We start from the raw sequence: 72089 nt of genomic DNA, 5'->3' as shown, positions 1-72089 counted from the left end.
GAGTGGAAAGGTTTTGGTTTTCTTGATAAGACCCACTTTCAATTTTCACAAGCTTCACTCAAGCCACAACTTTCTCCTTGAGTTCTTCCAATCATTTGTTCATACACTTACTCAACTCAAACTATCATGCTCACTTACTCAACCCCTTCTTATAGGTCTAAACCCAAAATATAGAAAATATAATCATAATGAGGTGTTGGGAGGTTTCCTTTAGTTTTTTCAAATGGTTTCCAATCATTCTTCAAGACCATTCAACCTTGCACAAATCGGGTTCACACTTTTTGCAAACCAGGGCTAGTAGCCCGTGGAGGGCTAATTGGCACTTTTTGTTCACCCAACCCAACGATGGGAAATTACTCCAACAAAATTATCTTGGTTGATGTTTTAGAGGCATAAGCTAATATATTTTCATGGTTTAGGCCTCTATCAATGAAGAATGAGGATTGTCCACTATTTATGGCACTTTAGTAGGGTTTCAAGAGGGTTTTCAAGCTTGCTTTATCAAATACACTTCTCCTTCATGAACCAAGGCCTAAAACTAACCATTGGGATCTGAAAAACCTTGGAGATCACTATTCAAATACTTTCCACTTGTCATTTTGCCAAACACTTGGCATACTAGCTGTAAAAGATGACAAAAACAATCATTTTCACTGTTTTTCTGACTTTTCACTGTTATTTCTGCACAATGGAGGGTTAGAACTTCTAAAATGCTTGCACCAAAACATATATAAACCTTTTATCAACAATTTAACTCTAACTTGAAAAATTATGGTGAAGACTTCATGTATAGAAGTTTTCAAAGACAATCTTGGGACCAAAAACCAATATATTTCCCAAAACAGGGAGTTCGCTGCCCTTTACAAAAAGTGATACTTTATAATGCACAAATGGATAAACCAAGGTGATAAAATCCCTTAAAAAGACTTCTAGGATAGGTGCAGACCTCTGTCCATGTTTGTTTCAATATCTGATGCTTAGAATCCAAATTTTGAGCATAAAGGAAGAATACTAGCCAAGTTAGACAACTTGCCTAATAAGTGCTCAAACTCATCTTTTCCATCATGACTGACAAAAAAAACTTAAAATACAATATGTACAAAGGTCCAACTTGGTCTCCAAGGTTCATTTTTTCTTGGTTACCCATGGAGACCAAGTGTTTCAACCCATTTTCTTCAAAACCCCAATTCAGGGCAGCGAACTAGCAAAAACTAAAAGGATTTTTTTGATAAACCAAATCACAGTAAAAACCCTAACACAAAGAATCAAAAAGTTTCATAAAACTATGACACAAACTCCCATGAAAGAACAGTACGGAAATATTGCTCTATATGGACCGTTACAATAGATTAAGCTTAAAAAGCATGAAAAACAGTCATATTTCATTAATTTCCTCTTGCTAATACAAATCCAACCTATTTACAATGTTTGAAGTGTCTTTATATAGGCACAATAAAACCATTTCAACCATTATGGCATCCATAACTACCTTGAAGAGTGATTTTACAATTTTTCTCACTTTTTGTCAAAATGTTGCTTGATAACATTAGCAATTTTTGACTCTTAGTGCATTTTTGACCTACAAGACAAATATATTCCACGTAATCATTTGAGATGGTGTCAAATCAATAAATACACCTACTCCAATTCCTTTCTAGGCTTGTTACAAGTTTTTTAACACATTTTCACTATAATGCCATTTTTGGCTTACAAGGCACTATGGGCCAAAACTGGAAAGAAAACTTGTGAAACCTTTGGTAAACCAATCTAAGATAAACCTAAACCATAATGAAAAATAAAACACAACACTTGGACTCTTACAATAGTCCTTTATTCAATTCATGATCCCATCAGGATCAAACAAGCCAAAATTGTGAAGGTGCTCCTGCACCACCTAGGCCTCACTTTGGCATTTCAACTTTCGATGCCCATACAATGCTAATTTTTCTCACACTGCATTCCAAACTCATATTTTCATCACCTTTTGATCTCCCTTCTCATTCTAGAGTCTTAATTTTTAAGACCAAAATGTCCCACACCCTGGTCCTCCTAATCAAGCCCTAAATTGGGGCCTCACAATGGTCATTTTATTTGAGCAGGAAATTTGATCTCATGGTGGCCTAATTCAAAAATTCAATTTTTTTTTTGGACGATCAAGTATAAAAGGAGGTCTACCCATCTCATTTAAAAAGGAACTTTTTCAAAAGGCAAATTTATGATCCTAGTTTAATTCAAGTGAGCAAGTAGTCAGTCATTCATTAAGCATTGGAGTAGAAGTGAAGTCACGTTCAAGTATTGAAGATGGAATCCATGATCAATGTTTTATGAAGACATCCTATATGAAACCCTAAAACCTTTGTGTGAAGGTTAAACAAAACTGCATTAAGGTATACATTATTGTTTCAAGCATTTCAGTCTTTCCCTCAAAAGGAAAGTATTTTATTACATTTATCAATTCAATTTCATGGTTAATTACAAAATCTAGGTTTGACCTAAGGAAAACCTCTACTCCCAACATCTTTCCCTCTCTTTTGTGTGTGCAGGAAATAGGTGCAGAAGTTGTACTGAGGAATTTTGATAGTGTCAACAGTGATGAATAGGTCTAGCTTTTGACGGTGGAAAATTCGAAGACCAGGACAGATTTGTTCTACCTACTCCCAAAAAATTAGGCTAAACTTTTTGGAATAGATTCTAAACATCTTCTTTTTCCTTGATCTTAGTTTGTGGCTCTTTGAGATATCTATAGCAGTCTATTTTTTATAATTTACTTTGATTATTCATACTTTTGGCCTAATTTCACAATTACATTCCAAATTTAATTAAGATAGAGGATAATCAATAATAACCAGTCGAATCCAATCAGAATCTCAATCCTTTCCTCACTTGGATTCAACCTAGATTTATTCGGTTCAATCCTTTTTCAATGTATAATTGAATTATTTAGTGGATTTACTTGGTGAAACCCTAATTCCCAATTTTCATACATTACATTTTGGTGAGCCCGACATCTTTCATGTTTAATTTTGATTTATTGTCTCAGATCTGATTTTGTATGCATTATAAAATTCAAATTTGCACTCATAGTTTCTATATTTATATGAATTACATAAATTTAGAGGTTAAATTCACAAAAACCATAATTTATTATTCTAAAATTAACTTGTGGGTTGCATAATTTTTCAAGTATATTTTTAGATCTACATACAATATTCCCTCCTTTGTGCATGAGTTTTGTTACCATTAGTCCTACATACAATATTCCCATGAGAAGAAGTTGTAGACTTAAAGCTTCCCATGAGAAGAAGTTGTAGACTTTAGGCTTCCCAATGTTTAAACACCAAGGATATTGGTGCAGGAGCACCTAACCCAAACAAACACCAGGAGGTTAAAGATCATTCCATGAATCATTTCACTCATATTTGAGTTTATATGGTCATTTTAATGTATTTTGAGTCATTTTGTGAAGCATTGTAGGATATTTGCTCAAGATGTGTATTTGAGTCCTAATATGGTCTAGGAGGTCACATTGTTCAAATATGCCCATGGAAGGGTAAATAGGATGTAAAAGTTTGTTTTGAGTCCATCTAAATGTATTTCAAGTGCACAAGCAAAGATTAGGGGTCATATTTATCAAAATGTCAAAATTGTCAATTGTGTCAAAAATGTTGTCACGCACAAATTGCATTATAAAGTTGCAAACCAAAGATGTAATTGGTCTTGGGTAGTTGTTGTATGTGGGAAAAGCGGGGGTATAAAGCTTAAAATGTGAAAAATGAAGCTCCGAGAGGCTTGTCCACACACCCCAGGACTTCTTGGTGCAAGTTATGGAGTCATGAAGAATTACTCAACTTCCCAAGGATGGTTCCATGGTTCTCTATCTCACAAGGTCCCTCAAACCAATGCCTTTGCTCTCAGATCACTGAGAAAAGTGGCTTAGGGATGACAAATGCAAGAACAAGGGATGCTTTTGATTGATTTTAATATGAGAATGCATCCTATCTATGCATGATCCTACAAATGCAATAAACTAGATTATATGACAAGATTAGTAGTAATACTATCCTAACATGATATACTAGTTATATGATTTAAGCTAATGATAATGGAAGTAATCTAAAATGTTTATTAGAATAATTATTTTTGCAAAGAGAGACTAGATGTGCTAAAATTGAGCATAAATGAGATACTAAAGCTTGCATGGATTTTAGATAATAGATTTCTTATATTCCCGGATTCATGGATTTATGGATTCATGGATTTATCAAAATGGAGGAAAGAGAGCTCTATTCATAGCAAAAATAGGGCAATGGATGGTCAGGATTGAAAGAGTTAATCAAGGGCCAAGATTGAAAGTTGTCAATCCATTTTTACATTTCTCACCAATGAAATGGTGACAAATGTCAACATAAGGCTGGTTGAGAGGAGATGTAAGAAGCATTAAATGCTTGAGAAGACCTCATGGTCACCCTAGGGGGTAAGGGTTAAGGTTAGGTTAGGGTTATCCATTGGATAAAGCTTTTATCCAAAGGGTAAACTCTTGTGCAAAGGTTAAAGGAATAACTATGGTCAAAGCAATAAATGCTTGATGAGACCCTTGGGTTAGATGGAGGTTAAGTTAGGCAAAAAGTCTCTAACCATACCACTAAGGGTTAGTTAACCATTAATGTTTTGAAGACTTTGGGGACAAATTTGTAAGAGTCCTTCCAAATTTGGGGGCATTCAACAAGTTATATTGTTTGAATGGATAAAGGTTTTAATGCATTTTGAAGACTTTACTCCAAATTTGAGAAGTGACCTCCTCAAATTTAGGGAAAGGGGATAATTGATGGGTTAGGGTTAATTGATTAGGATTAGATGGATTCTAGAAGAATTTAGGAATAAGGTTAGGAGGCAAGTGGGAGATGTAGGAAAATGCAAGTGGGTGAGGAAAAATAGAATTAATTAAAATAAATTACTTTATTTCAATTTGGTTGCAAGTTGGGGATTTTAAATAAATTAGATTTATTTAAGTGGGGTAAAATATTTAATTAAATGTGAATTTAATTAAAAATTAGAGAGAAGGGTTTTAATTAAATAAAATGATTTATTCAATTAAATGATACAAAAAGGGCTTAAGTGAATTTAACTAAATAAATTGAATAATTTACTTAATTAAATAGAGGAATGTGGGTGATTTATGTAAATTAGATTTAATTAAATAGAGGAATGAACATAAAATATTCATTTAGGAATATGGTCATTTTTATACGTCTACATTTTGCCCCTCTTTGAAGTGACGTGTGTGCACATGTTGATTCAAAGAAAATGATGTGTCGTTATGATTTGTTTGTGATCAATTTTTATGTCGTGCCCCAGATTTGATAAATGATGTTGATAATGCCCCCTCAGGAGATGAATCAAAAAAATTTGAAAAATTGATTTGAGTTGGATAATTGTGATGCATTGTAAATTTTTGTCTATGTTGAATGCAAAAATTGATTCATCTCCGGATAATGATGTTGGGTAGGTTGGCATCAGACACCATGAGCAATTTTTGCGTTCCTCCATGTAACCCTAATTTCGATTTATCCTATATAAAGGGAAAAAGTGATTTCTTTTATCTCATTTGTGCTTGTTGACTTTGGAGAAAGTGACACTTGGAGAGAAGTCAACATGTCGATTCCATATTCTTCTCATCGATTCGAGCACATTAGGAGGTATCGGAGGCCTACCACGTATGGACCACCGGTAAGTCAACCTTTTTGACCTCTGTTTGATTTTTTATTTTGTCATTTTTGGTCATTTTTTGCATTTTTTATGCAGATTTTTACATTTTAAGGTGTCAGGTCGAAAGGGTAGCGCATACGAAAAAGTTCATAGCGCGTAGGTTTTAACCATAGAGGGTAGCATCTGAAAAGTTTAGGCTAGCGCATCTTTAGGTAAGGGTAGCACATAGGTTTAGGTTAGTGCACTGGGGGCATAGGGTAGCGTGTTGGGTAAAATGGGTAGCGCATAGTAAATATCCAGCACATAGGGCTTCTAGGGGGTCGCATGGGTAGGTCTAGATAGCGCGTAGGAGTGACCTAGCATATAGGGTTAAATGTGTAGCGCATAGAGAATATAGAATAGTGCATGGGGTGGGTTTAGTGCATAGGGTAAGTTAGGTAGCGCTTTGGAAGAAAAGGGTAGCACGTAGGTTTCTGCTAGCGCATAGGGTTGATTGGGTAGCACATTGAGAAAATAGGCTAGCGCATGAGAAGCAGCTTAGTGCTTAGACAAGATGTTTTAGCACATATAGGAAAAATTTTGGTATAGTGGGATCTGGGAATGAAGAAAATGGGTAGGGTGATGCCAGTTCTGTCGGGATAAGTGCATTTTGCTAGTCTTCGTGTCCGCTGCTATTGATGTGATAAGTGTGTCCAATATGAGTTCTGAGATAACTTGATTTGATTTGTGATGTTCCAATTTGATATAGATTTGATGTGATTTTGATATGATGTGGAACTTGATTTAAATTTGTTCAAAGTTTTCAAGTTTTTTATATGAATATGTTTGATATGAATTGTGGAGCTTGAGTTGTGTTAAAAGCTGATATGGATTGTGGAACTTGAGTTGTGTTACAAGTTGATATGTTTTGATGGATTGATATGATGTGGAACTTGATTTAGATTTGTTCAAAATTTTCAAGTTTTTGAGATGAATTTGATTTGGATATCCCTGTGTTGATGAAGGAACTAATATTGGACTTGCGTTGCTTTTTGATAGGAGTGTCTTGGAGTGGTACAGTCGTGTGAGTGATTTTCGAGACCGTGGTCCTTGATACCACAATTGATACAGGCTGATAGAGACATTATTGAGAGGTGTGGTTTGACCTCTTTGTTAGATATGCCTCAGTTTATCGTAAACCGAGGTTTATTGACAACATTGGCAGAGAGGTGGCATAGTGATATGAACACCTTTTATTTGGCGACAGGCGAGATTATAGTGACGCCTAAGGATTGCTACCGGATTCTACGAATTCATGTAGTATGTGCATTGCTACCTTACAAGTAGACAGAGGAGGGTGGGACTGAGGCACTTCGCTGGATTTTTCAGGATGACACTATTTGTGGGTATGAGATCCCCTCGAATGAGTTTTTGGATTTGGATTATGCACCTCTACCATCAGTTTTGGTAGGCTTTATAGGTGGTTTCTTATGTCCCGACCATAGGTCGAAGGGACTATCAGTGGGATGGGGATTGGTGCTAGAGGACATGGTGATGCAGGGTTGTCGATTTGCATGGGGGTCGGCTATGTTGGCCCACTTATACAGGGATTTGCATGATGTAGTGTATTTGGGTTACGACAGTCTATCAGCAAGAGTGACACTGCTACAAGTATGGGTGTGGGAGCATATCCCTACAACTAGTCCATTGGCAAATAGAGATAGGCCTCTTGGATGGGCATACACATATCGGTACAGAGGGATAGTTGTCCAGCATAAGCTGGGCAAACTAGAGCATTGGAGGAGAGTGCTGGATGATATTGATATGGTCATTTGGCAACCATATACAAGTTGTGAGGTATGGGTTGAGGATGGGATGGAGATGCCCTATGTCTTCATGACCAGATATTTGATAGGGTGGACGCCCTTTGTGACTGAGAGGTTTCTGCATAGCTGGGTGTTGTGGTAGTATGGTCGACAGTAGGGGATGCCACAGGGAGCATGTTTTTATGCTCGACAAAAACAGGATATTCTGGATTGGGGACCGACGATTGATAGCGGGGCGACAGTGGAGGAGTTCTTTCATGTAGCCAGCTAGATTTGGGATTATGCCCCTGAGATCATGGATGTAGGGATGATAGACGAGTTTGCAGCACTCTTCACAGCACGATTAGTGGCTAGGATATCTGATCTAGCTGAGATGATTCCAGCTTTTGATGATGATGAGGAGGTAGATGAGGGGGGGATGGAGGAGGAGGAGATGGTAGAGGAGGTGGACGATGGCAGTGAGGGGAGAGGAGGAGATTGGATCAAGGAAGATTTGATCAAGGGAGGAGAGGAGAGAGAGGTGGAGATGGTGGTGCCAGAGGGATACAGGGTGAGAAAGTAGGGTAGTGGGTGGCGATAGATAGGGGGAGAGGAGGTTTGGCTATCAGAGCTAGAGAGGAGGAGTGGGTTGGTGAGGTGTTAGTGGCGGTGGGAGGGTATGATGATTTCAGACAACCAGCCCAGAGGAGGAGGTCAGATGTTTTACCTCCACCAACATAGATGACAGTGAGAGGGACAGGGGGTACTCCTTCACAGGTACCCTTGCAGGTGCAGATTCTGACACATGCGGAGGACGCACAGATTAGATCACTGTAGTTGTCCATGTAGCAGTTGTAGAAACAGATGTTGGTGTATTAGTGTTAGATGACACAGCTGACCACACAATAGGATACTACCTTGGAGCGGTCGGGTTGAGCTGAGGCTCAAGCAGAGGCTTTGGAGAGAGCGGCAATAGGTGGCCCGATGAGAGACACCTTGAGAGAGCTGGCTTTGAGAGCCAAAGAGGTGGAGTATTATAGGAGACATTATGAGGATGTGGTGCCCAAGGAGCATCGAGTGTAGAGTTTTACACAGTCGAGAACTAGTTGATCTCGAGAGCTTGGGTCAAGGACAGAGAGCAGAGGCATGACAGGGCCTCCTAGATAGGATCCACCTAGAGATCCAGGTGCTAGGACATCTTCAGCGAGACCGTCTCCCTTAAGAGATAGTCATACGTGAGAGACGTTGTCTCCATCGTATTTTGATCATTGTATTGTACTTGGCACAAATATGACATATTGTGAATATTGATCATTTGTCGAGATATATATATATATATATATATATATATATGACACCCATTTTTTTTATCTTCATGTGATGTGTTATGGATGATGCGTTCTATATGCTTTTGTTTATTCTATGATGATGCAATGCTTAAATAGATGTATGTGATGTGATATTGGATGAATATGATGTGATAATGCATGATTTTTGAGATGTATCTTGAAAATGAGATGTATGATATGATATGCAACTATTTGTAAAATGATATGTAGCTAATTGTAAAATGATATGCAGCTAATTGTAAAATGATATGCAACTAATTGATTTTGAGCATCCTCATTCTGTATTTGTCATCCTTGTATAGCCACATGTTGTTTGCTTTGTTTGTATGTATCATCATTGAGCATTGATTTGTTTGGGATATGTTGAAAATTTATACAAGCATAATGCTTCATGATTTTTGATTTTGCAAGATAGCACAAGTGTCAAGGTATAATTGAACCAAGATGACCTGAGTGCAGATTGCATAAAAACAAACAAGAGTAAACCATTTGTATGCATATAGTGGAATCATGTCTTTAGTGATATGTTGTGGATCACGTCTCGAGACAAGTATTTACATAGTACAGATGATCACCTCACAGACAAAAAACTAAGAAAATATTGGAGTTCCTATGACGTTCTCTAGATTTGAAGCATTGTGGAGAAAATTTAGAGGATCCAACAATTCAAAAAGTTAAAGTGCAAAAATAGTCAAAACTTTATGCAAGATGCAACATTTGATATTTCAGAAAATCATCCATCATATTTTGTGAATCCTATTAAGCGATCAATGTTTTTCTTTGCGATTGTACGAGTGTTGTTTGCTAGATATGAAGTTCTGAGTTTGCGGCAAGTTTTGATATTTCAAACATGTTGCAAGCTTTGATTACTACTCCTAGTTAAGTGTACTTCCTAATGTGGATATGTAAAGTGATTACCAAACCATGGTGAGATGGGGTGAAAGGATATGCGGATAAACCAAGATAGTGACTATGCTAAGTATGGTCTGGATGGATATTGTGCTAAAATGTTGAGTGATGGGCGATAGTGTTTTCCTATGGAGAGAATAGTATGGATAGATATAGAGGAGCTATCCTCTCACAATAGTGCCTGTTGCCAGGTTTTCACCAATTGCTTTTATTGTACCTTTTTGTTTACCTTTTTCTTGATTTTTCGATTTTTTATGATTTTTTCGTGCATTAGATTACTCAAGTGTAGTATTTCTTCAGATGAAAGTTGTTAGTTGGTTCGTCAAGCACATCTCCTTCTGAAGTTGTTAGCTGATAGGCACCTGATCCATAGGTTGATATGATGACATAGGGACCTAACCAATTAGGTTCAAATTTCCCTTTCTTTTCCTGATCTTGCTGATTTTTAGGATTTTCTTTGAGTACTAGGTCACCAACTTTAAAAATTCTAGGAATGAACTTGTGGTTGTAGCTCCTGCACATATGTTGCTGATATGCTTTGAGATGAGTGTAAGCACGTTGACATCTTTCATCTAGAAGCTCGAGCTCTTGCAGTCGGTTAACTTGATACTCTTCATCTAGGATTAAGTCTTTCAAAGAGACTCTAAGAGATGGAATTTCTACCTCCATAGGTAAAATAGCTTCTGATCCGTATACCAATGAATATGGTGTAGCTCCGGTAGGTGTGCGGATGCTAGTTTTGTAGGCCCAAAGTGCTGGATTGAGATGTATATGCCAATCTTTGCCTGCGTCATTCACTGTTTTCTTTAGGATTTTCAATATTGTTTTGTTGGATGCTTCCGCCTGACCATTCCCTTGTGGACAGTAAGGTGTAGAGAAATGATGTTGTATTTTGAATTTTTCACATAGTTCTTGCACATCTTGGTTCTTAAAAGGCCATCCATTATCTGTGATGATGGAACTCAGAATACCATATCTGCAGATCAGATAATTAAGGATAAAAGAGGCAATTTTTTTCCCAGTCACTGTGCTCATGGGGACTACTTCTATCCATTTTGTAAAGTATTCCGTTGTAGTTATAATGAACTTGTGTCCATTGGAAGATGAAGGATGAATTATACCAACCAAGTCTAGTCCCCACTGACAGAAGGGCCAAGATGTTGTGAATGGTTGTAGTTCCTGTGCTAGTGCATGTATAAGATTGCCATGGATTTGGCATTTAGGACACTTTTTTGCAAAGTGATAAGAGTCTTTTTCCATTGTTGGCCAGTAATATCCCATTCTTAGAAGCTTTTTAGCAAGAGTAGTACCACTTGAATGTGTGCCATAGATACCTTCATGAAGCTTGTGTAAAGCGGAGTCAAATTCATTACGATCAAGACAACAAAGAAGAGTACCATCTAGACCTCGACAATACAAAGTATCAGTAGTAAGAGTATAACGGGTGGCTTGCCAGATAAATTTGCACTTTTGGTTTCGAGATAATTCAATGAGTAAGATATTGTTCTTAAGATAGTCGTAGATGGGTCCATATAATGGAGAGTTGGAACTAGTCAAGGCATAGATAACATGGGATTCTGAATGGTCATAGGCAGGGGAGAACAGTTGCTCTGGAACTTGCAGTAGTGAGGCGATAGTAGCCATGGCATCAGCTACTCTGTTATCCAACCTTGGTATTTTCTCGAAGGTGATGTATACAAAATATTGCTTGAAATCATCCACCATTCACTTGTAGGGTAGCAGCTTGTCATCCTTTGTCTAATAGTCATTATTGATTTGATTGATGATGAGTTGTAAATCTCCATAGACTTTTAATTTGGTGATCCATCATTCTACGGCCATTTTGATGTCTATAACCAATGCCTTATATTCAGCAATGTTGTTGGTGCATGGAAACATAAGCCTATATGATCTTGGTATAGTGTGTCCTTCAGGAGTGATAAACATAATGCTAGCACCTGAGCCATGTTGTGTGTAGGATCCATCAAAATATAAGGTCCATTGTTTGGGGGAGATAGTAAGAATGTGTTTGTGTGGAAATTCGATCTCCATAGTTTGTTTTCCAGGTAGTGGTGCTTCAGCCAATTGATCTGCAATTGCTTGTCCTTTTATAGCTCATCATTCTGTGTAGTGGATATCAAATTCACTGAGGATCATGACCTACTTAGCTAATTTGCCTGTAAGAGCTGCTTTACTAAGTAAATATTTGAGAGGATCAATTTTTGCAACCAGCTTAATTGTGTGAGCTAGCATGTAGTGTCAGAATTTTTGAGAGGCAAATACTACTATTAGACAAGCCTTCTTAATGAATCTATAGTTTAATTCATATCCATTCCATGTCCTACTGATGTAGTATATAACTCGTTCCTTGCCTTGTTGATATTCTTGTGCTAACAATGCCCCCAATGATATGTCTGTTGTTGAAATGTAGAGAATGAGTGGCTTCCCTGCTATTGGTGGTACTAGAACTGGTGGGTTCATTAAATACTATTTGATTTGATAGAAAGATTCTGCACATTTGGCTTCCCATCTAAATGGTGCATTTTTATGTAGCAAATGATTAAATGGGAGACTTTTATCGACTAGTTGAGCGATGAATCGCCTGATTAATTGGAGTTGTCCTTGTAGAGATCTGAGCTGGCTGATGTTCTTTGGTGGTGGCATCTCCATAATGGCTTGTACCTTTGTTGGATCCACTTCAATACCCTTAGCTAAAACTATGTAGCCTAGTAACTTTCTTGAGGTAACCCCGAAGACACACTTCTTAGGGTTGAGCCTGACTTGGAATTTTTCCAATCTATCAAAAATCTTTTCTAAGATGCTTAGATATTCTTCTTTGGTGAAGGATTTAGCTAGTAAATCATCTACATAGTCTTCCATGAAGGTATGCATCATGTCATGAAAGATTGTTGTCATTGCTCGTTGATAAGTTGCTCCTGCATTCTTTAAGCCAAAAGGCATGGCATTCCAATAGTATGATCCCCAAGGACAGGTAAACATTGTTCTATCTTGATCTTCTGGGGCTATCTTTATTTGATTATAGCCTGAAAAACCATCCATTAGTGATAGCATTGCATGGCCTGCTGTGAGGTCTACAATTATGTCGATACTGGGTAAAGGAAACTCATCCTTTGGATAGGCTTTGTTGACATCTCTGAAATCCATGCAGATTCTGATGTTGTCATCTAGTTTTGATACTGGTACAATGTTGGAAATCCATTCAGTATAGTCAATGGGTCAAATAACTCCAACGTCTAATAGTTTCTTCAATTCAGCTTTAACCATGAGTGCCACATGTGGATTCATCTTTCATAGTTTTTGCTTGACTAGCTTAGCTCCTGGAGCAATGGACAAGTGGTGCATGATTAATTATGGATCAATCTCGGGCATATTTGCATATGACCAAGCAAAGTTGATTTGCTTTTCTGTAAAAAATTTGATAAAGTCTGATCTTTCTGCTTCCGTCAAAGATTCTGCAAGGTGTATAGTTTTGGCTGCTTCCGCAGTACCAATGTTGATTGATTGAGTGAGCTCAATTAATATGGGTGATCACTCATGATAATTTTCAAGAAGAGTGTCAAGTCTCCCATCCTTAGGTGCCTTAAAAAGGTTTTCACCCTCAAATGCGTCCTTTATTTTTACTTTTGTGTGATTTATTGCTGCCATTGACTGGTTTTCAACAGTAGATCTTTTATTTGGTTCATTTTTGTGACTGAGAGACTTGGCACTCCCCTGATTGCAAACATTGTTACTTTGTTCACTGGTAGATTCTATTTCTGGGTTAATGGTACATAAGTAATGGATAATGGATTTGTCATTTGGGAAAATTGGTATATCTTGAGTTTCAGGTTCGTTCCAGTCTATGAGGTCAAGAAAGACAAGTGGTAAGGAATCGTTTGGTGGATCAAGTTCTGCTGTTGTGAGTGTCAGAATGGAAGTATCATCGTGATTGGTCGAGGTGTTAAAGAAGTTAAGGATTTCATCGAGGTCTTTGATGGTATCATCTTCCATATAGACTTGAACATAATGTTGCTACTCGTTTTCCTTGGCATCATAGATATTTTATGGACCAAATTTAAGTGGTCTAGATTCTGTGTTGCGTTCTTCTTGAGAGATGGGTGTATTACTGTCATTTGCACAAATATATTCAATAGTATTAGAACAGTTGCCCCATTCATATTCATTGGAATCAGTCTCAGAGGTATTATCCCAGATTCTAGCAGTGTTGTGAACTGGTATGTTGTAGGGTGAGAATAGGTCTTTGAAAATTGAGACAAGTTTGACAGTTTTCTCTGATTCTGTGTCAGATCTTGCTTCCACTCTTTGCATTTGTTCATATATCATCTCTCCTCGAGGAGAAATGATGTAATCTGGAGGGGAGTCTTCTTTGTTGGATGTTGGTTCTTGAATATGATGTGCTTCTACAGTAGATGCTTCCTTCTTTTGGTTGATAGGTTGCTTTTGACATTGTTCTCATTCTTGATGTTCACATTTTTTACGTATTGACTTTGCTGACTCAAATAGTGCCTCTTGCTAGGAGTCTTCTTTGTACTTCTTCTTTTCTTTCCACTGAGGTTTTTGATATTTACATGGTACCTTCTTTGGTAGTAGAGTGATTTCAAAGCCCAATCCCTTCTTGTCTTTACTGAATTGTGAAGGAGGATCCAATCGTTCTGTAACACCTTCCTAATGCTTACCAATAGGTCCTTTGCCATTGTATCCCATTTTCTGCATGATTAAGTAGCCTTTTCCATATAGGTGTGTGGGTATAGCTACTTCCATAGTAGTTGCTCAGTCTTCTTCCTCATCTTTTTATAGCCAACTAAGGATATCCTTTTCCTTGGATTCATGTGCTAGAGTGTCGAGTTGAATGAATGTGCCATCAAACTTGATGATGGGTTGAGTTGCTTGATGTGTTGATGTGGTAGGCAATCCATGAGATCTAGGTGATGTTGGTAAGTTGGCCAAACACATGGGTTCCAAAGAGTATTCTCCCATGTCTTGTTCTTTGATCTTCATTTTTTAGCTTGAAATCTCTAGGTAATGTTTTAGACTTTTCTTGTTGAAGATCTTGTGCTGATGAATTTTGTTTCTCTCTGTTATGTGGAACCAAGCTGTCTTGGGCTGCCCCCATAGAATTAAAATGTTGAAATGGATTATGATCAGCTGATATAGAAACCTCCTAGCCATTATAGGTAAATTTGACACACTGGTGATATGTAGAAGGCACTGCTTGCATTTCATGTATCTAGTGTCAACCTAATAAGATATTGTATGTGAGATCTATGTCTAAGACCTGGCACATAGTATCCTTTAGTATCGGTCCTACCTGAATAGGAAACATCATGGTTCCTTTAGATGATATTTCCTCATCATCATATGCCTTTATAGTGATCTTCTTGCATGGATCAATAGACTCTTCAGAAAATCCTAATGCATGGATAAGTTTTAAGGTACAAATATTAAGTCCAGCTCCTCCATCTATTAATACTCAATTAACCTAGTGTTTATAGACTATGACTTCAATATGGAGAGGAGTATTATGTAGATGACTCAATGAGATATTATCATGCTCAGAAAAAGTGAGGTTATGAGGTCCTATCATATGAGCCACCATGGCTTGGAATTTGTCAGCATCCAGATCTTGAGGTACATTTGTTTCAAGTAACGCTTGTTCCAATATGTCTTTGTGTTTTGGTGAAAGTTTCAACAACTCCAGTATAGATATTTGAGCAGGAGTTTTGCGTAGTTGACTGACTAGGTCATATTGAATTTTGGGTACGATGTTTGTTTTTGGCATATGTCCCTTCAAGAAATATTTTTGAGCTCTACTTGTTACGTTGACAGATTTAGGTTCATGCATGTCTTTGATTGTGATGATGCAAACTTGATTGTCTATAGCTGATATATGATTGATGGTTTTATCATATATGTGATTGATACGAACCCCATGTGTATCATTTGAGGTTGAAGCTCCATCTTTGTTGTAGTTTGGAAGAGGATTCTTAAAGGTTCCATGGTCACCATTTGTCTTGAGACCATCCACAGTTAAATCACCTCTATCAATCATGTCCTGAACAATGTTTTTCAGTCTCATGCAATCATTTATTTGATGACCTTTGTTGCGATGAAAATCACAAAAGTGCGAGTCATTCCACCAAGGTGGTTCTATTTGTGGTCCATAGTTGTTGATTGCTGGTAAAGAGATAATTTTGTTTGCCAGGAGTTCTCTGAATGCTGACTCCAGTGATTGTCCCAATGGTGTGTAGACACATTTATGAAAATTGTTGGTGTTACCTCATGTATTTTTATTAGGCCCTCAATTTGTGTGATTGTTTTGTGCATTGTTGGCATTGTTGGTGTTGTTGGTGTTGGGTTCACCTTGATTGGTATTCGGTGCGTAAGTGTTAGTGTCTGGGTTAGCACCTTTGGGATTCTTTGTATCTTGAGGATTTCCTGATAATGCGAGCATGGGCTACTTTGATTTTGGATCATTTGATTCATTTCCTCCTTCATTTCTATTGTTTTTGTTTCTGGTCTAGAATCTGGATTTGTTCAAGTTGTTGTTGTTTTGGTTATTGTAATGCGATGAACTTGTTCCTTCTTTGAAGAATTTTAGTGTTCCTTTCTTGACACATGCTTCTTCCACTTGAATGCCATTTTCAATCAATTTAGAAAAACATGGTATGCATTGGAGTTTGAGCCTATAACTCATCTCACCATTCAAGTTGTCGATTAAAATTTCCAATTTCTCCTTTTCAAGGATATCTTGAGGATATCTTGAAACCATACACCACCATTGTTGAAGGAAGACCATGAATGTTTCATTGTTTTTCTGTTTGGTGTTACAGATGTCTAACATGGTGATAGCATGTTGAATGTTATAGGAATATTGAGTTATGAATTTGTTGACTAGTTCATCAAATGATCTGATGGGAGGTGTGATTTTGGATAACCATTCCATTGTTTGCCCCCCCAAGCTTCTTGGGAATAACCTCATCAAATAGGTATCATCATAAGCGAATTCAAGACTCATTGTGCAAAATTCTTGAACATGATCACGGGGATCACTTTTCCCATCGTACTTGTCAAATTTAGGAATGTCTGAGTTTGGAGGAAAAGGCACCATGTTCAATCTTTTGTCAAATGGATAAGGACAAATCTCATTTAATGAATACTGTACTATTGTCCCTTGTTGCATGTCTTGCATTTGTCTTTGCAACATTTTCATTTGTTGAGTAAGAGCAATCAAAGGTGCATTGTTTTGCCGAGGGAAGAATTCTTCTCTTGCATTAATTCTAGGTTGAAACGGGGTATGGAACAGTATGTTGTGTTCGGGGATGTTTTGCTCTGGTATGTTTTGTTCAGAAGTATCTTGCTCAGGGTCACATGCCTCTCCTTCTCTTTATCATTCTTGATATTCGTAATGTTGAGATTTTGTTCTAAAAATGTCTATTTCAAAGTCTTCAGGAAGTTTAACTCCTTTGCTTATGAGCATGAGTATGTATTTTTCTTTGTCATTTTCCATGAGTCTTTTCACAAGATTTTGAAATGAAGCACTTTCTTGACATTCTTGAAGAAGTTCTTTAGAAATTTCAGCATCCTCTAGATTTGGATGCTCGAAAGGATTTGATAATCTCTGATTCATGCTGGATTCTGATTGCATTTCGCTTTGTTTGTTTCATTAAGAGCGAGTAACAATAGGCATCTAGTAGAAGCTTTCTATGACAAAAGGGATGAACTCTTCTTCAATGTTTTGTTCAGGAGTTGGTGGTTCAAATCGGGGGATGTTGTAAGTGATGCACTCGTTGGGAAAGAATGTTGGATTGATCTTTCCTCCATGATTTATTTGTTGATTGAATGTAGATTTTTGACAGAATTCTCTAGTCTTCAAAGGTTCCTTGTCAAATTCGTTTGATTTTGTTCTAAATATACAATCGTACATGATGAAGGAATATTTGATGAGATTTGAAGAGTTGACAATTGATGTATAAAAATTTATTTCTTTTGGCAAGTTTCGAAGAACTTGGTTGTTGTTTCTTCAACTTAGTGTTATGATGAATATTCTTTCTTCTCAAAATATGAGGATTAGTCATGCACAAGTGATCAATGGTTTCTGTAGACACCCAAAAATGGTCAACGCTTGCGAGGTCATACTTTAACATTTGTGCATTGCCTCATTTTAGGTTTTTCCATCGCATTAACATTTCTCCTATGTCACGCATTTGGACTTTATCATTTGCGAACATCGAGTCATTCTTCTATATTCTTCATTCATCTCGTCCTCGAATTTGGTCTTGTCGACAACATTATCCAGTCATGATTTTGATCGATCTTATCTTGTTGCATCAATGTGCGTGCTAATTTGTCATCATTTTGGACATCGTCAATCCTAATTAGGGTTTTGTCCTCTTTTCAATCTTATCATCTGGCGATCGGTTTATCAATCTTGTCGTTTTACGATCAATTTGTCGTCGATCGTCGTCTTGTTCAATTTTATCATTTTGTGATCGATTTGTCATCGATCGTGGTCATGTCCAATCTTGTCATCTTGCAATCCATTTTGTCATCGATCCTTGTCCTCTTGTCGATCTTGTTATTTTGCGACCGATTTGTCATCGATCGTTGTCTGTCTCAATTATGTCAATTTGGATCAATTTGTCATTGTTCCTCGTCAATTGGCGCATTTCTCAATCAAATTGTTTATCGCATTGGTCATTTATCAATTCAAAATCATGACATTAATTATCCTCAATCAAGGCCTAATTGTCATTTTCGCATTTCTAATTCGTCTTCTAGGGTTTTATGATTTATTCATTTAACCTAATTTGTCATTTCTTCCTTTAGGGTTACTAAATTATTTATTAATCCTAAGTCTTCTCATTACAATTAAATCTTTATTTAATTGGCTAATTATTCTTCCTCTTGTAAATTAATTAATAAATGACAAATTGTTAATTAATTTACCTAATTTCTTCTAATTCACTAAATTCTAATTTCCATCAATTTCTAATTCCTAATTTTCATCAATTTCAATTTTCTAATTTTCTAAATTTCTAATTTCTTTTCCCTCCTATTTCATCTCCTAATTCTATGGGAATGACATTTCAATTTGTCATGAAATTGTCATAATTGATAATCAATCAATTTTGACATGAAATGTGTCATAATTTGTCATCAATTATCAATCAATCAAATTGTGCATGGAAAGTGCATAATTTGTCATAATTTGTCATATTGATTTGCAATTTCCATTTGAATTGCATCATGCCAATCTTGTCATTTCTCCAATTTCTCTATAAATTGGATGATTTTCTTCAATCAAGCCCTTCGAATCCCGAATCCGAATCCTTAATCAAACTACCGAACTTACGCTTCTAGTACTCTTGAGCTTTTCATCAATCTTGCTTTCAATTGTATGTGCACTTGTAGGTGAGATCCACAAATCCATTGAAGAGGAAAGAACAACAATGGAGCCGCATGGATGGAGCATTCAATTCTGCATTTGGTTTGCATAATCTTTCATTTTGAATGCTTTGTTTTCATATCTCTATTGAGTGTGCTTAGAATTAGGTTCATTTGCAATGAGTGCTCTCATGATTGAGTTATCATGTCTAGTGTTTTGATCTACTTATCTTGTGATGATTCCTAATTCCTATGCTACAGTTTCCTTTTGAGTTGTTTTGGATTCAGTTTATCTTGTTTTGGAAACTTAAGTTTTACTTTATCAAAGTGAAGGTTTAGATGCCCCCTCATGACAAAGTGCATCAAATGATATGGAATAGAGCTTTCCTAATATGGAAACTCGATTTGACAACTTGGAGTTTTAAACAAGTGTGTTTTGGGATAAAAATCCATGTGATAAAAGGACCTATTTGCCACTTGTGATGATGTTTCCTGATTTTGATAGGATAGATATGTTTATCGTGCGACCAGTTTTAGATTTGGACAACTTTTGTTTGATGAGAAACTTGCTTTGGAAATAGTTTTTGATACTTTGTTTTTGGTATTCTGATTTAACAAAGTTAAGGCTGATGAAAGGAGGTTTCCGAAAATGTTTTCAAAATTTTCCAATTTGACCTCTATTTTGCCCCCTGCTACGCGCTAACTGGTTTCACTGGTTAAATTTTGTTTCAATTTTGGTTTAAAAGATCATGCAATAATATGAGCCCCTGACGCGCTACTATTTATACTCTATGCGCTAAAGATTGACTTCCACGCGCTAAGCTGATGCTTCAATGCGCCAAACTATTTTCAGAATGTGCTAACTGCTACTGCTGATTTTAGATTCTGGTGAAGCATTACTTTTGAGACTTTACGCGCTAAAGATAGGATTTGATGCGCTAAAGTATGGTTCTGAAGTGCTAAGATGTTGCTCTTATGCACTAAACTGCCCTGACTTGACTGTTTTCTACAATTTTGGAGTTTTGCCTTGAGTTTTCAGTGATGATAGATGATTTTCTGAAGTAACAAATGAAGACACAGCACCAAAGAAGTAACCATTTTTGCTTAATCTAAATAGTAAGTGTATGTTTTGTGAGGATGTTTTCAAATCCCCAATGTTTCAACAGGTTTGGATACAAAGAATACACTTCAAAAAGACTCTTTGTTCAAAGGTCATAAGTAATACCATAGCCCACTAGTCTCGATACTCCATCAGCTCAAACAACCGTGTCACCCCCTAGAGGGTGCCCATTTTTTTTCCTTTTGCCAGAAATTAACTCAAAGTGAATTTCTTCACAATTGAATAGTTATCTTGGGAGATATATGGTGAGCGATCTTGAGGGTGGATTCTTCTCCACCCTTGCACTATGATATTACAAATGTTTGGTTACTGACTCGGCTCAAAGTTTCTATGCTAAGGTTCGTAATCAAGCTTCCTGTTTGGCCGTCAGTGATAAACTCCCTCAGAAGGCTTCCCAACCTTTAGAACAAAGGCTTTATGTATCTCAAAGATACTGGGGGAAGGCTAATCACTGCGCGCAACTGTTGAAAAGGACTTTCATCACTTTCCACTTTTGATTATAGTGGGTTGGAACACTTGGCGTCAAAGTCATTTCTCACTTAGGTCGTTCCCTTCACATCGGCCAAAAATAGCTTTAAGATTTTTTCAACCTCTCGAGAAGGCAGGACTGCTAAAGGATTTAAATGCCATAAACACTGAAAGCGTAAGAGTGGTCTGGATTTTTGATCACCCAGTTAAGGGGAGAGCATATTCCTTCCACTTTTGTAGCAAAGCAAACAAGTGTTCTTTTTAACTCTTCATTGCAATGATTTGTTTATTTATATGGAGATGTTGCTCCACAAAAACATGATGTTTATTTTATTCCTTCAAAGCAATGATTTTCTAATCTAGGAAAACAACTTGGTCAACAAAGCAGAACTTCAATCTTGGTGGTCAACAAAATAAATTGATAAAAGGGGAAGGAATTCCCTCTTTAACTTGAAAACAAAAAAATTTGACAATTGTGGTTTCTTTTACTTTGCAAAAATTTGAAGTTGATCCTTTTAAACACCAAAGGATGGTGAGGTTGTTTTTAAAGTTTTTTGCAAAATGAAAGATTGTCTTGTTCGTTTTAATAACCCAAAAAGGACAGTTTTTCTCCTATGAAAGCAAGAAAGATTTTAATTGTTGTTGTTTTTAGGTACCCAACCAAAATGTGAGTTTAGTTTTAAGAAAAATTAAAAAAGGTTCAAATTTTAACTAACTTATCTAAGTTAGTAAAAACTCTAAACTATCTTAATGATCTTGAAAATGGAGCTCCTATCTGCAAGAAAATTATTAGAACCCTACGAAATAACAAGCAAAATCATTAGATAAATGTGGACTTCGACAAGTCTAATTTCACACTCGGTTACAGCTTTTATTTTTTTGCCTCAGTTTGTGATGCACTATAGAACAAACTGTATGCGCTATAAAATAACCCGGATGCGCTATCGAAAAGGCCCGACACGCTAAACTATCTTTTTGATGCGCTGATCTATTTTTCTTCCGTGCTGAGACCTACAGGAAAGTATTAGTGGGGACGATGCACTAAAGTAAAGACCGCACATGCTAGGGAATAGACCCCATGTGCTAAACAGTGCACTAGATACGCTAAAGGATCCACCAAATGCGCTAAGGGATGTTCCCTACGCACTAATTCCTGTTTCTCACGTACCTGCAAAAGTGTTTATTTTTTAAAACCAATTTGATTAATGGGGTAGTGCCCCACGGTGGGCACCAGAAATGTATGTGGGAAAAGCAGGGGTATAAAGCTTAAAATGTGAAAAATGAAGCTCCAAGAGGCTTGTCCACACACCCACAAGACTTCTTGGTGCAAGTTATGGAGTCATGAAGAATTACTCAACTTCCCAAGGATGGTTCCATGGTTCTCTATCTCACAAGGTCCCTCAAACCAATGCCTTTCCTCTCAGATCACTGAGCAAAGTGGCTTAGGGATGACAAATGCAAGAACAAGGGATGCTTTTGATTGATTTTAATATGAGAATGCATCCTATCTATGCATGATCCTACAAATGCAATAAACTAGATTATAAGATGACAAGATTAGTAGTAATACTATCCTAACATGATACACTAGTTATATGATTTAAGCTAATGATAGGAAGAAGTCTAAAATGTTTATTAGATTAATTCCTTTTGCAAAGAGAGACTAGATGTGCTAACATTGAGCATAAATGAAATACTAAAGCTTGCATGGATTTTAGATAACAGATTTCTTATATTCCTGGATTCATGGATTTATCAAAATGGAGGAAAGAGGGCTCTATTTATAGCAAAAATAGGGCAATGGATGGTTAGGATTGAAAGAGTTAACCAAGGGCCAAGATTGAAAGTTGTCAATCCATGTTTACAATTCTCACCAATGAAATCGTGACAATTGTCAACATAAGGCTGGTTGAGAGGAGATGTAAGAAGCATTAAATGCTTTTGAAGACCTCATGGTTACCCTAGGGGGTAAGGGTTAAGGTTAGGTTAGGGTTATCCATTGGATAAAGCTTTTATCCAAAGGGTAAACTCTTGTGCAAAGGTTAAAGGAATAACTATGGTCAAAGCAATAAATGCTTGATAAGACCCTTGGGTTAGATGGAGGTTAAGTTAGGCAAAAAGTCTCTAACCATGCCACTAAGGGTTAGTTAACCATTAATGGTTTGAAAACTTTTGGGACAAACTTGTCAGAGTCCTCCCAAATTTGGGGGCATTCAACAAGTTATCTTGTTTGAATGGATAAAGGTTTTAATGCATTTTGAAGACTTTACTCCAAATTTAAGAAGTGACCTCCTCAAATTTAGGGAAAGGGGATAATTGATGGGTTAGGGTTAATTGATTAGGATTAGATGGATTATAGAATAATTTAGGAATAAGGTTAGGAGGCAAGTGGGAGATGTAGGAAAATGCAAGTGGGTGAGGAAAAATAGAATTAATTAAAATAAATTTCTTTATTTCAATTTGGTTGCAAGTTGGGGATTTTAAATAAATTAGATTTATTTAATTGGGGTAAACTATTTAATTAAATGTGAATTTAATTAAAAAGTAGAGAGAAGGGTTTAATTAAATAAAATGATTTATTCAATTAAATGATGCAAAAAAGGCTGAAGTGAATTTAACTAAATAAATTGAATAATTTACTTAATTAAATAGAGGAATGTGGGTGATTTAATTAAATTGGATTTAATTAAATAGAGGAATGAACATAAAATATTCATTTACGAATATGGTCATTTTTATACATCTACAGTTGTAACTACCATATGGATGTGTGGAGGTTATAAAAAACATCATTTGGTCGAATCCAATGGGTGTGTGTAAGATTGGAGGAAGGAAATGAATAACATTTGAATTTTTACACACTCCACATTGTTTTTCGAGTATAGCAGTCTGATCATTCACATTTTTCTTTATGAAATTTTATTTGTATCCATTTTAAATGTATTGGATATGATAATGGCATGAGTTAAATTTGTTTTCCCTTTTGTTTCATTCAATTTCAACCATTTTGAAGCAAGTTATGCAAGATTTGGTGAAAATTGTCAAAAAACCCTCCAAATTGGGGTTTGTGGAGAGTTTCACTAAAATATTTTGATTGCACCATTGGAAATTGTTGTAAATTTTATGTTTTATAGAGGGTTGAATTATATTTCAAATGAATTCAGTTTTAATAATATTGGTTAAGTATTTTATGAGATATTTGATGCCCTAGGCGGACTAGGAATGAAGAATTCTTGTTTTTTTGTAACAGTCAAAACAGTCTCAATGCAGAGACCATAATTCTTACACTATTGGATTGTTCTAAAATTTTCATATAGTTTTAGAATCCTAGTTTTCTACACGCTCACCGAAGAGATATTCAAACTATATTCAGGTTTGAAAGTTATTAATAACAGAGTATGGGTCTATCAAACTGTCATTAACTGAGATAGCATGATGCATTGTTTGGGTCTTGAATAATGTTTAAATGGTTATAAATGATATGAAAGGTTTGGTATTGGATTGGTTGGTTGATAATAATCTTGTTAGATGCGTCAAACATATCAAGGTTGTAGATTAATGATTATTTTGGGTCATTGAGCACCCTAGGATTGGGACTCGATGGTTGATTTGAGGTTCTTGATTGGTTTTGCATGATGCTCTGCATCAGATATGTAGCCTCAGTTGGATCACTTGTTGCATGATAATGTTGGTACTTCCTCTAATCCAACAAATAACATCATTTATCCTCATTCTCTTCATACTTATCATGATGTGGATGAATCACTAACTAGGGTTACTATTAACAAATTAGAGAAGATTGGCAATGAATTTGAAAATCTTCAACAATAGATGAGTCAACAATACTCGAAAAGTGAGGCAATCCCTTTCCTTGAAGGATTAAAAAGAATAGTTTAAAGTGACAAAATTGGTGTTGATTTGTTGTGTGGCCTTGCTCATATTGTTGACACTAATATCATGTCAATCAAAAGTTGTGTCCAAGTCCTTGTTACACAAACCACTAGTCAAGTTAATCATTCCATTCTTATGCCTAAATCCTTGTACAGTGTGCCTAAATTTACATATTCTATCATGACTACCTCCACACAAAATATTAATCCTACACATGTTACTCATGGGAGCAATCATGTTAATCAATATTCTTACATACCTCATTTTTTTGGATCTTCCATTTGTATCCTGATCATCTCTCATACCCACATACCATAATGTTCCACCTCCTTATTCTCAACCTACACCTACATATAACAATGTTACTCCTCTCATGATCAGGTCTGATATGCAAGAAGCCCCCAAAATGTGCTATATTGGGTATAAACCTCTTGGATTCAGACCAAGCTTCTAAAATAGTCAATAGTTCTTCACATGATTTTAGATCACCTAATTGGGGCAATGAAGAAGAAATTTATAGAATTCTTAGTAACCCTGAAGCGGTTCTTGAGAAAGAAGCTAACTAGAAAATTCCAAAACACATGAACAAAAAAGGATCCACTCCTTCTGTTGCCCAATTAAGGAAGTCTAGTAGAATTTCTCAAGTTGATGTTGGGTATGTCTCCTCATCCCCAGGATGACCTTCAAACCACAAATTCAGAGACAAGGAAGCCAGCAAGAACATAGCAGATGGGACTCAGAAGACTCTGAAGGAGTTAGGAATTGGTAAGTAATTATGAAGATTGTCTCTTGGAACAGTAGGGGACTAAATAATCTCCACAAGCATGATATAATTAGGAATATGATTAGGGATAGTAAACCTGATATTTTTCTTATTCAAGAAACTAAGATGAGTAGAGATAAGGTTGAAACTTTGAAATTTTTTAAATATTGGAGTATCAGTGGTGGTAGCTCAGAAGGTGCCTCTAGAGGCATTACAACTATTTGGAATCTCAATAGTGTCAAAGGTCATGTTCTTATTCAAGAAAGCAATTTATCTTGCATTAAATTTGAATATTTAAAATATGGAACCTCGTGGGTCCTCACTAATATTTATACTCCTAATACCTTGAAAGCTAGAAGCATTTTTTGGAAAAAATTATGGAAATAAGGGATAGCTTCAAGAACCTCAGCTGGCTAGTCATGGGAGACTTCAACACCCCTTTGAGAGAGGAGGAAAAATTTGGTGCAAGCCCTTCTCAGTTGGAAAGCAGAGTGGCCCTCATGGATTTTATAAACACTTAGGCTCTTAATGATGTGGAGATATAGGGTTGCAATTACACTTGGACTAATAGGAGGGCTGGAAATGACCTTATTCAAGTTCATCTTGACAAAGCTCTTATTTCTGATGATTGGTATAGACATTATTTATGTAATCTATCTACTCACATCCAGGTTGGGTCTGACCATTATCCCATAACTCTTTTTTCTGACCCCATAAATAGAAGAAGGCACTTTCCTTTTAGATTTGAAAAAATGTGGACTCTTCATCAAGATCTCACCCATAAAATTCAAGATGGTGGAACATTTAAGTTGAGGACACTGCCATGTATAGAGTTGTGAAGAAACTCAAAATTATAAAAGACAATACAAGGTCTTGGAATAAATCCAGATTTGAGAATATTTTTGAGGCCAAAGGAAAAATTCAGGAAGACCTCAATTAAATATAGGTCCAAATCCAGAAGGATGGATTCTCTACTGTGACTATTGCTGAAGAAAATGAGATCCTCAAAAAATACCATGAAATCATTGCTAAGAAGAAGATTTTTGGAAGCAGAGGTTCAGATGTATCTAGCTAAAGGAAGGAGATAAGAACACTAGATTCTTTCATATATCGACTATCAAACATAAATCGGCAAATAGGATCAAAAAACTGATGGTGGACAATGGGGAGCTAGTTAAGGGGGAGGAGGTAAGAAATGAGGCCAAAAGATTTTTCACTGATCTTCTTTGTAGGGATCAAATCCTAGATGTTGATGCTCAAAGTTCTTTCCTTCAAAACATTCCTTGCCTCATTGATGAGCAGAAGAATGCCTCCGTACCTTCAATACCTTCAAACTTGGAGATCAGAAATGTTGTCTTTTCTTTTGATGGTAACAAAGCCCCTGGACCTGATGGCTTCCCCATGTTCTTCTTCCAAGAAATATGGGATATTGTTGGGAAAGAGATTAATGGTACCTTCATTGCTTTAATCCCCAAAATTCAAGGTGTTGACTCCATGGATAAGTTCAGGCCAATCAGTTTATGCAACTCTTTTTATAAGATAATTTCTAGGGTCCTAACTTCTAGACTCTTGATGGTCCTTCCTTCTCTAATTAGTCATCAGAAAAATGGTTTTGTGTCAAGTAGAAAAATTCTTGATTCCATCATAGCCTTCCATCAGAATATGCATTCACTTGTTATGGCTAAGAAACAGGGTTTCATCCTCAAGCTTGATCTCTCTAAGGCCTATGACCAGGTTGATTGGTCTTTCCTCGTGAAGGTCCTATTGGCTTATGGCTTCTCTAACAAATGTGTGGACCTCTTCAAGCAGATCATCTCTTCTACCTCCTTTGTTGTTCTTGTCAACGGGTCTCCCTCCTCCTTCTTTCAAGCTTCTAGAGGACTGAGGCAAGGGGATCCCATTTCCCCTATCCTCTTCATTATTATGGCTGAATGTTTTGGTAGGTCCATGGAAAGTATGGTGACGAGAGGTTTTTTTAAGGGTCTCCAACCTTCCTCAGCTGATCATATTTTCTCCCACCAACAGTTTGTGGATGACACCATTGTCATGGGGGACTCAAGCATTTCAGAAGCTAGAATCCTGAAGGACACCCTTTATAAGTTTGCTTCTGCTTCCGGCCAGCTTATCAACTGGGTAAAAAGTGAAGTGTTTTTCATCAACACTCCTGAGAGAAAACAACATAGAATCAGCAAATTTTTGGAATGTCGGATTGTTGATCTTCCTGCTACTTATCTTGGTCTCCCCTTGGGCATTGCTCCACTTGATTCCTTTTGGAGTTCTCTGGTGGACAAATTTCAAAGAAAGCTTGCTGGTTGGAAAGGTGCTCTTTTAAGTCATGTTGGCAAGCTTCAACTTCTTAAAGCATCCCTTTAAAGCATACCTATTTATGTCCTTAGCCTCTTCAGAATTCCAATTAAGTATGTTGATACCATTGAGAAAATTCAAAAAAAATTTCTTTGGTCAGGGGTTGAGGAAAAGAAAATAATGGCTTTAGTGGCTTGGGACAACATGTGCAAATCGAAAAGTAAAGGTGGTTTGGGCTTGAAAATAATCTGGACCCTCAATGAAGCTCTCTTGTCTAAACAGGTTTGGAGACTGTTCCACTCTGACAGTGAATGGTGTAAAATTTGGAGAAGTATCCTCTTTTGCCTTCTTCTCGTCTCTCTTTCATCAATTCTGATTTCAATATTAATGGGTCCCATATTTGGAATCATGCCTCTAAGTGTAAAGATAATATTGCTTAAGGGGTGAAATAGATAGTTGACAATGGTAGGAAAGTTAGATTTTGGAAGGATCTTTGGCTTTTTGATAAGCCTTTGATTGAAATCCCTGATTGGGCCCCTTTTGTTTCCCCCTGTATTAGATTCTTTAGCTCCTTGGTTGGGTATTGGATAGGCGATAAATGGAAGAACATTGAAATTCTTCACCCTGACCTTATCAATCTTAAGAACCATTTGTCTTCTGCCTAGTTATACAATGAGGAAAATTCCCTTATCTGGAAATATGAACCTAAAGGCAACATCATCTCTTCTACGTATGGTATTCTTTCCCTTGCCCCCTCAGAGAATCCCTTTTGGTCTAAATCCTGGATAAAGGGTCTTATCCCTAAGATCATTTTTTTCTATTCGACTATCCTTCAAAACAAAATATTGACCTTAGATAATCTTAAGGTTAGAGGCATTTCCTTCCCTAATAGATGTGCTTTATGTCTTAAGGAGGAAGAGTCTGTGGACCATTTGGCTATCCACTATTCCTTCACTATTTCAATTTGGGAGACATTTCTTAAGAATTTTTGCATGGATTGGGTGTTTCCTAAAACTATCAATGAATTGTTCCATTCTTGGAGTTATCATTGGTCTAACCCCTCTTTGAGATCTTTGTGGTAGTTATCTCTCCCTCACATTATGTGGGGGATTTGGAAAGAAAGTAGCAACCACATCTTTGGGGACACTTCTCTCACCCAGGCTGTTGTTTTCCAAAAAATTCAAAGGGCTATTTTGGAGAACATTGGGATTATTATGGACCCTTGCATTTTTGCCAATTCCTTGGAAACTCACATTTTCAGCGCTTGGAATCTGAAGAGTGTTGGTAGTACTGATCCCAAACTAAACAAGAGACTAGAAGTAAGATGGCACACTCCCCCTCATGGTTGGCTCAAAATCAACTTCGACGTAGCTACCAAAGGTAATCTTGACCCTGCAGGATGTGGTGCAATTCTCAGAGATGGAAATGGTAATTGTAAGGAAATGATTGTTGTTCCTATAGGTTGCCAAAATAACCACATGGCAGAAGCTATGGCTACTCTCCAAGGTATTCTCCTGGCTAAAAGATGGAATTTTCCCTATCTATGGATTGAAGGGGATTCTAATAACATCATCAAGTGCCTAAAAGGAACTTCTAAGCCTTCATGGACTATCAACAACATAATAAAGGCTGCTAGAGATCTCATCAACACTTTCAAGAAATGCTTCATTTCCCACATGTATCATGAAGCTAATGGTCCAGCTGACTGACCAGCCAAAATGGCGGTCAATCAAAACAATATGGTTATCTGGAAGGGTGAAGAGGGTCTCCTCGATGACGTTAGATTGATCATATTCATGGATTGATACAATAGTACCACAAAGATCATAAATGGACAAAATAATGATGAAACAGATTAATAGGAGGGCTATGAGTAATTATAATAATGTTAGTACCATTTATTACAAGACAAAAGCCACCTTTTCCCGTGCTTTTTGGGTATATGTGGTAGCTTTGAGAAATTTCTTGCCTATAGCTCTCTGCAACTCTCAGCATTCTGTTCTAAAAAGTGAAAAAATTTGAGGAAATAGAAGTTGCTATGAACCCAGCAACTGTAAGGAGTGGAAACAAAAGGAGGTTGTTTGGAACATTTTACAAAAGGGTGGGTTTTCAAAGTTTATGGAGAGGCTCCATGGGAGGGACGCCACAATCACTAACTTTTTTCTGTCAAAAACTAGAGGAAGGGCACCCTCAAGATGGGAGATCAAACAATATTCATTGATGAAGACCTCATCGCTCAGGTCACGGGTCTTCACAAGGTAGGAAGCAATTATTACAGAGACAGAAAATTGAGCAAGGAGGCTATCGATCAATACCCCAAAATGACAAAGGAGAAAAAGCACCTGGTAAAGCTAAGTAAAACCTACTACCTGCCTAGGGCATTTGTTAAGCCATGGAGGGAGGTCGTGTTTGCTATTATGTGTTATGTTACCTTGGATGGCAAATTCACAAAAATGTATGGCTATCATTTTGTATTGCTTAACCATTTCAGGCATGATGAAAAAGATAATATTACATATTTCCTGTTGTGTTCTATGAATGCTACCATTAAGGCCCATAGAGAGAACCCTAAGGGTGATATAGCCATGCATCAAGGTCTTATGGTGTTAATTTATGACCACCTAAAATCCAACCAAATTGCTCATCCTCAACCTTCTATATCTGAATCTGAGGAGGAAGGGTCGGATTCTAGTTTTTCAATGGGTGAGGAGTCTGAAAGTGACTCGATGAGTGAATCAAAGGAGAGTCTGGATGATTTTGAAGGTGAAACTGGTAAGAAAAGAAAACAAGTGAGTACCAGGCCCTCCTCCTCAAAGGGTAAGAAAAAATCAAAAGAAAAGGTTTTCCAGATCCGCTCCTCGGAGGAGGAGGAGGTTTCTAAGGATTCTGAGGATGAACCCCAGTCTCCTCAAAAAAAGAAAACTAAAACTTCTATTCATACAAGGAACAAACAGAAGAGACAGGAAGATAATGTTATGGAGCTGGAGGAACAAGTGTAGAGAAAGGATCTTGAAGTCGACCAGAAATTGGAGGAGGAAACCACAGGAGAAGGTTTTGATAAGGGGGTTGATGTAAAAGTTGATAAGATCACTAGTGGTGACGTCCCAAAAAATGAACAGGAAAATCCTGGTGAGAAAACCCCTCCTTCAAATCCTCCCATTGAGGAATTGAGAGGTTTTTTGGACACCATTGATTGGTTAATTAACAGTTACAAGAAAGATGTAGAGGATAATAAGAAGTTGAGCCTCAGGGTCAAAATTCTGGAGACAATCAATATTGGTGAAGGCAAATCTATGGCAGAATATGTTGAGGATTTGACTAATACTGTTGCTAGAGCCGAAGAGATCAGAGATTCCTTCAACCCTAGGTTTGAGCAAATTGAGGACCTGACAAAGATAAAAAATAATGATAATGCTATGGACCAGAAAATGGTAGATACTGATAACAAATACAACAAAATTGAAAAATGCCTCAAAAGTATTGTTGAACAAAGCTATAGAATTCTAAAGGCCTCGGTCGACAATACTAAAATCCTCATCAGCAAACTAAAAGACAAGAAGGATTCACTAGAGCTGGAACTAGACATTAAAGGTATGGGAGAAGTGTAAGGACCTAGAACAAGGACCAGAGGCAAAAAGGAGAAGAAGCCAAACAAGGATATGGAAGAACTCAAAGTTGCTGCGGCAAACTATGACCAATTGGTCAATAAGGTGGCGGATCTTCTTTTCTTTATAGTTGTTGTTTATCTTTTTGTCTTTTCTCTAGTTTTTCCATTTTGTTGTTCCTTTCATTTATTGTCCATTCAGTTCACTGGCCTTTTTGCCAGTCATTTTGTAAGATGTTTCAAGTAGGTCTGGATGCTTTTTGATTAACTATTTGATGCTCCTATGTTAAAGGTTTCGGGCCCTTAAAACCTATTTTTCATATTAATTAGAACAAAGTTACTCCTCCATCACAATCCAACATGTCTAATTTCAATCCATCCACTGAAGCAACCATCACATAGCCCAATCTATTACATCACTACAAATTCAATTGACTTCCATTACTCAATCCAAGTTCAATAGTCCCACATTTGATGTAGCAAGCCCACTATCTATGCAGTTCTCCCTAAAAATATGGAATTACCTCAATTGGAGATGTATAATGGAAAAGGTGACCCCTTGACTCATGTGAAGATATTTAAAACTTTGTGTAGTGATTTTGCTCATGACTAAAGACTTATGGCTAAATTGTTTGCTATAACCTTTAGAGATAAATATTTGCAATTGTATTGTTCCTTGTTTCTTTATTCTTAACTTCTTTTCAACAATTGTCTAATGCTTTCATTCAATAATTTCAAAATAATATTGGTCCTAAAATTACTTTGACTTGATTTGATTCATTGTAAGCAAGGAGTTAAAGAAAAAGTGACTGATTTTTTTGGTTAGATATAAACATCTCAAATTTCTTATCAAGGGCCTGATCATGATGTGAACTAGGAATTTTTATTGCTAATTTACAAAAAGACATTAGAGATAAGATTCTATTTTCTAAGTTTACTTCCTTTAGGTAATTTTGTGTAGTGTTGCATAATTATAAGCTCCAAGTGACTCAATTTGAATCATCCTTTTCAATGGCTCTGGTTGATAAGAATGAGGGTTCTCAACAATCATTTATGAATTTTAAAGCCAATAAAGGTTACATCAAGATAAATGAAAATATCAATACTCACGTGGTAGCCATGACATTAGGTATGGCCCCTTTATCCAAATAATTCAGAAAAGAATTAAATCCTCTTTCTAAGTCTTTGCATAGTATAATGTCAAGGTTGATAAATGCTAATGTGTTGAAACTTCCTCCCATCAAGCCAATTGACACTTCTTAACCATTGTCGCTTTACCATGATTTTGTTTGCCTTGCCAATTAGGATAATAACTAGACTTGAATCCTTAACTCGGGAATTGGACATCCATTCTGAATAGCTATCATTCTTATGGCTAAGGTTCATTTACTTGTCAACCCAGGGATGTATTACTCGAAATGGGCCAGCACTATTTGTGCACTAAGTTCAAGTAAAAGTCATTCTATCCTACTATAATAAATGAAGTTACTGAAATGAACATACAAAGATGCAACAACTAAATAACTATAGGAAATACTAACACTGAAACATTCTTTTAAATGAATAATTGTTATCTATGTTCAATGCTAGCAAGCAGGAATTACAATGTTTGCCTTGGATGTAGGAACAGTCCCAAGATCTGGTTCCAGTGGCTACGGGAATAGTTAATTGCTAGAACAACTACTATAGCAAAAGAAAACTTAATTCAATAATTACACAGGATTACTCACCAAGTGGGCCCCCTTGGATGAGCGTACCCAGATTTCAAATGCTTCTATTTTCTCAGAATAACATAACTTTATTAATTATCTCCAAAAGTTGTTACAATACATAAAAGAGGGAAAACACTACTTAGCTCTGAAAACTCTATCTAACCTCTACGAAGAGGTTCAAAACTTCATTTATAAGAAGATTATAGCAAACTCTTAACTAACTAGACCATGCCCATGAGAATAGGCAAAAACTTTTTATTACAACAAGGAAGAAGTCAACCACAAAGATCATGGGACTTTCATCATTACATGACCAGGAATATAGGATGACATGTTTCACTAGATTGCCACCTGTTGAAGACAATCATAAATACATCTGGTACTACCTAACTATTCTTCAGCCACTCCACTTGAACACTATATCCCTTATTGTCTTTAATTCTCTCAACCGCTTGGAAATTTCTCTAACGACTTGCATGGTGCGATCCTCAAACTAGCATAGCTTGACTGCTTCTATAGCTACTCATTTATTCCTGCATCAAGGGTTATTGCATGCAAACACATACATATCCATTTTCTGTTAATCATAACATTTATGCATCCATACATGAAATTATCATAGTAATTTGCATAGCTACAGGAATAGTTAGCCAAAATAATATAGGCTTCAGCAGGTTCGTTTAATATTCAATATGCACACAGTCAAAACTCCAATATTCCCTATGTCTGATTACACAACTTAAATCATGAAAAACATAACAGACATGGACACAAAAAGAACTATTATTTCAACTCATCATTTTTCCCCCCAACCTAACTTCTTGTTCGTCCTCCAGCGAGAGGAAAATTCCTCATATGGGCACTAACTCTAAAATCACCAATGGTACTTTGTCATGTGCCTCCTATAGCTAGGTTCCAGTAGAATCTCTTCATTTTCTCCAACCTAGTCCACCTAGATTCTTCTACAGATTCATCATAGGGCTTATCAGTGGCTTTGCATCCCATGAGTGGCCACATGAGAATGGGCAGCTGAAATATCAAGGGTAACCAATTATTTTCTTTTGTCCTGCCTAGATGGATATACTTGGTGGCTCTTTGTATCAATGCATAATAATTTAGTAATGAATGGGGCTCACCATGTTTAAGTTCTCTAGGAAGGTTATGCCATCGCTAAGCCAAATTTCTACCTACAATCTGATCCTCAGTCTCAATCAGCTTCTCATATTCTTGGAACACTTCCTCCCTGAGTGGCAGAACTCGGCTCTTAATGTCGGGTCTACACAATAATTTTTTCCAATAATAATACAAGAGCCATTGATTCTTAGCTTTAGCCCTAAGCAGCAATGGACAATCAAGCTCCATTTCCATGTGTGTCCTAAACTGTTCTCCCATGCTGATTTCATTTTGCATCCAAGACATCAATGATTTCGGATGAATATCTCCAATATATAACAGAGGGTTCCATTCGGTGTCAGAGGTGACAGCATAATTATGCAAATACAATTCACACAGTAAATTTTTAATGGTTGCAGGAGAACTTTGATAAGCATGATAAAATTCTTGTGGGGTCTCTAAAGATGGACTTAAATCCCCAACAATGCGGGTTAATTTAAAACACAAATGCTGTTCTTGCAAATACAAAGCGTAAAAACTTGGTGGATCCCTACATTGCATTAATTCAAGAATCGTGTCTACTATAGTATCTACCTTAGTCTATAATTCAACAATCTATTTATCTCTCTTCTCAATTTCCTCTTGTTGTTTATCAATTATCTCCTACATCCTAGATTTCTCTATTTCTCATTCTCTATCAAATGAAAGTGTAGCAAACAGGCTAGTAAGAGAAGAGGGAGGCCTGTGAGCAGTTACCTAGGGCTTCAAAACCCTATCGCTTGATTTTGTTAACTGCTCTACAATTCTAGATAGGTTTTTCAATCCTTTAGAACCCTGAGTCCTTTGCGGCTGAGTTTCCTGTGGACCGCCATGTTCTTGCTCAGGTGACTCAACAAAAAAAGCCACCTCTACACTCTTCTACATTGGCAACCTTTGTCGAACCCTACCACTTCTCCTCAATGATAGTTCTTGTGTGGTTGTAGGAGGTTCTGCCATAGAAGAACCATCTCTCTTTTTTTTTCTCTTCTTGGTTGAAAGAGAAGCCTGCATCTCTTGTGATCGCTCAACAATTTCTTCCTCTGCAGCTTCTCTCACTTTGCCCTTCTTTTCACTAAGTGTGGCCCTAGTCTAAGTTGGAGTGGAAGAAGGCTCGATGCTTGGTTCACTCATGATTTCTTCTATACTAGGTGTAACGTCGTCAGCAATAGGAGCTTCAAAAATCATGGAAACCCTAGAGGATGAGGCTCCCTCAGCGGTTCCTTCTTGAGTCATCGTTTCCTTTACAATAGGGGAATTGTCTTCCCCAAATCTTCTAATATCTTCAAATTCTCTCCATGTCATCTGAGAGACATCCCTCAGAGAATTTTCCACTAACAATTTAATTAATTCATGATGACAGATCAAAACAAGTATAAAGAAGTGAGCAAAGAAGGTAATTCATACCGGAAAGATAATAGAAATTTCTTCCAGAGGAGAGAACCGAATGGCTACTGGAATGAGAATTTTGGAAGAGATGATAGAAGACAAGACAAGAGAGTGACTAGAGGAACTTGCTATAAGTGTGGAGGAGAATGACATTTTTCTTTTGAGTGTAAGAAGACAAAGAATATCAAAAGAACAACAGTGGTGGAAGAAAACCCCATCAGATTAGATAATAAACCAAAAGATGGAGAACTATTGATGATAAGGAGAGCTTTGTGTCATACCGGGAGAGATGAAGAGCCCTTGCAGAGGAAGAATTTATTCAAGACCAAATGTAAGGTATCAAGTAAGTGTTGTAAGTTATTATTGATAGTGGTAGTTCATATAATCTTGTTTCAGGAGAGATGGTGAATAAGTTGAATTTGGAAAGATTGAAGCACCCTAAGCATTATCAAATAGCATGCATTCAAGATGAACATAAGTTTTTAGTAAGTGAGAAATGTTTGGTGAAATTGAAAATTGGGAATTATCATGATGAAGTCTTGTGTGATATTATGCCTATGGCTATTTCTCACCTTTTGTTGGGTAGACCTTGGCAGTTTGATAGACAGGCAATACATGATGGGACAAAAAATACATACACTATTATGGCCAAAGGGATGAAGAAAACCTTGTTCCCCTTGGAGGAACCTTTGAAGAGTGAAGTCTATACGAATGCTAGAATCTATTTGGTAGATAGAAGGAAATTCCTAGATGCATTGAGACATGAGAATGTGTGTTTTGCCTTAGTTCGTAAGAAGACTGAGAATCCGGAGAATGAAGAAGAACAACCAAAAAAGATAAAATATTTGTTGATAGAATATGAAGACATCATTTCAAATAATGTGCCTAATGGATTGCCACCTATGAGAAGTATTAGTCATTGCATGGACCTGGTTCTCAGAGCTAGTTTGTATAACAAAGTTGCACACTGAATGACACCGGTGGAGAATGAAGAGTTGAATAGACAAGTGTAGGAGTTGTTGAAGAAAGGTTTGATAGAGAAATTCTAAGCCCTTATGCAGTACCAGCAGTATTAGCACCTAAGAAGAATGGAGAATGGAGGATGTCTACTGATTCTAGAGAAAAAAACAAGATCACAGTGAAATACTAGTTTCCTTTGCCTAGGATGGATGACATAAATGACTATTTGAGTGGAGCCAAACACTTTACAAAGATAGACTTGAAGAGTGGATATCATCATATCAGGATCTGAGAAGGAGATGAGTGGAAGACAGCATTCAAGACTAATGAAGGACTGTATGAATGGTTGGTGATGCCTTTTGGGTTAACTAATGCACTAAGTACTTTCATGAGGCTAATGAATGAGGTATTGAATAAATTATTGGGTAAGTTTGTTATTGTATATTTGGATGACAATTTGATTTTTCAGTAAGACAAAATAGGAGCATTTATTGCATTTGAGACAAGTTTTGCAGATGTTGAGGGAATAAAAGTTGTTGATAAATCTTAACAAGTGTACTTTCATGAAGGAAGAATTAGTCTAATTGGGATTTGTGATATCTAAGGATGGTTTGAAGATGGATCCTAAGAAAGTAAAACCAATTGTTGAGTGTCCTACACTAGAAAGCATTGGAGAGGTATGATCATTTCAAGGATTGGCTAGTTTCTACCAGAAGTTCATAAGAAATTTCAGTTCAGTTTGTAACGCTATGATTGAGACAATGAGGGGGGATAAGAAGGAATTCAAGTGGACCACCGGAGCAAACAAAAGTTTTGAACTGTTGAAATGGAAAGTGACTGAGCAACTTGTGTTAGGTTTACTGGATTTCAATAAAATATTTCAAGTGGATTGTGATGCAAGTGGAACAGCAATAGGAGCAGTCTTGAGTGGGGAAGGGAGAGTAGTAGCTTATTTCAATGAGAAATTGAATGATGCTCAGAGGAGATATTAAGTGTATGATCAAGAATTTTATGGCATAGTTCAAGCCTTGAAGAAGTGAAGACATTACCTATTGCCTAAGGAGTTTGTGTTGTGTACATTTCATCAAGCTTTGTCGTATGTGAACAGTCAGAGTAAGTTCAATCAGAGACATATTAGATGGGTAGAATTTTTGTAGAGTTACACCTTTGTGTTGAAGCATAGAAGTGGTAAATCTAACAAAGTTGTTAATGCATTGAGTAGGAGAAGAAATTTTCTAATAGATATGAGAGTGACAGTATTACAATTTGAGGAGTTGAAGACCTTCTATGATGATGACCCAGATTTTGCAGAATCTTGGAGAGCATGTAGAGAACTAGTTATGATAGATAGAAGAAAGTGGTTGGATTACTTCATTCGGGATGGGATGTTATTCAGAGGAATACAAATGTGCATACATAAGAGTTCTATGAGGGAGAATCTAATAAAGGAGAAACATAGTGGAGGATTAGCCAAACTTTTGGTCTTGACAAAATAGTAGCATTGGTGAGTGACAATTACTTTTGGCCCTGTATTCATAAGGATGTTAGGAAATATGTGCAATTTTTTTGTAGAGTTTGTCAAGTTGCAAAGGGTAGTAGTCAGAATGTGGGATTGTATAAACCTTTGACAGTACTGGTAAGACCTTGGGAGGATATAATAATGGATTCCATACTTGGATTGCCTAAAATAGAGAGAGGGAATGATTCTATATTTGTGGTAGTGGATAGATTCTTAGAAATGTCTCCTTCCATACCTTGTAAGTGTTGGAAACCAATAACACTGAGAGGGGGGGTGAATCAATGTTATATCAAAATAGTAGATGCCTTCACAAAACATTCATGCACCAACCAGTATACCGGTATAAACAAATTTGAAAGAAGTAAAGAAACCAATAAGCCAAACACATAAATGAGAATCATAACACATAGATTTATACATGGAAAACCTCAATGAGGAAAACCACAGTGGGATTTGTGACCCACAATATCAATCCACTGGCCATATTAAGAGATATTATAATATATGAGGGGCTTACACTTGCAGTAAGGCTTACAACCTAGAGCACACTTCTCAATCACAATAGGAATATCACTAACTACATTAAATTCCAGACAACAATACGGAGAAGTGTGAACTGTTAAGATAGCATCTTCTATGTTAGAATATAGTTCCGGTTTAAGCTCTGTTTGTTCCAGTTGAAACCCTAAACCCCTTTACCAGAATAACCCTTACAATAAATTCCTCACATACATAGTCTTTCTGACATATTTTGCATCATATCACCTTTACATATCCATTACATTACCTCCCTTACTACATCAAAATGATCTAATCAATCTGCCCTATATACCCTATACAAATGTATGCCTTATGTCAGCTTACAAAGATATATACAATATCATATTACATGTCGGCCATATAACATAAATGAATAAACATTAAAACAAGTTGTCAATGTTGGATCCAAGATAAGTTAGCCTCCAATACCGATAACCTTAATTATACCATGTCAACCTGCACTGTTGGTGACCAAAGAAATCTTCCTGACCTACTGGTGTTGGTGTCGATGTCGGTGTCAGTGTAGAATCTGTAATGTCCTTGTCGATATACCATATGAAGTCAGAACCTAAAATCATGTTGCCATCAATTACAACATAGTGAAACTAACCAATAGAGTGTCAATTGCCAACAATCTCCCCCCCTTTGGCATTGATGGCAACACTCATGTGAAAAAGTGATCAAGGTTTCATCTGCCAATTTCATCCTGCCCTGCTCCCCCTAAGCTGAATATGCAAAATACTCCATATCACCAAAAACTCCAAAAACTTTGTAAGTCCCCCTAATGTATGTATGCAACCCTTTTATCCTTTTTCACATCTATACTACTCCCCCTTTGACATCAATGCCCAGAAAAATATGTCAAAGAATAAGTATTGTACACTTAATACCTCCAAAAATGTATTACCAGAGCTTGACCAATTTCAAGATTTCTGAATAAGCTTTCTCCAGTAGTTCCACATAAGTGTCCTAGCCAGTTTTGAATGTGTCGGAGATAGATACAAGTCCACTCAATAAATATGCAAAAGATTCTTTCTCATTGACCTTTGTTGGTGTGGGCTTTCCCAACATATCCATGCATTCCTTCTTATGTACACAAAGTGAATCCAATCTTGGACTCACTATACCTCTCAGACTTCTAGCTCTCTGAATTATTTTATCTATTTCCTTTTCAAGAGCAGAAATTTGGTTCTCTAAAGTCAAAATTTGTCCATCAATTGATGTTGTCAGGGAAATTAGTCCATCAAAAGAGTTAGCAATACTGGCAATTTTCTCATGTATTTCTTTTATCTTTTTATCTACATTTGTTGTAAGTATCTCAGTTTTGCAACATACCCTGTATATGTTTTTACATTGTTTCAAAGAATTTTCTATCAAAATTAGCTTCTCCTTAATCTTTTTCTTCTCTCTCTCAATGATCTTATCAAAAGTGGCTCTCTTAGCCTGAGTGAATCTTTCAAGTGCTTGTTGGTTAGAGATCTGTTGTAAGGATTGAAAGTCTTTTGATATGTACTCAGTTAGTATCTTAAGCTTACCAAAAGGGATTGCTTCATTTTCAATCTTACATTCTGGGACAAATCTATGCAAAATAGTGATGGATTGATCTATAATCCCTTTGTCTGTGGTTCCCTCCTTCATCATTTTTTTAGTAGCCATCATCATCAGTTCTATGGGACTCATCTCTATGATGGTTGTCTTTTCCACTAGAGAAGTGTCAATTGTCAATAATGATGTTCCAGCAACTAGTTACCTGTCGGATTCCCCTATTTTCTCTGATGATTTATCCTTTATTACCTCCTCACTTGCACTGGTGGCTTCGCCAATTGGTGCAATCTATGTAAATGTCAGTTCCTCTCTAGGAACAGTATCCTCAACCTATACATTAGTATTTGGAAGACAATTATCCTCAATGTTAGTATCATGTACGATGTTCTTAGTATTAATCGAAGTTTCAGTATTTGTTTGTACATTTGTGTTTACCAGTGGCTCAATTTCCACTATCTTGATATCCTTCAAAACTAAGGGTGGAGTACCCATGATCCTTTTTCCTTTCCCTTCAATCGGTGTATCTACAAAATATGTCTTTGTCTCTAGTGAAGTAAATAATCCTCTGTGTTCTCCCAAAAATTTAATCCAAGCTTTCTAAGTTTCCTTTATTACTTAATTCATTCTCCCTAGCATCGGGCTAGTTATCCTATGTTTGCTATTGAATACCTTTCAATCTGCCACCTCAATTGTCTTATCCATTTCATCTAGAGTTATACTAACATAGATAGCCAAAAGTTCTTGCATTTTAATGTGCTTATCCTCTTGCATAGCAGATAACCTTCTAGCATCTAATATGTTATATAACTCAGTCGGTATTTGATTTTCTATCTCTATTAAGGCTTTCTTATAAATATCTAAGTACAATAGAATTGCTTCCTCTACCTCTCACTTCTCATCAACCTCTAATTTGTCATAATAAAACTTAACATTCTTCAGCATTCCATCTTTAGTTATTTCATCAACAATTTCTTCACAAGTTTTAGGTGTAAACTTACCAGAATCAGTGTCCTTCTTTTTCTTCCTCCTGACAGTATCGGATGTAGTTGTAGGTGTATCCTTAGGAGCTTGCTTATGAGATGGTAACTTGATTCAAACCTTTCTAATCGGTTGCTTCTTTTCTTCTACCTTAGGTTCTTCTGGTTTCTTCCTAACAATCCTCTTGAAGGCTAAAGGTGTGTCATCCTATGATTCAGAATCTGCAGTTACAGGTTCAATGTGAACTACCAGATCCTTCCTCTTTCTCCCTTTCTCTGGGATAGCATCAATAAGTGCCTTTATGTCCTTTGAGACCTCCTATACAAATTTACTTGCTTTTCCTTCTTGTTTTTTCCTTCTCTTCAGGTTGAACTCTGTTTCAACCTCTAGAGTCTTTTGTTGTGCAGTTCCATAGGGTTTCTTTGCCTCATCTATTTTTGCATCAACTATCACTTTTGCATAGGCATCAAGAATCTATGCATCTACCACATATCCCATTTCCTCTATCCAAATATTTTGTGGCTAGACTGCATCCATGAGAGTCACATCTTTCTTAACCATGAAACAAATGTCAGTAGAGTATTTATCTACTATATTCTCAGGTATTCTTATCCTAGACCTCATAGATTTTTGAAAAGCCTTAAAATAACCCCATATCTTATCATCCCTTTGACTTCCTAATGTAGCAATTGATCATTTTAAATGTCTTCCTACTAGAATTTCAAAAGCCCGTTGCTTCTTACCAGAACTAGGTGTATCATTCAGAAAGTATAACATCAAGCAAACTAATAAATTTCCATACTGGAAGATGTGTTACTTCTCACCTTTAATCTTTCCTAATTTGATTAATAACTCTTCAAGCATCCAATCGCAAAGATCTGACTTTATATTTTCTCTCATCATCTTATATGCAGCCAAAATACATGAACTGGAAACAAAATTCAGTCGTTTTGACTGATTTACCTTGTATCCTATAACCATGCTTCCAAACTTGATGTCAGTGTCGGTGATAGTGCTCACTTTCATCAATCTCTTATCAGATATGGCGTCGGTGATCTACCTCATGAAGTCATTTGACACTTTCTTATCTAGATGTTTCCCTACCGATGGCAAGCCAGTAATTTCCCAGATGGATTCCTTAGTGATTTTATAAGTTTTGTCTAGCCATATGAATTCCCCATGTACTCTGCTCAGTACATATCTGATTATTTCATCCTCAAACTCTGGAATATCCAGAATATCTGTAAACCCTAGATCTTCAATGTGTTGATATGTCGGTTTGATCTTTCTAGATTCTCCCATTAGTTCATTCATATACATTCCCTTGATCTCTAAAGTTCCTAATTCCTCTATATGACAGTGAATGTATGCCCTAACATCTTCTATATACACCACTCCCTCTAGAATGCGAGAAAATGCTCCAACCAAATCTTCCTTGGTAGCCACATGTGGATATCACTTGAAAATTGTCCTAGGGTGCTCCTTAACCTCCACTACAATTATATTTGCAACAAAAATAGGAACAAAAGATGATACCGCTTCCATGTTTCAAGAAAAATACCTTTAGATCACTCTCAGTGAAAACCTTCAACAAGTTCTTCCAAGCATCAATGAGGTCACTCAAGAAGAAATTTGATTGCCTCTGAATAGCCTCTAATCACACTTAGTCACTCTAAATCACTCTAAAATTGCTCTGAATGCAAGGTGATTAAAAATGAAGTGTATTTGACCTTTTATCCTTCGACAAAAACCCTAATCCTCCATTGACATAAATGACTGTCGGTGAAAGATACCGGATCTCACTCAGAACATATCCATGCCGGATAATCTTCTCCAATATCTGGAACATCTTCCAGAACCTCTTCCCAAGGCACATGCAACATCTTCATGAATTTTTCCTACCCCTAAGGCATATGCCTTAGTTACCAGATGATCTCACTACCGGTACAAGAGCAACCTCTTCTGCCAGATAGGTAGTCGAGACATTCTCATTTGATGATTGTTCTTCAGTCTTCCTAACCCATCTTTGAGTATGATCATTTCAGATTTCACTAACCTTCTCTTTTCTTTTTTCATTTGATCCTCCATTACTAACCGATGGATTTTTGCTTCTACAAAACTTAGCAATATGTCCAATTTCATTGCATGCATAACATGTAACATTGTTCTTCTGAATTGCTTTGCTAAAACCAATGAAATTGCTTGACATGCACTGATTAGCCATATGTCCAAATTTTCCACAAGCATTGAATTTTACATTCATTCTACAATCTTCTATCTTATGACCAATTTTATTGCATTTAGAAGATTTACCGGAAGCAGAATCAGGGTTCTGATTTGCTCTGTTTCTACATTACCTAGCCATGTGACTAAAACTATTGCAAACAAAACATCTACCATTGAATTTATAAGCATTGAATTGTCTTATCGGCGCCTTATGGTTTTCATCTGCATTAGTAGTACCAAAACTCTGTCCTTGCTCAAATCCAAGTCTACTGGAATCTCTAATCTGCCTCTGTCTCTTCAGTAACTCATCAAGTTGTACTAAGTTGATCTTGAATTTTTCTTTGTACTCACTTGCAGCAATTAAATCATCTCTTAGTATTGTCATCTGTCTCTCAATCTCTTTCTCATTAATCTGGGATTGTACTAAATCAGTTCTCAACATATCATTTTCATGAACCAACCTACCACATTCTTCAAACTTTTTCTTCATGGATACAACAAGATTTTCTTCCTTTTTCTTTCTGTCCTCAATCTCCTTAGACATCCTCATAGTTATAGCTTCCATTTCATTCTTCATAACCATATTCTCCTCACTCAATTTCTGACATTGTTCCTTAAGTGCATTTTTCTCTTCATCATCTTGATTTTGCAAAAGTTCTCTCCTCCTAGCTTGAATAGATGATAGCCTCTCTTGTAGGAAAAGAATGAATTCCTTGGTAGAATTCAACTCATCTTGTAGCTTTAAGTTCTTCAATATTTCAGCATTATAATCTTCAAGTGTCATCTCAAGCTACTTCTCCAAAGCCATATTCAATGATTATGGTTTCAGGATCTTCCTCAAGCTATTAAACTTCCTCTGAGGCACAAGGCTCTGATACTAATTGTTGGAAACCAATAACACTAAGAGGGGGGGTGAATCTGTGTTATACCATAATAGTAGATTTTAGCCTTAACAAAAAATTCATGCACCAACCGGTATACCGATATAAACAGATTTGAAACAAGTAAAGCAACCAATAAGCCAAACACATAAATAAGAACCATAACATAGAGATTTATACATAGAAAACCTCAATAAGGAAAAACCACAGTGGGATTTGTGACCCACAATATCAATCCATTGGCCATATTAAGAGACATTACAATATATGAGGAGCTTGCACTTGCAGGAAGGTTTACAGCCTAGAGTGCACTGCTCAATCACAATAAGAGCCTCACTGACTACATAAAATTTCAAACAACAATCCGGAGAAGTGTGAACTGCTAAGATAGCATCTTCTATGCCAGAATACAGTTCTGGTTTAAGCTTTGTTTGTTTCGGTTGAAACCCTAAATCCCTTTACTAGAATAACCCTTACAATAAATTCCTCACATACATAGTCTTTTTGACATATTTCGTATCATACGACTTTTACATATCCATTACATTACCTCCCTTACTACATCAAAATGATCTAATCAATCTGCCCTATATACCCTATACAAATGTATGCCTTATGTCGGCTTACAAAGATATATACAATATCAAATTACATGTTGGTCATATAACATAAATGAATAAACATTAAAACAAGTTGTCAATGTCAGATCCAAGATAGGTCAGCCTCCAATACTGATAACCTTAATTATACCATGTCAACCTAAATTGTCGGTGACCAAAGAAATCTTCCTAACCTGTCGATATCGGTGCTAGTGTAGAATCTATGAAGTGTCTATCGGTATACCATATGAAGTCGGAACCCAAAATTATGTTGCCATCAATGACAACATGGTGAAACCAACCAATAGAGTGTTAATTGCCACTAGTAAGAAGACATCAGATGCATTACATGTAGCAGACCTATTTTTCAAGGAAGTAGTGAGATTGCATGGACTACCTAAGAGCATAGTTTCAGATAGAGACACTAAGTTTGTTGGATATTTTTGGAGAACACTTTGGAAGAAGATGAAGATAGATTTGAAGTTCAATTCTACTTTTCACCCATAGATTGATGGACAGACAAAAGTAGTTAATCAGAGCTTGGGAAATTTGTTGAGATGTTTAGTTCAAGACAAAAATGAAAGTTGGGATTTGATTCTTGCACAAGCAGAGTTTTCCTACAATAATTCAATAAATAGGAGTATTGAAAGAACACATTTTGAGGTCGAACAAGTTTAGAAGTAGATGAATTTGCAGATTAAATGAAGGAATTGCATATTCAAGTTAAGCAACATCTAGAGGACATGAACAACAAGTACAAGGAAAAAGAAGATAGCAAGAGGAGACTAAAGGAATTTGTAGTTGGTGATGAAGTGAAGGTGTATCTAAGAAAAAAAAGATTCCCAGTTGGAACTTATAACAAGTTGAAGATGAGAAAGTTTGGACCTTTCAAGATGATCTAGTATGCTCCAGTATGTTTATGTTATGGGATTGGCTTATTGATGCTACTCGGATTCATATTCAGTCAATTAGTTTTGATCTGGTGATCGGATGCTATCATGTATGCTGGCAAGCTTGGTTTGGTATTCCGGTGAGGGTTTCACCGGCAAAGCTTTGTTGAAGATCTTTGATGTTATGCATAAGTGGTGTTGGTGCAACTTCTAGTGGAGATTTAGGATGATGACGGTGATAGTTTTTGAGACTTGGTTGATTGGGATCATTGTTTTAGCATGTGTGGACCTAAATTGGGTCTCAGTTTATTTAGCTTATGAATCGGCTTAATGTAACGTGTGTATTGGACTTATCGATATGTTTCTGAGATGTCTTATGGGTTGGATATTATTTGTTTGGTCTCAGGACATGTTTTGTAATTATGTAATTATTTTATTGTCTTATGTCTGACCTTATTATTTGTGGTCGAGGGTTTGTATATATATGTTGTAAGATCTCATTGTAGATCATCATGGAATGGAATAGGAGCGAATAATGTAATAATCATTCATGTAGAGGATTTGATCAACCATTGGTGATTGAGTTGGGTTTATGTAAGATGATTTAGTCCTCAAGTATTGAGCTTAACCAGAACTCTATCCAGGAATAAGAGATTCTATCTTTGCAGTTCATTCCTTCTTCTAGATTGTAGTCTAGATTTCTATGTAGTCAGTGAGACTCCTTTTGTGATGAGCAGTGTGCTCTAGGCTATTGGCCTTCTTACAAGTGTAGGCCCCTCAATTGTAATCACATACTTACTAAAGAAGTACTATCTGACTCTGGGTAGGCTTCCCATCATGGTTTTTCCCTTTACTGGGTTTTCCATGTACAAATCTTGGTATCATGTGGATGGTATTTATTCTCTAATTGTTGCTTATGCTTAATTGGTTATTTCGGTAATTGGTTTATGCATTCCGGTATTGATATTTTGGGTTCTGGTATTAAAGTTTTAGTTTCTTAAGGTTCCGATAATCTAATGACAACTGATTCACCCCCCCCCCTCAATTGTCTTCCGGTTATTTGAATTGTCTAACAATATTAGCCAGTTGACCCATTACATGAACTGTTTATGGGTCCTTTTTCCTCCCTGGTTTCTTCAAACATGCTTCCATAATATCTCTACTATAGATGGGAACATTGTTAATATCTTAGAATAATGGAATCTTAACACATATGTGTTTCGGTTGTTCAATAACATCAAAGGTTGCATCCTCTTATTGTTTAGTCTCCTCTACTTGTAGCCTTTGAGGGAATGGAGGCATTTTATTAGCTGGAGGTGAACTGATAGGTTGTTGAACCTGAGGAGATGGGGTTGTTAGACTTAATACTTCCTTGTCCTATGGCATTTAAGTTATAACCAGAGGAGATGTATTAGGCAGGGTTGTCCTAGATATAAGGTTAATCTCGCTTATATTGAGAGAATATGCAGTATACTCATTAGGATCAGCAGAATATACTTGTTGATGTTGTTGAGGATTACTATTAGGATTTGGCACGGGTTGAGTTGAAAGTTGGGTATATTTGGATGGAGTAGCATTAGGAGCAAGGGGTGGCATTATAGAAAGTTATTGAGGCTACTACAATCGTTGCTAGTATCTAGAAGATTGGTTTGAACATTGTTGGCTTCCTCTCTATTGAGGAGTGGGTTGCCAACTCCCTTGTTATGTTTTCCATGGTCCCTGAGATTGAGACCAATTTCCCTGTGGCTATTGCCACTGTGGAGATGGATTTGAAAAATTTGGCCATGAACTTTGAGGATTATACCAATTTTGAGGTGGAAAGTTCCCAAAATTTTGAACATATGGAGGTTGCCACTGACTATTTTGTGCATAAGAATTGCCATTATAACCAGCAAAAGATAATGGATCAGGAGGCATACCTTATCTTGGGGTCCATGGCCTTCCTTGAGAAACATGAAAGATTTGTTCATCATCGCCATGTACTGGCTTAAACTCAGGAACATCAAGATTCGCAACCAACTTACATTTGTAGTCCTTCTTCTTCTACCTACAATGTGGAAAGAACTCTACAAGCATTGCTTCTGTTTCCTCGTGCTTCTTCTTGGCTTGAAGAATGTCCAATTGAGTGGCCATATTATTTATGATATCCTCCTTAAAACCCTTTACAAGATGGCTTAATTCTATTCGGGAAACTCCACTACTTGATGTTGATAAAGACATTCCAGGCTTATAACACATATTCTTCTTAGTAGTGGTCGTGGAATACTTTTGGCAAATTTGGCCGATGTCATTCCATGATGACTGAGTTATATCTCCACCTTCCATAAGGTGTAGGGAATCTGTGCATTCTTCACTAATTCCACTCAGAAATATCAGATTGAGAGATTCTTGATTTAGAGTATTGTTTTTAGACTTCTTAACACAAAATAGAAATCTCTCAAGATAGTCTTCTAGACTCTCATCCTCCTTCTAATTCATTTTGAAGATATAATCTCCATGGCGGTCAGTTCCCCTACAATAATCCTTATATTTCTCAAGAAACAATCATTTCATTTCATCCCATGTATTGATTGAGCTATTCCCTAAACTCATAAACCATCTCAAGGCAGACTCTTTTAAAGTACTAGGGAATATTTTAAGTCTATGGGCAACTCTAGTGTAATCATAGCTCCTACAGAGGACATCAAATTCAAACAATAAAGTATCCAGGTCCTTTGTGAATAGGCCATAAAACTTAGGTAAAGAAGAAGTTGGGATGTTCTTGAGGTTGGCATTATCATGCAGATCAAAAATGGGAAATTCAAATGTTAGGTTAATAGGTGGATTGTCGCCACCTAGAGGTGGGGGATTACCTCCACCCCCTGGTGGATTAGCTCCACCTTCTCATCCCACCATTGGTCCTTGGTGAAAAACTAAAGGGTAATGATCCTCTTCAAGTGGTCCAAAAAGAAAATGAAGGTCATTTTCTGAAATTCCAAATGCAGGATAGTCTAAATTATCTAGGGCTTGATAAAGTGCAGCAAAAGGATTTGCATCTTGCGCTTCATATGGATTGAGTCTTCTATGATCATGATGATTAGGAAGGAATCTACCATGAGAATCTCATCTTCTTCTATGCATGTAGATTCAGAAAAACACTTAACAACTTATCTTAACTATCAAAATAGAATTCTAACTAAAAACGTGAAAACTCATGACTATGACAGGTTCTTAGTTTGGCACCATCCCCGGCAATGGTGCCAAAAATGTCTGCCTTGCCAATTAGGATAATAACTAGACTTGAAGCCTTAAATCAGGGATTGGAAATCCATTCCAAATATCTATCATTCTTATGGCTGATGTTCATTTACTTGTCAACTCAGGGACGTATTACTTGAAATGGGTTAGCACTGGTTGTGCACTAAGTTCCAGTAAAAGCCATTCTATCCTACTGTAGCAAATGAAGTTACTGAAATGAACATAGAAAGATGCAACAACTAAATGACTACAAGAAATATTAACACTGAAAGATGCTTTTAAATGAATAAATATTATCTATGTTCAAAGCTAGCAAGCAGGAATTACACTGTTTGTCTTGGGTGCAAGAACAGTCACAGGACCTGGTTCCAGTGGTTGCAGGAACAATTAATTGCTAGAACAACTACTACAGCAAAAGAAAACTTAATTCAATAATTACACAGGATTACTCACCAAGTGGTCCCCCTTATATGAGCGTACCCATATTTCCAATGTTTCTATTTTCTCAGAATAACATAACTTTATTCATTATCTCCAAAAGTTGTTACAATACATAAAACAAGGAAAACAGCTCTGAAAAACTCTGTCTAACCTCTGCGAAGAGGTTCAGAACTTTATTTATAAGAAGATTATAACAAACTCTTAAATAACTAGACCACACCCATGAGAATAAGCGGAAACTTTTTATTTCAAAAAGGAAGAAATCGACCACAAAGATCGTGGGACTTTCATCATTACATGGCCAGGAATATAGCATGACAATTTTCACTAGATTGTCACCTGCTGAAGGTAGTCATAAATAAATTTGGTACCACCTCACTATTCTTTAGCCGCTCCACTCGAGCACTATCTCCCTTATTGTCTTTAATTCTCTCAACTACTTGGAAATATCTCTAACAGCTTGCATGGTGTGATCCTCAAACTAGCATAGCTTGACCGCTTTTGCATGTACTCATTTATTCCTGCATCAAGGGTTAGTGCATGCAAACACATGCGTATCCATTTTCTGTCAATCATAACATTTATGCATTCATACATGAAAATATCATAGTAATTCACATATCTAGAAGAATATTTAGCCAAAATAATGTAGGGTTCAGTAGGTTCGGTTAATATTCAATATGCACACAACCAAAACTCCAATACGCCCTATGACCTTCACATTGTCTGATTACACAACTTAAATGATGAAAAACATAACAGACATGGACACAAAAATAACTATTATTTCAACTCATAAGATCCCAAAGCATTTTGTCAATATTATCGTCAACCTAGCCATGATACTGAGAAATGTTACACATTGAGGAATAAAATTCAAGACTTCATTGATAATAATACTGTATTTGTAGCTAGTGTGAATGACAAAGGAAACAAGTCTATAGCTCCTCCTAATCAAAATCTCTAAATTTTCACCAAAAATTTACCTTCTCACTCTACTAATGTTTTTTATTCTGAATCTCTTGCCTTTTCCCCCGATGACCTTGTTATGGAATCTAACAATGTTGTGAAAATTGTTGACAAACCTACCCCTACTAAATGTTGGCATTCTACACTCTTATGAGAATAGTTGATGTTCTCATTGATGGAAACCAACTAAAAATCACCTGGAAACCCATCGGCAATTACCGGCATCGGCTATAGACTTCTACATACACCGTCAAGCATAATGCATACTGGCACTCAAGCAGACCTAATGAGACTAAGAAGATTCCTAAAAACAAAGTGATGAGCCTAACCGGAGCAATATTTGACAATATCTCACTAAGAGTAAATGATATCAAAGACATTAATGTGAGATTTGAAAGGATGGTGTTAGGATACAAGACTACACATGCTAACAAGCTAAATTCAGTTTCTAGTCTTTGTATAAATAGTGCTTATGAGATGGGTAACAACAATGCAATGATAGATGTGTCTGAATGGCTAAAAGATGAACTCATTGACAGTTTGAAAAAGATCAAAGGAGATAAGAAAGGGACATTTTTCTTTGGAAATATTTTGGTATGTTTGATGTTGTACTTCACTAAGGAGATCCCTGATACAAGACTTAAAGACTTTAGTTATGATATACCAGTAGGAAAACAACTACAGGAAGATTTTACTAGCATGGGAACTACTAGAGACAAAAACATAACAAACTACTTCAAAACTTTCCAACCTAAAATGAGAACTAGAGAAAGGCTACCACAGAGTGTAGTTGACAAATATAACAAAGAAATTTGTTTTGTTATCAAAAGAGATGAGACATGGATGGAGGCAGTACTCCCTAGGACTATTGTGGTGATTGAAATGGGATATGAAGTAGATCTTGCCATTTTGGAGATGTATGCTAAAGCTTTACTAGAAGCACCAAGAGAGCCATCAGAAAAAGTCTTTGGTAGTGCTTAGACTATTGAAGGAGATGTAAATTTATTGAAGAAAAGGAAGAAAAGAGAAAAATTTATTAGAGATGCTTCTAAGAAAGTTAAGGAATTCAAGGAAAATTTAATGAACATTAGTAGTATATCGGCTAGTGAGCTTGAAGGACTTCAACCAAAGGCACATATCTCACCGGTTGACACATCTTCTAGAACCAACAGTGAGAAACTAGAAAAGTTTAAAAGAGTTGAAAGGAGGAAGAGAAAACCTTCACCGGTACTGTCTCCTTCACCTAAGAGAACAAGGACTTTGAGGAAGAAACAATAGGCAATAAGGGGACCACCCAAGAAACTCACACCAAAGAAGAAACAACAACTTATTACCCCTTCTTTGAATGATTTATTGAATGAGATAATTGATGGAGGAAATTTGGCTTATGTACACAAACTGTATAACACATTTAATGATTCTGATAGGGAAAGCATTGAGAATAGTATAATTTTACATTTGGACATATATAAAAAGGTTTTAAATGAAGTTGTGGATGAATTACCTAATGAACTCTATATAAGATTGGAAGCAAAAAGGATAGCAGTGATGGAATTAGATAAGAAACTGAAAGTTGAAAAACTTCTAGATGTACATCCTATAAATTCAAAAGAGGAAATTGATGAATTAATTTCTAAGGCTAACCGATATGTTTTTGCCAGTGGACACCGGCAAGTAAGCTTAATGGCAGGAAGAGTAAAAGAGATTGCAGATGAAACTGTAGATAATTGGGATATATTTTTTGTGAAGGAAAAACAAGAGGAAATGAACCAATCGAAAAGACATTCAAAGTGTATCAGAAGGACAAGGACAAGGGCAAAGGAAAGATTGGTGGTATTCCCAACATCAAGATTACTGACAATCTACTGCCGCCACCCTTGGATAATGCACTAGTACACACAAATGATCCACCAGTTATTGACACTAAAGGTATTACACATGATGACACAAATCCTAAATCTGAGATACTCTTTGCCATGAATGTGGATACTTAGGAAGTAAATATTGTTATAGACAAGGATAGTTCAGAGGTTAAGGATGACAATGTTGACAGTGGAAACATGGTAGAGAAACTGATAGAAACTGTTGAGGTTGAGTTCCCAACCCAAACAGAGCAAACATTAGATACTGAAAAACCTACTGAAGGTATAGGTTCTAGCACAAGGCCACCAGAGATAGAGATACTGGCAGTTGAACTTTCAGAAAAACAATCTAAGGCAGAGGTACACACTGAAACAGAGAAACCGGCAATCACTGAGACATCAAAACAATCTAAGAAACCTTTTCAGGTTGAGATGCAAACCTAGATTGATCCATTGGAGGAAAACACAAGTAAAATGGTTACAAATGATTGAAATACAAAGGTAATAAAGGTAATTTCAAACATCTGGCACATCAACAAGTGAATTCAGACCTACCAATGTTACAGAGGTACTTTTGGATTTAATCAAAAAGATAATGGATTGCAATGCATTGGTCTACAAGGCAATTGATAACATTGTAACTATTCTTAAATTGATTGCACCAAATTGTAACATAGATCATATTAAGGATTCTTTAGGCAAATTGGACACATTGTCCAAATTTATTGCTCACAATGTAATAACCATTGATAAAGTGAATGAAGATACAATAAAGGAGAGAGTTGAAAAAGAGAAGGACAAATTCTTTGAAGACACCATAAAGAAGTGTATAGAACACCTGAATATATTATTACCGGCATTGAACTCTACAATTTTGGAGTACAAAGAGCTATACAGGGAAACATGCAAACCTCACCTTCTGATAGCGGACATAGATAAGGAGATCAGTAAAACACAAAAGGAAATTGATGACATATTTGATAACATAATTGATTCATCCGATCACATATCAGTTTTTGAGTAGGAAATGGCAGGTTTTGAAGAAAAATAGAGAAACTTGAGAAAGAAAAGGCAAGGATGAGGTCTAATGCTCGAGAGCTTAAAAATAAAGTTGGTCCCAAGTTGGACAATCTTATTTCTTAGAGAATAGAAATATCTAAGGTATTACTTCAAGGAGAACGATTCCTGGAAGATCACATGCATTATCTCATCGGCACGATCCAACAGACTGAGGCAACCTTGAATGACAGCAAAAGGTTTATGCAGAGTCTTAATCTAGTTTGGTAGATATCTTTCAGATTGTAACCAACTGGTTACAAACTTTGAGGTGAAATTTTTGCACTCATTTGACTATTTTTGACAACCTTTGTCATTGATATCAAAGGGGGAGTAGTGGAGAGAAAAATTGCTTATTCAAAGGAGATCATTTTCTCAGGGGGAGCACATATTTTTGGAAACTTTTTGGACTTCATTTTTTGGATTTTTCTCATGAGTGTTACCATCAATGCCAAAGGGGGAGATTGTTGGCATTCTACACTCTTATGAGAATAGTTGATGTTGTCATTGATGGCAACCAACTGGAAATCACCTGGCAACCCACCAGTAGTTACCGGCACCAGCAATAGACTTCTACATACACTGGCAGGCACTTCACGGGTAGCGGCAATAATGCATATCGGCACTCAAGCCAACATGGAATAAACTTTTGTTTATTGTTTTATAATGTAATTATCTCTTGTAAAAGCCGACATGGCATATTGTAAAAGACTCATATATGTATGAGATCTTATAGGTCATTTTGATATGATATGAGAGAGAATATATATGATATTTTGTATAAGGTGATATAGTTGATAGCGAAGGTTTTGGTTATAGACTGAACTTAAACTGGTACTGAACTTGGCATAGCTGATGCTGATCTGAAGTAGTACATTGTATTGGATTTTAATAATCCATTTTGTAAGTCAGTGAGACTTCCATTTTGTAGTTGAGTAGTGAGCTCTAGGCTACTAGCCTTCTTGCATGTGGAGGCCCCTCATTGTAAGTAATATTTATTCATTAGCCAATGAGTGAATATTGTGGGTCACAAATCCCACCAAGGTTTTTCCCACATTGGGTTTCCTCGTTAATATCTTGTGTTATGATGTGTTCTCTATGTTGTCTCTATTATTCTTATTTGCTACATTAATTCTTATTTACCGGTACATTGTTTTGGGATACAAAGTTCTTAATAAGTTTAATTATTCTACTCACTGGTTAGACATTGATTCACCCCCCCCTCTCTCAGTGTCTTTTGGATTGTCATTGATTATAACACTAAAGACCTATGTATTAGTTTTGATCCTAGTCATACTATTTTTGCACCCGATGGCCCATTATATATCACTACGAAGATCAAAGACAAACTCTCATAAGGGATGCGCATTGAGCCAATGTGTATGGTAAATGTGATTACTAAAGAATATATTTATACCTTACAATTGCATCAAGTTACATATGATAAACTTGATGTTTTGGTCAAGGTGTATGATGACTTCTCTTGCCCTACTATTTGTTCTGTAGACACTTAAATTTTACTCATTATTTCAATCAGATCAAATATCCTATGTCACTTGTATTAGTTAAATAATTCATATTATTCAACTAAAATCAAGCATTCCTTTTGGTTAAATTAATTAAATGAAGCCATGCCCCATTGCCAAATTGATTAATTAATCTCTTAATTAATTAACCCACCCCTCTTATTCTAATCCTCAAATTAATTAATTCCCCTTTTCCATCCCCTTATTTGAATATAATTAATTCAAGTATTCCATTATGGTCACATGTCTCCTAGCCTAAACGGCCCTTATAACCCAACCCCTAGCCTATCCCATGGGTTCTAACCAACCCTATCCTATCCTATCCTAACCTCCCCTCACATGTGTGTGCACACTCATAACTCCCTAATTTCCTTAATATTAGAAAATTAAAACCAACTTTGGGTGGCCTCCTCCCAAAATGGACATGTGTCCTTGAGGACACATGTCAAGCCCCTTCTTGACATTTTGCCCTCTTGGGAACCCATGTCCTCCCTTGTTGAGACACTTGTATGGAATCTCATTCCACATGGTACCCATAGGATTTCCACTTGTCCTCCTTGAGGACAAGTGTTGCATTTTCACAATCCCTTCCTCTCTCTCCAATTTTTTTTTTAAGCTCCCCTCTTTTTCAAGCAATGGATCCACTCTCATTATCCATAACCTTGTAATGCAGCATTTCATCCATGTTTTTTAGCAACCATACCATTATCATGTCTAATTTCATGCTCATACTTCATCATCCCATCCTCATATCATGAATTCAATTCACATAATCCCAAATCGTGGAGAACAATTGAGCACGTGCTATGTCATTGAGAACACATCCAACCGAAGAATAATAAAATCAAGAGGATATTGGTTTTCTTTTAATTGTTGTTATTTCATGCTTTCTAATTTCCTCTTAACATTATTCTCAATCTTGAAGTGGTTGAGTGAATTTCGTGTTAGCTTAGATTATTTAGCATAGTTTTTTAATCATTCATATTTGTGAAAAATTTCCATCACACATTTTATGGCATGCCCAGTGGGACCCACTTCATGGGTCAACCTAATATTTTGTTGTCGTTTGAGTGGTTTTTTAGCTTCTAGGTCAAAATTTGCATAAGAGAAGCCTTTCAGGGCAAATTAGAAGCTTTTGCACCCCTATTTCTCAGTCCTACGCCAATGCAAGGGTGTTCTACACCTATGCAAGGATGATATGCACCTATGAAATGATAATATAAACCTATATAGGAGGGATCTACGCCTATGCAACCCATACCTGCACCTATGCAGTGTTCTAAGGCAGTTTGTCCTAGTTGCTTCAATTTGCCAAATTTCTTGATATTTTATGCTTATAGGGTTAAAATACGACTGTTTAATGATCAATTAGGTTAAAATTAACTAATGTATCCCTAATTAGGCTTTGGTTAATGAACAAATATCTTTCAAACTTATTTTCATGCAAATTTAGCTTAAAAAAACAATAACTTCTCAATTTAGGGCTTTAAAATGAACACAAATGTTTCAATTCTACTTCAAGTTAGTTTCAATTAGTTTAATTAGGTTTATAAGGGTTTAATTAACTCATATAAGTCTAATTAAGATGGTAATGAACAACAACTTTTCATTTTAGGGTCATTAGGGTTTTAGGTTTGCTAAGTTCTGCATTTCACTTAGATAAGCTTGAAACTTTTGCTTTTCTTGATTTATGAGTTACATTTTCTTCCTTGGGAGTGGATTCATCATGGGTTCTTTAAATTTGATTAGTATCTAACAATCATAGTGGTTTTTGAGGTTAAATAGAGAAAATTTATTCAAAATTAGGGTTTACATGCTCATCATGGCTTCAATTTTGCAAGGATCACTATCTGTCTAATTAATTTCTCCGTTTTACACAAGCACTACATTCTTGTGCCTATGTAGCTCTGAATTTCACCTATGTAGATCTGAATTGCACCTATATTGGACTTTTCTATTCCTATGTAGCTTTGAATTGTGCTTGTGTAACCAGAAACTGTACCTGTGTAGCTTTGTTATGTGCCTATGTTGTCTTTGTTCTACGCCTGTGCAAAGGCTAAATCTTGAGTATAATTGTTGAATTTATCTTTGAATTAGGTAAATTTGAATTCATTATTAGAGATTAGGCTTTTTGTGATAATCTATGTAGCAACTTGGCATTCATTGGGAGAAGACTTATATTGAAACTACTAACGCATTTCATGCAAGACATTGTCAAAGACTATATTTTCAAACTAAATGTCTTTGATTTTGATAGTTAGGTAACATTTCAATGTGGAATTGAAATGAATCAATTTTATTTTGTGTTTGGCACGCTTGTGCACACGTAGGGTGTGTTGGCAAGAGACATTGTTCCAATGATGTTAGATGTATGGAGATTACTTAGGGGTTATCATTGATGGAAGCTCAGCCTAGTAATCCTATCTAGTACTTGTAGATTTGATCCACCAGAAGTCATATTGACTTTAGGCATAAGTCTAGCAGAGTGTAAACACAATGTATAGATTCAGTGAGCACAATTTGTTTCCAGTGATGCAGTTTTGGTTGCAGTGATTGGGATAGTCGATTGGTTGCTTAAGATAGATCATCTTGTAATTTCAGCCTCTAGTGTCGATTCTAGTGCATGATTATGGGTCCAGTATTCAGTTATTTTGGAAGAGAAAAGCTATTGTGTGGACAGTTGGGTAACATGTGTTGCGTAATTGTAGGGATGATGTTGGTGATTGGTGTTGTGTTCGAGGAGTTTGTGTTGTTGTGTGTGAAGATTGTGATCATATGTTTTAGGTTTGGCATATGGATTTGTGGTGGATTGAGCCGACATGAGACTACATTTTTCCTATTTTGCAATTTTGTGAAGCTGACTTGTTGGTGATCTATTTTGGTGGTGTGGATATAGATCGACTTGGATGATCATTTTAGATGGTGATGTAGATGAATTATTTTTGGGAGCGATTGAGCACAATTTCACATGCGCATCTTGATTTTTGATGATTCGGTATTTGGCAGCATAGAAGAACATAGCAGTTTCTCAAAGTAGTGGTAGCGGATCATTTTGAGCCTAAATGAAGCTGTATTCTGGCATAGTTAAATGATACACATCAGTTCATTTAACATTGTAATAATTTTGTATTAACCTGTAAGGTAGTGATCCTTCCTCCAGGTTGTAGCCCTTTTATACTTGAGTAGTGAGCTCTAGGAAGTAAGCCTTCCTCCGAGTTGTAGTCCTTTTGTACTTGAGCAGTGAGCTCTAGGCAGTGAGCTTGAATGTAAGTGCATTTAAATTTTTGTAATATTGTTCTACTACTGGCCATAGTATAATAATATTATGGGTATTGAATCCCACCATGGTTTTTCCCTTTTCGGGTTTCCACATAAAAATCTTGGTGTCATGGTTGTGTGGTTATTTACTTTATGTTTTTGCACTTTGATTACTTTCTCATGCATCTGATGGTTTAAGAATCTACTTGATAAGTTTGTTAATTATAAAACACTAATTCTCCCCCCCTCCTAGTGTTCAATGATTCCAATAGGATGGACCAACTGTTACACCAAGTGTCCTCTCCCCTCACCTTTGTGGACCTTGGGTAAAGAGGAAGGTGATTAATGATTCCCACTTTTCTTGAGTATAGAATCACCTCTTGGAGGCCTCACCACCTCAAGGGAGTGGTTCAAAAAATAAGCACGTTGTGCTGGCATTCTGGTGCATTTTGTATGATCGGTGAATGATATGGTTGTCATTGTTGGCAACATCATTTCCCAAGTCCGAGGTATATCTGCAGTAAGATGACCGGTATACAGAGGTTAACCGGCCAAGAAGTGAGTAGACCAGTACACAAGAGGGAAAATGGCAAGTAGTGAGTAGACTGGCACAGAAGAGGTCAACCGGCAAGCAGTGAGTAGACAGGCACATCGACATACAGAAGGTAATTGGTAAGTAGATTTTGATCGGTACACTAATAGAGTCTATAACCGATAGACTGGTAACGTTCAATTAACATTCAGTTAAACTGGCAGTCTTCTCTAGTCAACCAATAGACTTATCGGCATGAATGACTGCTTTGACTGAGATTCTCTTAATGATCTCTGGAAAGTGATTTATGGTGCAATAACAGATTTTTGAATAGAATGTTTTGGAGGGAAAGTTGGTGACAAATCCAAAGGTTAATAAATTCACATAATTCTTTTTGATGAGGTTGTTGTTCATGTGAAAATAAATGTGAGAAAGTGTGAACACATGGGGAGTAGAACATAGTGTAGAGTTGAAGGATAGAGAACCGACAGAGTGTAGAGCTAAATGTATAAGCAGTAAATTGGTTTTGTACAAAGAAGATACAACCGGTGCAGATAGAGTTTGGTTTTTCAGTGTGATCTGATCAACTTATTGGTAGCTACTCCAGTAGATCATCTTTATGTTTCTCTCTAACCATTGTAACTAAAATCCCTTAATAGGGTGGACTTTATCAGGTACCATTGTAAAAATCCCTTAATCAGATGTCATCTTAATTGATAATCTTAAGACTTTTGACAAGGCTACCTTTAATAGGTGTAGCATCGTAAATTGTACGCACTTGCTAGGGTGGTACAATTTCACACCTAGTTTAGCACCCGCCTTGGTGCATTTTACATTTTGCATTGCATTTCTCCTTTAGCACTTAATTAATCAAATTAATTAGGTCTAAGGTCCTATTTCACCATTCTCCACATCATAAAGTTGGGCCCTTTCGTTAAAGTGTGCCCTTTTCATTTTATTCCTCCAATACATCATTCAATCAAAAACCCTAATTAAGTCCTATTTTGAACTTGGGGGCTTGGTTTCGAGGGTCAAAACATCTCGAAATCACCTGTAACTTCGGGATTCTCTCTAAAATCATCATATCCGACGGCCCTGAAAATTTGGTGAAAAGTTGTTAGGACCGTGGCGCCCGGAGTGCACATGGTCCCGGATATTTTCCCTGAAATTTTAGGAGCACAATCCAATCATAAAATAAAGCTTAACCCCAAGAAATTGGCGGGAGATTCAATCTCTAGGTCGGCCAAAAGATGAAATTACGATCTAGGGTTTCATACATAAGAGCTCTCTTTCTTCATTTGAAAGGATCCGATTTTTGTTTTCAGGAACCTCATATGCAGTGAAAGAGTAGATCTTTGAAGACTTCAACAACATTCAACATCCCTCTATCAAGCATTTATCAATTTCACTCATCCATTTAGGGCTTGGAAGGCATTGAAGAACAATAGGAGATTACCGACTGAAGATTGTCTTGTACCTCTCCCTTGGGGTTGGGTATGATTTCATGTTGTTTTCATGTCTTTGCATAAGCTTCAATACATCACTTGTTCATGCTTTAGATCACTTTGCATCTTGATTTAGAGCATTTACATTATCATTTACAAGCAATTAGGGTTTACTTTCTAGGTTGCTCTAGTTTGCTTACTTCCATTTTAGGATCTTGCACACACAATACATTTTACAATACAACTTGGCTATTCATGGAGGTGGAAATCACCGAAGTGGGGGTTTGACTAAGGCAAAACTCTATATAGCCGCCCACACCCTTTTCAGATATAAGTGCAGGTTTCGAGACTCGGACGACGCTGCAGGTTACAGATCCAGGAAAAGCAGGTCGAGACAGCACTCCACACCAAATTGCAGAGCAAAAGACCTGGACAGGGGCGTGGAGCACCCTGGTCCTGCTAGGACAGGGGCACTAGGTGCCCTGGTCCCTGGGACAGAGGCACTGGGCACCCTGGTCCTCCTGACAGACAGCATTTCCGACAATTTCCAGAGTGCAAGACAGTAGTTTCAGGAGCAGTTTCTGGCACAGTATCAGGACAGTGGCGCCCGCGCCCCCGTCCCGAACATTTTCACTTAGATTTTGACTCTGGGTACGCATCTGCATTCTTATTTCGTCCTTGTATTTACAGTTGTTCATTGTTTAATCTCAATTCTGCAGTCTTGTTATTAGTTCATACATGCATTTTGGGATTAGGACTTGAACTTGTATCATTTTATCTTTCAATTACAACAAAGGAATAGAAATCCTAATAGGTAGCCCATGGCTCTCTCTTTCACAAAAAGAAGTAGCCAATTGTGTGATACCTCTAGGCTCTTTCGTATTCCGTAATGTGTGTCAAAAGGTAGGATTAGGGCATGTTAACCTAGTCTCGCTTTTTCCCCTACACATTTTGGTGAACCCGACGTGAATCTATCATTGCTTCCTCTTGCATTGTATTTGTTAGATCTAGATCTAGATTTAGTGTGTTTTCATTTCATTTTCATTAAAAAAAGAAAAGAGAAAAAAAAAAAAAAGAGTGTGTTTCTTTGTATTGTGTGTTTAAATTTTATGCAACCTTTATTTCAAAATGTCAGATTTTTATTTGCAAAATGTTCGTGCTTATGATGATTATTATGAGTATAGCCAAGATGAATTAGATGAAGCTTTAGATAATTTTTTTAACCCTAAAGATGCCAAACCTTCATTTTACCAAAGACTCATAAACCTTGTTACTATGCCATTTAGGTGTGATGAGAAAGATAAGTCGAATGGTTCCTCTCAAGGGTACATTCCTATCAACTCTTCCACTAAATCTAGTAACATGGTTGTTTTCAACAATCCCCTCTATGAGGAGGTGTCTCCTTTTGAATCAAAAGATAAACCTTATAATCGATATGATCATGCTTTGTTGGATGATGCTCTTGATGACTTTGTGGCTTTATCAAAATCTTTAAACAAGAACAAGACTTCTAAATTGGTTAACATGATAAACTTGAATGAGCATAATAAACCTCTCTTTGAATTCCAAGGTGCTTATCCTTCTCCCACCTTTCAAGTTCCTAAATCACCTCTCCTTACTGTCCAAGGAGAGTATGATCATGATTCCTTTCATACTCTGAATAAACCAATCATCACTATGCAAGGAAGAAAACCTATAAGTCCTTATAGTTATGCCAAGCAATTAACTAGAGAGAGTTATCATGCGGTTGCCCATACTTATCACACCAGAAATAATAGGTAGCCTAATCCTCCTCCTGTTATTCCAGTTTCTCTTCCTAATCCTCAACCAATTCTTCCACAAGTTCCCCGTATTTCGCAAGTTATGGGTAAGGAATATGATCTCATAGAACAACTTAAAGCTACCCCTGCTAAGATATCCCTCTAGGATTTGATTCAAACTTCTTCCGCTCATCATGGAATGTTACAAGATGCCTTGAAAGATTTGAATGTTCCTCCACCGAATACATCTAATAATATAGCATCTTTGGTTAACTCTGTGATGAGTCCTAAAGCTTAAATTGTGTTTACCCAAGATGAGTTGCCTACTAGTGAAATTCAACATCAATATGATCCCTTGATGATTGTGGTTATCATGAAAGACACTGCTATAAGATGAACACTAGTAGATAATGGCTTTGGCCTTAATGTGTGTAGCATTAATCTATTGCATAAAATGAATGTGGATACATCCCTCATTGAGCCTGACTCTCGTCCCATTCGAGGCTTTGACAATGTGGCTAAGACTTCATTAGGTATTATCACCTTAACTCTCACAGTGGGACCTGTTACTTTGCCTACTCCTATCCATGTTATGTCAGGAAATTTAAAATACAACTTGTTATTAGGGAGACCTTGGATTCACAGTATGCAAGTTGTCCCCTCTACATTGCATAGACAAGTTAAATTTATCTATAACAATAAGACATATACCTTGATAGGTGATACTAATTTCCAAGCTTGTCTACAAACATCTACTTCCAAAGGGGGTTCTTCTAAGCCATCCTCGCCTAGTGATGACTCTTTAAACAAGATACCTATCAATGAATCCTCGCTCTCTGATGATCAAAATTCTTTGGATGAGTCTAGAGCTCCTGAAGAAGATTCTTCTCGACTTGAAACTACACATAAGAAGGATTTTGATCCTGAGAAGGTTCTCGCAGAAGACGATTGGGGATCTCTTGATTTCAATCCCACCTTTGTAGGTGAATATAAGGTTCCTTCTAGAGAGCTTAAAGTTGAAAAGAAGGAAGAAGCTAAAAATCAGTCAATCTTACCTGAACCTATGAGCAATAATTTTGTGGCCGCTTCTCAAACTTCTTCTCCTCATACCTCTAATTCTGAAGAGTTTGATTCTTTGTCATATGAAAAACCACCTTCTCTTTCAGAAATGGCTGATCGTTATGGTCGTGGTTTTCGCATTTTTGCTAAGCATGGGTATCATGGAAATGGTTGTGGCACTCACAAACAAGGGATAAAGGTTCCTCTAGAGAATAATTTTCACAATTATGCCTTTGGACTTGGCTATAATCCCTGCAAGCGCACTAAAGCTTCTAAAAAACCATGCATTAGTGTTAATGCTATTTCTACATCTCTATCACAGCAACACCCTGAGTATATTGATGGGGATCCTTCGTGTGACTGTGCTTTGGATATCTTTCCTACCAATGATGCTTTAGCTGAGTTTTTAGGAGCATATGATACTCTTCCTCGTTATCATCACAATAGGGGACTCCCTTATTGTTTGAACATTGAAGCGTATTTTGGAAAAGAGATTGATAATGATGAGATTGTGAAAGAATTCCCTCAGTTAAAGGATACTCCTCAACAAAGTAATCTTCTTATAAGTGACACCACTGATGTTAAGATGGATCCTTGCAATGAAGAAAAAGTTATTAAAATTGGAAAATGTTTGGATGAAGAGGAACAAAAACAATATGAAGATTTATTGCATGAATTCCCCGAGATCTTTGCTTGGACATACTCTGACATACCTAGTATAGATCCTAAGATTGTCACTCATAATATTGTCTTAGTTCCCGATGCTAAGCCCGTGAAACAAAAGATTTGAAAAATGAATCCTAAGGTGGCTCTGCTTGTTAAGGCTGAGATTGAAAAATTATTGGAGGCTGGATTTATTCGCCCTATTGATTATTCCCCGTGGATTTCAAATATTGTCATTGTGGCTAAACCAGATAACAAAATAAGAATGTGTACCAATTTTTGAGATTTAAATAGGGCTTCTTTAAAAGATGATTTCCCTCTTCCAAACATTGACATGATAGTTGATTCTACGGCAGAACATGCCTTGTTATCCTTCATGGATGGTTTTTCAGGATACAATCAAATTTTCATTAACCCTCAAGATCAATTCAAAACCACTTTCACCACTCCTTGGGGTATGTTTTCTTGGATAATGATGCCTTTCGGACTTAAAAATGCCGGTGCAACTTATCAACGAGCGATGACCCTTATCTTTCATGATTATATGCATAAGATTTTAGAGGATTATGTTGATGATATTTTGGCCAAATCCATTCTTCGCATAGATCATATTAAAATCCTTCGTCAAATCTTTGAAAGAGTTCGTAAATATCACATGCGCTTGAATCCTCGAAAATGTGTTTTTGGTGTGGATAGTGGAAAACTATTAGGATTCATAGTTTCGCATCGTGGGATTGAGGTGGACACTAAGAAAATAGATGCTATTGTCAACATGCCACCTCCTAGAAATGTGTCTCAACTTAAAAGCTTACAAGGAAAGATTCAAGCTATTCGTAGGTTCGTATCTCAACTTGCGGATCGTACCTTTCCTTTTACTCAACTTCTCAAAAAGAATATCACTTTTCAATGGAACGAAGATTGTCAGCAAGCATTTGAAGATTTAAAAGTGTATTTGGCTAGTCCTCCTATTCTTCAACCTATCGAACCTTCTCAACCCTTCCTTCTATATACAGCTACTTCCTATCATGCTCTCACAGCATTGTTCGCACAACATGATAAAGATGGTAAGGAATGTCTGGTTTATTACATAAGTCATACCTTACTCGATTATGAGACCCGATTTTCTGTGATAGAAAGACAATGCTTGGCCTTGGTGTTTGCGACTCAAAAATTGAGACATCTTTTAAATTCAGAAGTCCACGTCATGGTAAAGTTTGATCCTTTGAAGCATCTTTTCTCTAAAACTAATTTATCAGGACGCCTAGCTAAGTGGGTTATGATGTTAACTGAATTTGACCTTAAATTTGTTTCACAAAAAGCAATTAAAGGGCAAGCATTGACCGACCACTTAGTTGAGGCCCCTTCACCTTTCTCCTTCCCTAATTCTGAATCTTTCCCCGATGACTTCTTTTTTTCTATAGAAAAAGATGAAACTTAGGAATTATACTTTGATGGTTCTAAGTGTCGTACGGGATCGGGGGCAGGTGTTGTTCTGATTTCTCCTACAAGGAAATCTATTCCCTTATCCTATCATCTAAATTTCCTGTGTACCAATAACATTGCTGAGTATGAGGCTCTTATAGCGGGAATAAAAGCAGCCTTAGCTCTGAATATAAATGATGCAAGTGCTAGGCTAGGTGAGTGTAATTCAAGACAAAATTGTCACAATAGGCCACCAAGGAAACCCAAAACACTCTACCAACCAGACTTACACCTTCAAATCACTCTTCAATAAATCATAAACAACATTCTGGACCCCAAGGATAACATTGACAAGATCTTGGGATCAAAAGTTGAAAATTTCTCAAGCCTACTCAAACCGGCTAAGCACCAAACTTGGCTTCAAGTTGGAATTTTGACAAAACAGTGAGTAGGGATCAAACCAAATGGTCAAGGTGGGTTCAAATTCCCATACAAACATGCTCCAGGTGTGGTGACACAACAAAGTGATCAATTCAACAAGGTTCCTTTGTAAAACCCCAAAATCCTTGTAGCCTTACTCAAGAGGACTTAACAAAGCAACTTTGCAAACTTGCAAATGAACAACAAAACAAAATGGATATCCAAATACCCTTTATTGAGAAAGGTCTAAATCCAAAAGGAGGAAGTCTGGAAAGCAAAGGAGACCTGCTGCCCTTCCCAATCAAGTAGGCCTAATTAAGGCTTAGATAGGTGGGTTTGTGAAGGAAGTGCATGAAAATTGATGGATCAGAATGTGTCACCAATTGGGAAAGTTCTGTCCACACCCCAATTGACCAAATCCATGATTTTTTGCATTGGTTCAACCCCTATTTTGTTTTATCACCAATTTTGCATTTGAAAACTAGGTTGTCACATGAGGATGCCAACCTAAAAATCAAAGGAAAAAGCCAAAAACATCTTCCAACCTGCAAATTTCTTCCAGAATCATTGAATATATATACAAACCTCTCATTCCACCAATTTTTATAAGTTTTATACAGTGGACATGAGAGGCAATGCAAAAAGTGGTCAAACCCCTAGGGTTATGAGAGTTTCAAAACTGTTTTTAGAAAAAATGCAATAACTTTCGAACCAGAGCACTTAGAGACCTCAAATCAAAAGAAAAAGAAAGGTAAGAGGCCCCTCAATCTGAATCCATAAGTTAGAACTTCCCAGTAGTCTGAAAAAAATCCGTACAAGAGCAAAAACGTGACTGTTTGCAGGAAAACAAGGTTTTTTATTGATTTCAAAAATGAAAATTTACATCCCATCCTTCATCACCCACCTGAAAGGGCTTATGAAGGCCTCCCCCATCAGTTACAACCAATTTTTGAACTAATTATCCAATGGGGAAGGTTATTTACTTACAAACAAAAAGTTGTCAAATGTTGTTATGACAACAATGACATTTTTTTTTGACAATTTTTGCTCAAAAGCACTTAAAAGTGAAAAATAACTTTCTAAATCCTACCAATGGTCATGAAGGACCAATTTATTGCCAAAAACAAGAAAATAACTCAAAAATCAAGTTTTATGACCCTTTGACCATAGTTGACCAAGTGGCTCATAAATTGCCAAACTTGGGACTAGGCCTCACAAATGGATCAAAAACAAGAATAATAATTCCTAGCATGAAATAAACATTCCAAGACACCTTAGGAGTCATAAAAAAAAGTAGGATAATCAAGTTTTTAAAGTTGGTGCTCTTGCACCATACTCCCCATGAGTTTTTGAACTCAAGTTCCCACTTGAGTCAAGTTTATCAAGTGAAGATCCATGATTTTGGATCTGCTCTTCAGTCATCCATGTGGCATCAATGGTGGGGAGTCCTTTCCACTTTACCAGGTACTGCAAATATGTCTTCTTCCTGGTTTGTTTCAAAATTTTAGAATCCAAGATCTTTTCCAACTCAACTGGCTTGCTTTGAGGAAGGTTGGTGACATAGTCTTCTTGGTCATGAAAGATTTGATCATTGGAAGTACCTGCACCTTCAGAAGGACCTGCAACAATGTCAATACCTGCATCACCTTTATAAGAGGTCAGATCACAAATATTGAAAATAGGAGAAATTTGCAAAGTAGGAGGAAGAGAAATCTCATAAGCATTGTCACCCATTTTGTTCAAAATGGTGCATGGTCCCACTTTCTTCATATGCAACTTGGAATATCTACCCTTAGGCAATCTTTCCTTCCTGAGGTATGCCCAAACTTTGTCTCCAATTCTGAAATGTACTTCCTTTCTCTTTTTATCAGCTTGGGCTTTGTACTTTTGAGTAGTATTTTGAAGGGTTTGTTTCACCTCTTCTTGCACTTTTGCTATCAAATCTGCAAGTTCCTCTCCTTGTGCACTAATTTTAAAATCAGATGGTAGATCTACCAAGTCTAAGGGACCCCGAGGATGCATGCCAAACACTGTTTGAAAACGAGTCTTCCCTGTTGATCGGTTTAGAGAGTCATTGAATGCAAACTCCGCTTGAGGGAGTACCATCTCCCAATTCTGATTGTATTGCTTTGTTAGGCATCTAAGTAGATTACCTAATGACCTATTCACCACTTCTGATTGGCCATCAGTTTGTGGGTGATATGCAGAACTATAGGTCAGATTTGTGCCCAATTTCTTGAACAAAGTTCTCCAAAAATGGCCTTGAAACTTCACATCTCTATCTGAGACAATTGTTTTTGGTAACCCATGAATTCTAACCACTTCTTTGAAGAAGAGATGGGCAATATGTGAAGCATCATTTGTGCTTTTGCAAGGTACAAAATGTACCATCTTGCTGAACCTGTCCACAATGACAAAAACACTATCATACCCTTGCTTACTCCTAGGCAATCCCATTACAAAATCCATTGAGATTGATTCCCAAGGCCTAGAAGGTATTGGTAAGGGCTGATACAATCCTTGATTGGTTGACACACCTTTTGCTTGCTGACATATTGTACAAATTTGAACAAACTTTTTGACATCATTTGCCATTTTAGGCCAAAAATAACTCCTTTTGACTAGATCTAGAGTTTTATCAATACCAAAATGACCACTCATGCCACCACAATGTTTTTCCTTGATAATATTAGACCTCATTGAGCATTTAGGAATACAAAGTTGAGATCCTTTAAACAATAAACCATCTTGAATGAGAAAATCTGAAAAATCAGTGTGATATTTACCCACAAGTTTAGAGCAAACCTCAAAAGCTTCACCAAAATCTAAATCACCTGCATAGAGAGTCTTCAAGGCATCAATACCAACGCTTTGAAGTTGGATTTCTTGCACCAAACCCACTCTTCTGCTTAATGCATCAGCCACTTTGTTGGCTTGACCCTTTTTGTGCTTGATAGTGAAAGTATAGGCTTGAAGTTGCTCCATCCATTTGATGTGTTTAACACTTAGTTTCTCTTGTGAGTTTAGGTAGCTAAGAGCATGATTGTCTGTGAAAACCACAAACTCCTTTGGTAGAAGGTAGTGTCTCCATTTTTTCAATGCTTGAACCATTGCATAGAGTTCAAGGTCATAAGTAGAATACTTCTTCTTGGCCTCATTGAGTTTTTCTGAAAAGAAAGCAATAGGTCTGTTTTCTTGGCTTAGGACAGCCCCTATAGCCAAGTTGCTAGCATCTGTTTCAACTGTAAACACTTTGCCAAAATCAGGCAAGGTTAGAATAGGATATTGTGCCACCCTATTCTTCAAATATTGGAAAGCCTCATTGGCTGCATTAGTCCATACAAACTTAGTTTTTCTACCACCTTTAATTGTATCCAACAATGGAGCACAAATATGACTGAAATTTTTAATAAACTTCCTATAAAAGGTGGCTAATCCATGAAAACTTCTCACATCACCTGGATTCTTTGGTTGAGGCCAACTTACAATGGCTTCTACCTTGCTTGGATCCATCTTTAGTGTGCCTTGAGAGATGACAAAGCCCAAAAATGTGAGCTCCTTCTGCATAAAGATACACTTCTCTAGATTGATGATTAGTTTGTGCTCATGAAGCTTCCTTATAACCTGCTCCAAATGGTTAATATGCTCTTCTAAAGTGCTGCTAAAAATTAGAATATCATCAAGATATATAACCACAAACTTACCATTGAAATCTTTGAAGATTTCATTCATCAACCTCATGAATGTGCTTGGAGCATTGCTCAAACCAAAAGGCATGACAAGCCATTCATACAAACCATCTGTTGTCTTGAATGCAGTCTTCCATTCATCTCCCGGTCTGATCCTTATTTGGTGATAACCAGATTTGAGATCAACTTTAGAGAAGTAGCAAGCATTTCCAAGTTGATCCATTAGGTCCTCCATCCTTGGAATTGGGAACCTATATCTTATTGTGATCTTGTTTATAGCTCTACTATCAGTGCATAACCTCCATTTCCCATCTTTCTTGGGTGCTAATACTGCTGGTACAGCACAAGGGCTAAGACTCTTTTGAATGAGTCCCTTTTTCAACATCTCATGAACTTGTCTTGAGATCTCAGCATTCTGATTGGGTGTCATCTTGTATGGTGCCTTGTTGGGCAATGATGCACCAGGAATCAAATCAATTTGGTGGCACACATCTCTCAAGGGTGGGAGGGTAGGGGGCAACTCACTTGTGTTGGCTTCCTTATACTTGTCAAGTAAACCTTTCACAACATCAGGAATAGGTGCTATAGGATCAGATTCATCTTTGTCCTTGGGTTTCACAACCAAAACAAAACTCTCTTCTTGAGACTCTTTCAATGTTTTTACCATCTCTTTCTCACCAATTACTATAACTGTGGGCTCTTTCTCTACCTTAGTGTCAGGCAAAGGTTTCATGGTATAGGTGACTCCATCTTTTACAATGGTGTATGTGTTCTTCCTACAACTATAGGTGGCATCCATGTCATATTGCCATGGCCTCCCTAGTAGAAGATGGCAAGCATCCATCTCTACAATATCACATAAAACTTTGTCCTTAAAGTCACCTAAAGAGAACTCAACCATGGTTTGATCAGTCACAAGAGTTTGCTGCCCCTTAGTAAGCCAAGAAACATGATAAGGAAAAGGATGAGCAGATTTGGTTAGTCCAAGTTTATCTACCATTTCTCTAGAAACCAAATTTTCAGTTGAACCGGAATCTATGAGTAGGTTACACACTTTACCTTGGCACCTTATCCTTGTCCTAAAGAGATTCTTCCTTTGGGGGGGTTCTTGGGTGTGGGGAACTTGTAGGAAGGCCTGCCTCATCATTAGGATTGTACCTTCTTCAGCATCAAGTTCATGTCTCTCCTCTTGGACCACTTGAGTTCTTCTTTCACCTTGGTTATTGTTATTGTTTCCTCTTTCAGGGCACCTTCCAGCATGGTGTCCTAATTGATTACAATTGAAGCATTTGAGGGGTTCATTTGATCTCCCTCTTCCTCTACCAAAATGTCTCCTCCCTCTAGAGTTTCCTCTACCACCATAGTCACCTTGTTCTTTGTTTCCTTGGGGCTGCTCCCAAGATTTGCTGTCATTACTTGACTGCCCTTTACTCCAAAAATTGCTCTTGCCTTTGGGGTTCTTGTTGAAATTGCTCCCTTTACCCTTGTTGCCTTGGTCTTGCCTCCTCTTCAACTTCTCTTCCACTTTAAGTGCCAATTGGTAGCATTGTTGTACTGTGGTGGGGGTACACAAATTCAACTCATCTTGGATATTCATTTTTAAGCCATTCAAGTACCTAGCTAACCTTTCACTTTCCCTTTCCACGGTCTTGGACTTCAAACACAACTTTTGGAACTCCTCGGTGTATGTGCTAATGTCCATGTCCTTTTGCCTGAGATTTTGCCTCCTCCTATGAAGTTGAACTTCATAATCTACAGGGATATAGGCCTCATGTATCTTGGCCTTCATGGTTTTCCAAGAGGTGATCAAACTCTTGTCCTCTTTCACCCTTTCTCCTTGAAGAAAGTTCCACCATGTCAAAGCTCCACCTTTCATCCTGGACTTTGCTATCTTGACCCTCTGACTTTCAGGGATCTCTTCACAATCAAAGAAACAATCTAGGGCATCAACCCATTCAGTGACCACATCAGGGTCCATCTTGCCATTGAAGGTAGGCAAGTCAAGCTTACTATCAGTGGTTCTCCTTGCCACTGTCTTGAGGGCATTCACAAGGTACCTTTGGTCTGCAGGTACATCATCAGCATCATCCTGCCATGAGGGTTCTTCTTCTTCTTCAACCCTTTCTCCAAGGTCTTCTCCTTGTCCCCTCTCTCTAAGCCTGCGGTTAAGACTGTTTACTTCATTCATAAGGGATTGCACCCTTTTTGCCAATTCCACATTTGTCATGTGGGGTGGAAGTCTTTCATTGTTATCATATTCATCTGCATTGTTCTCTGACATATTTCCCTCCTTAGGTTCAAACCCTAAGCTCTGATACCACTTGATGCAAGTGCTAGGCTAGGTGAGTGTAATTCAAGACAAAATTGTCACAATAGGCCACCAAGGAAACCCAAAACACTCTACCAACCAGACTTACACCTTCAAATCACTCTTCAATAAATCATAAACAACATTCTGGACCCCAAGGATAACATTGACAAGATCTTGGGATCAAAAGTTGAAAATTTCTCAAGCCTACTCAAACCGGCTAAGCACCAAACTTGGCTTCAAGTTGGAATTTTGACAAAACAGTGAGTAGGGATCAAACCAAATGGTCAAGGTGGGTTCAAATTCCCATACAAACATGCTCCAGGTGTGGTGACACAACAAAGTGATCAATTCAACAAGGTTCCTTTGTAAAACCCCAAAATCCTTGTAGCCTTACTCAAGAGGACTTAACAAAGCAACTTTGCAAACTTGCAAATGAACAACAAAAAAAAATGGATATCCAAATACCCTTTATTAAGAAAGGTCTAAATCCAAAAGGAGGAAGTCTGGAAAGCAAAGGAGACCTGCTGCTCTTCCCAATCAAGTAGGCCTAATTAAGGCTTAGATAGGTGGGTTTGTGAAGGAAGTGCATGAAAATTGATGGATCAGAATGTGTCACAAATTGGGAAAGTTCTTTCCACACCCCAATTGACCAAATCCATGATTTTTTGCATTGGTTCAACCCCTATTTTGTTTTATCACCAATTTTGCATTTGAAAACTAGGTTGTCACATGAGGATGCCAACCTAAA

Source organism: Cryptomeria japonica, chromosome 1 (genome assembly GCF_030272615.1).
Source record: "Cryptomeria japonica chromosome 1, Sugi_1.0, whole genome shotgun sequence".
Taxonomy (NCBI): Eukaryota; Viridiplantae; Streptophyta; class Pinopsida; order Cupressales; family Cupressaceae; genus Cryptomeria; species Cryptomeria japonica.
Note: the sequence above shows the minus strand (reverse complement) of the source record.